General features: G+C 55.0%; 1 long non-coding RNA gene across 2 annotated transcripts; it reads right to left on the reverse strand.

Annotated features, from left to right (window-relative positions):
* Nucleotides 1–2,002: 2,002 nt before the first annotated feature.
* LOC147571626 (uncharacterized) lies at nucleotides 2,003–29,499 on the reverse strand. 2 transcript variants are annotated; one of them, XR_015247216.1, is made up of 3 exons: nucleotides 29,411–29,483; nucleotides 19,455–19,578; nucleotides 2,003–4,373 (listed from the first exon to the last, which is right to left on the reverse strand). It is a non-coding gene; the product is annotated as an uncharacterized LOC147571626 (long non-coding RNA). The 2 variants fall into 2 exon arrangements; XR_015247215.1 differs by lacking the exon at nucleotides 19,455–19,578 and having other exon boundaries at nucleotides 29,411–29,499.
* Nucleotides 29,500–51,288: the final 21,789 nt, after the last annotated feature.

Here is a 51,288-nt window from a genome sequence, read left to right on the forward strand (position 1 = left end):
TCCAAACTCAAAGCCCAGCAAAGGCCATTATTTGACTAGCGTTGATGTTGTGCATGTGGTAGGGATGGAGAAGTTTGTGCCTGTGTGTTTATCTCCTTGATGTTTGCAAGCATGACTTTCTGAAATGTTTTAATCGGCTTATACCGGTGCCACAGAGGTTTTGTAGAAATCCTGTGTACGTTAGGTTTCAATGAGTATTATAGCTATGTGCTTAGTGCCCGAGGTTGAGCAAAGAAAGGCAGTTAACCTTCAGTAATTTGAGACCATTTCAAGCTGTCAGGGTAGCCTGATATATCTATTACCTCTGCACCAGCAAAGATGTCAGGCGATCCTGTTTGTCTCCCTAGAGCGCGGAGGAAGGAGGACCCTCCTGTCCTGTCCTGTACCGGTCTCCGATCTGAGGATGCCATTGGAACTTCCCTTGTGAAATGTAGTCTGCTCTGGGGCCTTCTAGTCAGCAGTTTTATTTATACCTAATCAGAATCTCTGTTGGGGAGGATCGACCATAAACTCACTTGTCATTTCTTTAGAAGAAGAAAACTCTACCTGTCGGATGCCAATTCTGTGCTGTTCTTTTGGTCCGTAGCACAGGGCAGGCTCCGAGATAATAGTGAAAGATGACTAGCTTATTATCACGATGTATTCTTTTGTGAGTTTAATAGTAATACACATGTAGGTGGTTTAGAACGTTATACACGTTTGATGATGGAGCCCTAAGAGACCGTTTTCTGATGGTTGTCGTGGCTTATGACCTCTTCTGGGCCATGCCTTGCACTCTCTCTCCTGCTGACATGGGTGAGTGGGTCAGGGTTCAGCAGACGTTGGCTTTCTGTGCCCCGTGTCAGCTCCGAAGTTCTGTGAGTCAGCAGTGGGGAGAGAGGAGGAGGCACGTGGGGAGAGAGGAGGGCACGTGGGAGAGAGGATAGGCAGTACCGAACAACCCCTGTGATCCCATCAGCCTGCCGTCTTTGATTTTTGAACAGATCTCTTTACTTCTCCGGGTTTTGATCTTCAGCTAATATGTGGGTCAATTAAATGAAAAGGTCTTAAAACGTATGATCGAGGACCTTTCGGAGATGCCGATTAATAGTATGAAAAATAAATTTTAAAAACGGACATGTGCACAATAGCAGATACCTAAGTATAAGGAAAAGTCTAGACCTCTCTTTTCAAAGCTTTTTATTGAAGAATAATCAAAATAGTGTTTACGTCAGGTACATAGTATAATAATTCCTGTCAACAAATGTTAGACTCTTAGTGACTACATTTCCTATGCTGTATTTTCATCTCCGTGACTTAATTACTTTGTAACTGTAAGTTTATCCCTCTTCAAAAAAAATTAAAAAAAATTTTTTTTAATGTTTATTTTTGAGAGGGTGAGAGTGGGGGTGTGTCTCTCGGTGCACAGAGAGACACAGAATTTGAAGCAGGCTCCAGGCTCTGGGCTGTCAGCACAGAGCCCGACATGGGTCTCAAACCCACGAACTGTGAGATCATGACCTGAGCCGAAGTCGGACGCTCAACAACTGAGCCGCCCAAGTGCCCCTAATGTTTATTTTTGAGAGCGCAAGTAGGGGAATGGCAGAGACAGGGGGACATAGGATCTGAAGAGGGCTCTGCACTGACAGCAAGAGAGCCCGACAAGGGGCTCAAACTGGCGAACCATGAGATCATGACCTCAGCCAAACTGGGACGTTTAACTGACTGAGCCACGCAGGCGCCATTAGAAGTTTATCCCTCTTAATCCCCTTTATCTGTTTCTCCCACTCCCTATCAACTCCCTTCTGGCAACCACCAGTTTGTTCTCTGTACTGAAGAGTCTGGTTTTCTTGTTCTTCTTGGTTCATTTATGTTTCTTAAATTCCACATGACTAAAATCATATGGTATTTGTCTTTCTCTGTTTGGCTTCTCCCACTTAGCATAACACGCTCTAGGTCCATCAATGTCGCTGCAAATGGGAAGATTCCTTTTTTTTTTTTTTTTGGATGTTTATTTCTGAGAGACAGAGCATGAGTGGGGGAGGGGCACAGAGAGAGGGGTACACAGAATCCGACGTAGGGTCCAGGCTCTCAGCTGTCAGCACAGAGCCCCGATGTGGGGCTTGAACTCATGAACTGCGAGATCATGACCTGAGCCAAAGTTGAACGCTTCACCGACTGACCCACCCAGGTGCCCCAACCACATTTAAACAAATCTAACAAACATCCTAGAAGCTTGCAACCGTACAAAAAGGACAGAGATACCTGTAGTTGAATTACTTGTGCTTGATTCGAGGAAGTAAATATTAGGAGCAGGGAAGAACTATTCCCTCAGAATACTGTGAACTGCCTGTTTACATCCTTTGCTCTTTTTTTTTTCATCTTGCTGTTTATTTCTTATTTTTCTAACGTTTATTCATTATTGAGAGACAGAGGGAGACAGAACATGAGCACGGGAGGGGAAGAGAGTCAGTTGCACACATGTAGCTGCCGTCTCGGTGTGTCCACCGGACGAGGGGAGATCAGGATCCTCCTACTCTGCCATCTTCCTGACCTCCTTTGCATCTCGGATCTCTCTCTGAAGAGCACCTCTACTCCGGGTGCTTGATTTCACTTCCGATGTTACAGCTCTGTCATTCTAGTGCTTTCTCTATCACTCAAGTCACACAGGCCCCTACCTGAAACCCTCCAACCATTTCCCACTGAAATTAGAATAACAGGGGCACCTCAGTGACTCAGTCGGTTGAGCATCTGACTTCGGCTCAGGTCATGATCTCACTGTCCATGAGTTGGAGCCCCATGTCAGGCTCTGTGCTGACAGCTCAGAGCCTGCTTCGGATTCTGTGTCTCCCTCGGTCTCTCAAAAATAAACATTAAAAAATTAGAATAACAGAAATTCCCAAACATGGTTACATGAATAAAATCTAGCTACTCTTTGCCCCTCACACGGAGCTTTTGGCTATGCCAACTGAAGTTTCACTTGTCATTGTCAGTGAGTAGGTCTGATGAATATTTTCAAGTCTTTGAGCAACCATTATTTTGACATTTTGAATACAACAGCAATGGGAAATGCATAACATAATTTGAAGATAATAAGTAGGGTACAAATGAAAAACAATAATACAATTTGTAGACCTATTCTACAACGTGATGTCATGTTTGGCGTTACAACCCCCAGCCAGGAAAAGAAACCTCAAAGGAGATGGTCACTGGTAATTGACAGAAAAGCCTGCAGGGGATCACATTCCTGGGTACGTCCACAGCTATTATCTTCATAATCAGAAGGATCTTCATCAGATACTCTATTATGGAGAAGTCCCTTGTGATAGGAGATCAGTTGTGATCTGAGAACTGTGAGGGGGGGAAATAAGGTGACCTGAAAAGCCTTGGCCAGTAATTCTCCAGCTGTCCAAACAACTGGAGGTGCACAGAATGCACAGGTCTTATTTTTGTAAAGGAGAAGGGGGATAGCATCTAGCTAGGGATAGTGGTTTGGTTAAATGAACAGATTTCTCATAAAAGAGCACCACTGAGTTGTTGAAAGATTGTATCAGAAGGTCTGGTGCAGAATGGGCTGGTACGTTCAAGTAGGAATATCCAAAAGTCTTGGCATAATGGAGATGGGACAGTTGAAAAGATTTCTATTAGAACAGGTGGAAGATACACAATTTGTAAAGAGGAAATCATATAAAGGGAAGGGGTGGGTTTCCATTTTTTGCTAACCCATTGACCCAGGAGGTAGGTGGTCAGCATAAAACATGGAAGGTTTTCTTTTTTCTATTTTTATTATTTTTTGAGAGAGAGAGAGACAGGGAGTGAGTAGGGGAGGGGCAGAGAGAGGGAAACAGAATCTGAAAAAGGCTCCGAGCTGTCAGCACACAGCCCAATGCAGGGCTTGAACCCATGACCCACAAGATCATAAACTAAGTGGAAGTCAGACGCTTAACCGACTGAACCACCCAGGTGCCCCAACATGGAAGGTTTTCTTAAGGCAAGAACATCCTTACGTTGAAAGTGATGGGAGGGATGTGTTTTGCTGTAACTAATGGAAATATTTGGAGGTATAAACTGTATATAGGTTAACATTACGGGGTATTATTATCAGTAAAAGACCTAGTAGGAGTGTGGTGACAAATCCAACAGTCAGAAAGGTTTCCAGAAGCAACAAGGGATTGTGACACTTGAATTATAGCATTGTTTTCCCAATCAAAAGTGGAAATGGAAGAGAAAGAAGCCTCATGAGGATTGGTATGATGAATCTTGTGAACATAATACTGGCCTGCTCCCGAGTCTTGTGAGAGGAGTCTCTGAAGATGTCATCTGCTTCACTTTCCAAGAACGCGTTAGTTTGAGGTCTCCTGTTGGTTTGGTGGTCCAGTCAGATGTTGAAGCCTCTTTAAAATGAAAAACATGAACCCGTGAGCCTGTGCCTTTTAATTTAGCAGCACAATGATTGGTCAATAGTACCTGGTATGATCCCCTCTCGCAAGGCTGGAGGGAATCTTTATGGAGAGCTGATAAACCATGTCTCCAGGCTGAAGGTCATGATGTTTGATGTCTTTATCTCCTAGGAGTGCACTGTGAAAAGACTGTTCTATCAATTTCTCACTTCTTTGAAGGGGCTATATCAACCCCTTAGAAGTCATCATCTTACCTTTAAGTAAAAGTTTGGTTCATATGCATCTTGATCTAATCTCATCAGTCTTCCAATATTCTTTCAAAGGGTGAGAGTTAGATCTATTCCCAGTGGGAAACACAAAAATTCAGTAGTACCAAGGGAAAGGCTTTTGGCCATGGCAAGTGGGAAAAATCCCAAAGTTTCGCTAGTTATGTTTTTATAATGCCATTGGTTCACTATAAAAGGCTGCATGATGGAGGATGGATAGGCACCGTAGAAATGGTGCATAATTGGCTAAAGGTGGCAAATGGCCTATACTATCTATTCAGTGAAATGGGTCTCTCAGTTACTATGAAGTTCCAAGGGTATTTTCCCCAATTGGGAATAATCTTTTCCAACAGGATTTTTCCTATTGCTTCAACTGTAGCTCTGTGTCAAGGAAAGGCTTCTATCCACTGAGAATACATACAAACCGTTACTAAAACATACTTCTACCTTTGCGATGGCACCAGCTAGATGAAATCCAATTGCCATATCTCAAAAGGGCCCAGAGGGTAAGGGAAAATGTCCCTTTGAACTATGAAGGGGCTTCCAGAGTTATGTTTGGGGCAAATCCAACATTCTTTATAACATTGGGGGGCTATTTCTAGAGATGGTTTCCAAAAATATTGTTTTCCCAAAGGACCATCTTGCCAATATTTCAATGGGTAAGTTCATGAATCCAATTAAGAATGGAATGGGTTCCTGGATGGGGCACCCAGGACTCAGCACTCCTACTGCGTGTTTATCCAAAGGAAATAAAGTCACTATCTTGAAGAGATATTTGCACACCCATCTTCATTGGAGCATTATTCACAATAGCCAAAGCATGGAAACAACCTAGGTGTCCAATGGTAGAGGAATGGATAAAGAAAATGTGATACACAAACAATGGAATATCATTCTGTCCTAGAAAAGAAGAAAATCTGATCATTTACAACAACATGGATGAAATTTGAGGGCACTGTGCCAAGTGAAATAAAATCAAACAGGGAAAGAGCAATACAATATGATCTCACTTATGTGGAATCTAAAAACTAATTCAAAGAACAGTAGACTAGTGATGGGCGGGGTGGGGGAAGTGAGTAAAGGTGGTCCAAGGGTGCAAACTTCTAGTTATAAAATGAGTAAGTTCTGGGGATCTAATGTACTGCATGGTGACTATAATTAACAATACTGTACTGTATACATGAAAGTTGCTGAGAGATATTTATTTTTTAATGTTTATCCATTTTTGAGAGACACAGATAAGCATAAGTGGGGGAGGGGCAGAGAGGGAGACACAGAATCTAAAACAGGCTCCAGGCTCCGAGCTGTCAGCACAGAGCGCGACACAGGGCTCGAACCCACGGACCGTGAGATCATGATCTGAGCTGAAGTCAGACACTCAACCGACTGAGCCACCCAGGCGCCCCTGAAAGTTGCTGAGAGATCTTAAAAGTTCACACCACACACACAAAAGGTTACTGTGTAATGGTGATGGATATGTTAACTAACCTTATTGTAATTATTTCATGAGCTATACATATACCAAAGATATACACATATCAAATCACGTGGTACACCTTAAATGTACCCCCATGTTATATGTCAATTATAGCTCAATAAAGCTGGGGAAAAAATAGATCGTAATAGCCCTCCTCTTTCTGGTGAGGGAGAGAGAGACACTTTTTACCGATGGAAATTTCCTTTACAAAAGAAAGCTTGTGCTGTTTTAGAAGCATTTCCTATGTTGGCTGGTTCTCAATGGCCTTGAGCTTAAAATAGTCCCTATTCCAAAGAAGCCTACTTTGGGGTGTTTCTTGATGATTTGAAAAATTGGGTCCATGGTATTTCCTTTGAAAAAGCAAAGCCCCAATAATTTTAGTAATTCCAGAAGCTCTGTATACCTCTTTAAATCTAAACTACTATCTGTAGGTGGTCATGTAAAGTTATGTATGATGAAAGATCCCATTATACTTAAAATCATTATTAGGAAGTCTAAGCTTTAGAACTGATTAAATCCAAGACATTTGATCAGTCACTTAAACTTTTGGAGTTTGGTAACTCTTCTGTAAATAACGAGATGAAAGTACTCATCCTATCTACATTAAGTTCAAGTGTTTTTAGGTTTATTTATTTACTTTGAGAGAGAGAGGGAGGGAGCATGGGTGGGAGGAGCAGAGAGAGAGGGAGAGAGAAAACTGGAGCAGATTCTACGGTGTCGGCGCAGACGCCGATGCAGGGCTCAATCCCACAAACTGAGATCATGACCTGAGCCGAAATCAAGAGTCAGACACTTAACTGACTGAGCCACCCAGGTGCCCCTCTACGTTACAGGGTCCTAATGAGGATCAAAAGTAAAGCAAAAATTTTGATAAGCATTGTCCCTGTGCAAATGGATGTTACTTATCATTAGTTATTGGTATTAGAAAATAGCTCAGTCATCAATGTTGTAAGACGGAGTCTTGGTGCTCCCTTAGGGATCAACCCATGACCTTGTATTGTCCATATTTGAACCAACTAGTCTAACAGCCCATACCAGATAGACTAATTCTCCTTTGCATATGTTTATCACGAAATCTAGGTTTTCATTATTTTGGAATACTATTTCACAAGGCCTTTGATGAGGAGGCCAACTCTCCTAGTATGAGAGTATTAGCAGTAGTCACTATGGCGGTGCCTGGGTGGCTCAGTTGGTTAATTGTCTGGACTCTTGATTTCAGCCCAGGTCATGATCTCAGTTGTGTGATAGAGCCCCACGTCAGGCTCTATACTGACACTGCGGAGCCTGCTTGGGATTTTATACCTCTCTGCCCTTCCCCTACTTGCTCGCCTTCTCTCTAAAGAAGCAGTCATTATGTAGTTTAGAATGATCACCATGAGGCGCCCGGGGTGGCTCAGTCAGTTTAGCGCCTGACTTTGGCTCAGATTATGATCTCACGGTTTGGGAGTTTGAGCCCTGCAACGGGCTCTGTGCTGACAGCCTGGAAACTGGAGCCTGCTTGGATTCTGGGTCTCATTCTGTCTCTGCCCCTCCCCCACTTGTGCTCTATCTCTCAAAAATAAAAAAAAAATGCTCATCAGATATCTATACAAGTCCTTTGCACGTAGTGTTATATCACTGAATGCTGATAAATTAATAAGTGGTATATAATCTATATGTCTTATAATCTATGTGAGTCTTAAGTGTCTATTACTATGCATTCTGGGCTGCATATTCTATGACAAGTATTGGAAGAGTGGCTTATTTATATTGTAGGAACATGGACTTGGAGGTTGCTCGTGAATCCCAGGACCTCCACCGCATCTACAGGCAAGAGGGGCATCCCCACCACCAGCTCTACCAGCACCACCTCTAACTGCAGGAATTGCTCCTCCAAGTCCTTGGCCTCTACTAAATGGTATCCACTGCCTTTGCCTTTGTTGGGGGATCGGTGATCCATAATCATACCACCCGCTCTGAATTATGAAATGGAAGTACAAATAAATGTATAAACCTGCACTCCATGTGTATTTTGCAATCTTTATTTATTTTGAGAGAGAGAGAAAGAGCCTGTGTGAGTGGGGGAGGGACAGAGACGGCTGCAGGGGACAGAGGATCCAAAGCGAGCCCTGCACTGTTGCATATTCGTCTTCTGCCACTTGGCCAAATCCATTTAACAACCCGTGTGCGTGCCTGCATATGTGTGCGTGTGTATTCTTTGGGATACTCCACGTATTGGAAATCATGTCATGTGCAGAAAGACTTGCCGATTTGGGTGGCTTTTATTTCATTTTCTGGCCTAATTTTGCTATAGCTAAAACTTCTAGCAAAATCTTGAAGTGGCAATAACAGGCAACCTTCTGTTTCTCGTGGGAAAGATTCTGGTCTTTCACTACTGAGTATGATACTGGCTGTGGGCTTTTCACATGAGGAAGTTCCTATTTTATTGAATGTTATAAATGGGTATCTTGTCAAGTGGTTATTCCGCATCATTTGAGATGACCATGTGGTTTTTCACCTCCATTCTATTTATGTGTACATTACATTGATTAATTTCCTTACATTCCCGGAGTAAATCCTGCTGTATAATCTTTAAATACGCTTGGATTGTCTGCCAGTATTTTCTTGAGGATTTTTATGTGTACAGTCATACAAGATATTAGTCTGTACTTTACTTGTGTTATTTTTGCCTGGCTTTGGTATTGGGGTAATGCTGGTCCCAAACAATGACCTAGGATGTTATGACAGTTCATCTTATGTGTCAACATGGCTAAGCCATGGCACCTAGTATCTGTTGAATATCTAAGTCTAAATGTTCAAGTGCGGGGCGGGGCACCTGGGTAGCTCAGTCAGTTGAGCGTCCAACTTCGGCTCAGGTCATGATCTCACGATTCGTGAGTTCGAGCCCCGCGTCGGCTGGGCTCTGTGCTGACAGCTCGGGGCCTGGAGCCTGCTTCGGATTCTGTGTCTCCCTCTCTGTCTGCTCCACCCCTGCTCACACTCTGTCTCTCTCTCAAAAATAAATAAAGAGTAAAAAAAAAAATGTAAACGTTGAAGTGCAAGTATTTTTAGATGAGACTGACGTTTCAGTAATTAAAGCAGATTACTATCTACAATACAGGTGGGTTTCATCCAATCAGTTGAAAGCCATACGAGAAAAACGATGGAAGTCCCACAAGGAAGAGGGAATTCTACCCCCACATTGCTGTGACACTCCATCTGCAACATGAACTTTCTCAGGCATCTCAAGCATGCCAGCCTACCATGCAGATTTCATACTTCTCAACCTCTACTATCACGTAAGCCAATTTCATAAAATAAACCTCTCCTCTTCTATATATGGCTCCATTTCTCCGGAGAACCCTAACTAATACAGATGCATTCCAAATTTATTAGAAGATTTGAGGATTAGTGTTAATTGTCTTTAAGTGGTAAAATTACTGGTAAGGACATCTTGTCCTGGAATTGTATTTGACAGGAGATTTTGACTACTTATTCAAAATATTTAATAGCTACAGGTCTGTTAAGATCATCTATATCCTCTTGAGTCAATTTGGTAACGTGTATTTCTAGTAATTTCACCTGTTTAATTGTTGGGTACAGTTGTTCAAAATACAGTCCAATCACCCATCTAATTTCTGTAACATAGGCCATAATGTCCGCCCCATCCTCACATTTTTAACTTCAATTATTTCTATTTTCCCCATTCAGTGTAGCTAAAGATACAGAACTTTTAGTTTTCTTCATTATCTCCTATTCTGCATTTCATTTATCCCTGCCTTAATTATTTTCTTCTTTCTGCTTGCTTTGTAGTAGTTTGCTGATCTTTTTCTGACTTCTAAGTGAAAGGTTAGGTTGCTGATTTAAGGTCTCCTCTTTTTTAAACTACATGTTTAGGGGTGCCTGGGTGGCTCAGTCAGTTAAGGATCCGACTTTGGCTCAGACCATGATCTCATGGCTCCTGAGTTTGAGCCCCACATAGGGTTCTCTGCTTTCAGCAGGAAGCCGCAGCCTGCTTAGGATCCTGTCTCCCCTCTCTCTCTGCCCCTCCCCTGCTTGTGTACGTGCTCTCCCGCTCTCAAAAATAAACAGTTTGTTTATATAATTATAATTCCCTCTGAGTGCTGCTTTCACTGCAATATATACAACTCATTTCTTTAACGTGAAAAATTCAGGAGCACCTGAGTGGCTCAGTCAGTGTCTGAATCTTGGTTTCAGCTCAGGTCATGATGTTGCAGTTTTGTGGGTTTGAGCCCCGGGTCTGGCTCCGCACTGACAGGGTGGGACTTGCTTGGGATTCTCTGTCTCCCCCTCTCTCTCTTCCCCTTCCCCACTCACTGTCTCTCAATAAATAGACTTTAAAAAAAAAAAAAAAGAGCCTCTCAGAAAAGGCTGCTGAACAAATGACCCTCACCAAGGTCGTAACTGTATAGATGGAGACACCGGGCCACTGTCCCGTGGACTCACCACCCCCCACCTACCCAGAAGCATCATGGGGCACAATGGCAGAGTGACTGCCTGAGACTCCTGGAGGTGAGCTGGGCAATCCGCTTCCCTGTCTCCTAAACTTAACGTGACCCTATCAGTTCCTCTTGCTACCACAGTGGCCTATTCCCTCTAGAGCCTGCTCCCGAGCTCTTACGCTAGATGTAGTACCTGGCTGAGCACAGGAGGGAGGCAATACCTCAAGGAGAATGGGGGACATCCAGGTCATCGTGATACCTACTGCTACAAATCAGTGTCCTTGGAAAACTAGGATTCTGCCCCTGAAGACCCATATGGATTTCCATCCACAAGAATGCAGAGAAAACAGGGTCCCTGTTACCAGGAAATGCAGACTTCAAACAGAGATGTGGTGATGGGTCCACAGATGCATGTATTCCTTGGATGTCTATATGTATATTCCCACTGCCAGCAAGAAACCCAAAAGAAAGAACCATGACGTGCCCCAACAGCCCAGCAGAGCCAACCCCACTTGAAGCGCCTGGATGACTTTTAAGCCTCCTTGGGCCTTTTGGGATTCTCAAAAGGCTGAGAGGCTGCCCTTTGCAAACCTGCGTTGACATTTCAGGAGCAACAGTGCCATCAAGTGGAAGCTTTTTAAAAATTTAACATTTATTTATTTTTGAGAGAGAGAGAGAGAGAGAGAGCGAGCGAGAGCGAGGCACAAACAGGCGAGGAAGAGAGAGAGAGAGGGAGACACAGAATCCAAAGCAGGCTCCAGGCAATGAGCTGTCAGCATAGAGCCCGATGCGGGGCTCGAACCCACAAACTGTGACATCATGACCTGAGCCGAAGTCGGACGCTTAACCGACTGAGCCACCCAGGCACCTCTAGTGAAAGCTTTTTGAGCAAGGCCTGCAGATGCTATCTGTGGATCCCCTGAGGAAGCCCTATGATGGGAGGAAGGGTGGGACTGGAACACCCAAAACATTCTGGAGAAGACCCAGCAGCCTGGCAACCTCCATTATCAGTGAGGAAACCACAGAGGATGGATAGAGCCCAGCTCCAGCTGGAAGAATGCTAGCTTGGCCAGGCTGTGGGGGCAGGTGGCCTCGGCAGCCGCCATGTTAAGAACCAAGGAGCTAAAGCTCCTACTCCAGGTCATCTGGCCTGTGGATCAGCACCTTCAGCCCAAAGCAAGTTCGGCCAGTGGGGCTTCTAGGGTCTCAGGGCAACAAGAAACCCAGGACTGGAGTGTCTAGTCCAAGATGCCACAGAAAGAAGAAAAAAAGGAGAGGACAGCCATCTTGTCAGGGCAGCGTTTTGCAGACAGAATAAAGAATCTCCTGATTATGTAATACTAGACCCAGACAAGGAAGAGCAATGTGGTGTACCGCAAATTAGAGCTAGGATTGTTTACCTTTGGTTCCCACAAAAACAAAATCTGTCTCTCAGGCTTCACAGTATCCTAGACAACCTAAATTTGTCCCATATGACAGAGGGTGTGGATATCCACTAAGGATGGGAGGGAATAGAAACAGACATGACCAGGATCAGTACCTTGAGGTGGACGTCATCCCCCAGAGTGAGAGAATCCACGTGTACTTTCCTCACATGCCTCAGGAACTTTGTGCCCCAGGAACGCCCTGTGCCACGGCAACCTCCTAGTGTATGGGTGTATGAAATGGCTCCTCATCTTTGTGGGGACACCTGGGATTTTCCACATGGGGTATATGTTCTGTGGTACAGCCATCGGCCTGGGCAGACAGAGGCCACTTTAAATTAGGGACAAATCAGACCACATATGTCAGGACCTGGACCCAAGGCGATGAGAAAAGGTTGAGCACAAAAGGTTCAACCCACATAAAATTACATGGCAAAATTCAAGGTGACTCACAAGCATGAAACGCAGAGCAGGGAGCTGGTTTCAGCACCCTTACAGGGAAGATGAAAGCAAGAGGTGTGTGAAGAGGGAGAAGCTCAACCTGGAGACTTGCTCCCTGCTGACACCCAACAGGTAAGAGGCAGGCAAAGGGCACGAACCACCCCAAAGGTTCTTCCAGAAGTGGGCTATAGGGACAGTCAGGGTCTGGAAGAAAAGGCTGTGTGCCTGGGAGTATGTCCTGTCCTTGGCTGATATGCTTGATCTGTGATCAGCTCGGGGGAGAGAAGGGTTGGGTTCCCTCAGCCCAACAGCCCTGAGTTGCAGGCAGTGTTTTCACACCTCTTGTTGATTCTCCAGCTGCAGGGGGGTGGGGTGGGGGGCTGGGGGGTTGTGGGGTGGAGCATGGGGCTGACACCTGCGAAGCCAGGCTTGAATGGAATCCAGGCCATTCCTTCTCTTGGCTATAGTGAATCTCAAGCTTTTGGGAAAGCCGGAAGTATGCAAATGAACGGCCAGGGTGTGGGCACTGCTCTGCTCAATTCTGCACGTGGGGAGGCAGGCCCAGCAGAATGCATGGCGCCCCCAGGAGAAGGCAGTAGAGCTAAGTGATTCCAATTTAGGCTCAGAAAGTATCCCTCAACTGGATTCCTTTGTTGTGGTGAGGGCCATTCCTCTTCTAGACTCGGCATGTGTGTTCTTGTTGGGCCTCAGGCCCCTTGGCACTGGGAGCCGGGCTTTACATCTCATTTCTGAGCTGGTCAGGGAAACATCATTCACCCTTTTCCATGGCCACTAATGGCAGCGGGTCTCCGGCTGTGGTCTTTGGCTGGGCTTCACCATGCCCAGAGAGGCTTCCAGGGCTCTGGGCCTACCCAGTCCAAATGTGCTCTCTCTCCTAAGGGAAGGGGCACGTGGCCAAATGACCAGAGCCCCCTGGCCTGAGCTCCTTTGGAACCAATGCTTCTAGTCCCGTCCAGACATGGCAGCCACCAGGGTCCCAGACCTTGGCTCCCTGTGTTAGACCTCCAGGCTCTGAGACCAAGATCCTGTCCCTGTCTCTGATGCTTCCACGGCCTGACTCAGCTTTGCGCCGCGCTCACCATCGTGCCTAGTGGACCTCTTCACCTCCTGGGGTCACTGTCCTTCTCCCACACTTCACTCCTTTGTCACTCTTCCCCAGGAAGTGACGGTACAGAGTTTGCAAGATTTACAAGGCATTTCCTCCTGATGGCGGTATTGTACCAGAAAAGCGAACCTGCCCCTCCAACCCAAGCCTCCTCCCTCCACCCTTTGCTAACAGAAAAAAAAAAAAAAAAAAAAAAAAAAAAGGCAACGTGTATAGCCTGGCTAACACAATGTGGCTCACCATCTTGGCCACTTTGGGGTAAAGGGAATATAAGCCTCAAAGTCTGGCGCCCCATTCTGCATGGCCTCCTCTCTCTAGCATCCTCTTGGCCTACCTTCATGACAAAAAAGCAAGGACTCCCCACCTAGGTACCCTAGCAGCAGACCTGAAGGTATCCATGGCTATTTCTTTAGCACTCCACATTTGTCTCAAACATCCAGAAACACAATCACGGTAAGGAAGAGACACACAGCCAGCGCCCAGCAGAGCACACACTTCCAGAACCTTCCCAGATCACTGAGAGAGCAGCCTAAATGGGAGACACCTGGCAGCCAAACACTAAGGGCTGCAGCAGAGCCCACTCACTGGCAGTGGAGTCAAGAGAAAGACAAATCGCCCCACCAAGAGACAATGGATGGGGCCTCAGGACCTAGCTCTTCTCCAGTGATGGCCCCCAGGTTCTGGAGTGGACAGTGACACACACAGGTTAGATGGGAGGGCAGACTAACACCGTACTACAGATGCCCAAGCCCCAGGTTGAAGAGAGAAGAGAAGAAAGAAAGAAAAGAGAACCTAGTTCCACAGAGAAAGGACAACTGAAATAACCTAGGCCTCTGGACCCAGGAAGAACCCACAGCACCTGACACTGGCTATTGTTACAAAAGAAATATAAAAAAGATCAAGTGTAACAAGACATTTATTTTGTACAGGTGTGTGGAGGCCAGGGGACTTATGGGCTGTGAGGCAGTCAAACGCAAGAGACTGTTATTACTACAGAGCCTCACGGGGTCAGAGCAGAGAAAATGGAGAATGCCCTCTGTGTCTGTTGGCTTTCACTTTCATTGAACCCCCAAACAATTCATGAAAAAATTACATAAGGCCCCCACTGTGGGGAGAAAGATGAAAGTCAGAGAGACAATTTGGGAGTAGCCATCACACAAGGGTAAGGATTTTTGCTTTGATTTGGAGAAATTTCTTTCCCCACTGGCATCTCCAAGGCAGTTACAAGGAAAAGTACAGAAGGGAAATTTTAAATCCAGTTGACCACTGAATAACGTGCGGGTTGGAAGCTGACAAGCGCCCCTGCCCAGTTGAAAATCCACATACAACTTTTCACTCCCCCCAGAAACCTAACTACTAGTAACAACTGCTGACTAGTAACAACTGCTGACTAGAAGCCTTTCTGATTATGTAAACAATTAACACGTATTTTGTAGTTATCTGTGCCACTTCTACATTCTTATAAGAAAGCTAGAGAAAAATGTTTTAAGAAAAGCATAAGGAAAATACATTTACAGCACTGTATTCCATTTATTTAAAAATATGTGCATATTTAAGTGCCTTATGCAATTCAGATCAATGTGGTTCAAACCCATGTTCTTCAAGGGTCAACTGTACATCTAACACACACACACACACTTCTGTGTGTATGTATTTACAAGCGAATGAATGGTGAATGAATATAGATTTTGCAGGTGGAATACAGACACACTCCGACGGATGGCTTCCCAGAAGGGGCTACTGAACAATGGCCTTCACCCAGGTCATCTGATTATGTGTTGGAGCCACTGGGCTCTCCACCTGTCCCGTGGATCCTAACACTGAGCACCCACCCACAATCATCCTGGGACACACAATGGCAGGGTGACTGCCTGAGGCTCCTGGAGGTGAGCCTGGGCAATCCTCCTCTCTTCTTTTAATTTTTTTATTTTTGAGAGAAAGAGAGCGAGTGAGCATATGAAAGCGTGCGTGCAGGGGATGGGCAGAGAGGGAGACACAGAATCCAAAGGAGGCTCCAGGCTCTGAGCTGTCAGCACAGAGCCCGTTCTGGGGCTTGAACCAACGAACCATGAGATCAGTGACCTGAGCCGAACTCAGACACTTAACCGACTGAGCCACCCAGGTGCCACCCCCCACTTCCCTTCTTTTAACCAGACCTGGATCCTGTCATTTCTTCCTGCTGCCATCATGGCCTGCTCTGAGCCCTTAAGCTGGAGGAGCACAGAAGACAGGCAGTACCTCAAGTAGAAAAGGGACATCAAGAACTCGTGCCACCTATTGCTATGAATCAGTATCTGAAAACAAGGATTCTGCCCAAATAGACCTATTTGGACGTCCATCCACAAGTATACCGAAAAAAACAGGATCCCCATGCCCAGGAAATGTGCACTTAAAACTCCTAGAGAGATGTGGAATTGGATCTACACATGCACATATTCCTCTGGATGTTATTTTAAGTATATTCCTACTGCCAACAAGAAGCCCAAAAGGAAGAGATACCACCTCTACCAACACCTCAGTATAGCCAACCCCACTTGGGGGATCAGAAGGCTCTTAGGCCTTCATTAGCCTTTTTTCATCCACAAAGGTCCCAAAAGCATGGTTGGCATTTCTGGAGCAAGAAACAGTGCTGTCAAAAGGAACCTCTTTGAGCAAAGCCTGCAGCGCCCGTCTGTGTTCTGAGGAAGGCCTGTGAGGGGAGGAAGGGTGGGTTTGGGGACACCCGCAAGATTATAGGTGGAACAAAGCGATGGCGCGCACCTCCAGAATTGGTGGGGAAGCAACACAGGGTGGATGGAGCAGGGCTCTGCCAACCAGCAGCGCTGGGCTGCCAGGACTCAGGCCTCCCCAGGCTGGGGGGGCGTGGCCTCGGCAGCCTCCATGTTACAAAACAAGGAGCTGAAGCTCCAACTCCAGGGCAGCTGGCCTGTGGATCCTTACCCTCGGTGCAGAGGCAAGTTTGGTCAGTGGGGTCCCTGGGGCCTCAGGGCCACCAGGAACCCAGAACCAGAGGCTCCAAGCCCTGCCACCACAGAAACAGGGGAAAAGAGGAGGTGGTGGCCACCCTCTCAGGGGCAGCATTCTGCAGGCAGAATGGAGAACTTCCAGATTATTTGGTATTAGACCCAGACCAGGAAGAGCAATTCAGGTGCACTGCAGGTTAGAGCTAGATTTCTAGGTTTTGTACTTTGGCTCCTGCTTAAAAGAGCCTGTATGCCAGGTCCCAGGTTACCCTAAAAAGCCCTACATGTCCCATATGACAGAGGGTGTGATGACCCACTTGGGATAGGACAGGAGAAGATGGGACAGGGACCAGTATGTGGAGATGAACATCTTCCAGACTGAAGGGATACAGGTCAGCTTTCCTACTTGTCGGGAACACTCTAGCCCAGAAACATGCTAATTCCTTGGCCACCCTCCCAGTGTAGGGGTGTATGACCTGGGTCCTCTTCCTTGGGAAATCTCTGTGAGTGCAGCCATTGGCCCTGGCCAGAGGGTAGGCCTAGACCATCTTAAACTGGGGACTAGTCGGATGACATAAGTTAGGACCTTGACCTCGGGCTTAACAAAGACAGGTGACCACAAAGGGTGAGCCCACAGAGGGCAGCCTGACAAACTTTCAGGCAACTCATGAGTATGAAATTAAGGGGAAGGGAGTGGGTTTCAGCGCACTTCCAAGAGGGGTGTGTGAGGAGGGAGAAGCTGAGCCTGGAGACCTGCTCCCCTACTGACACCCTGCAGGTAAGAGCTAGGCAAAGGGCATGAGCCACTCCAGGGGTACTTCCAGAAGTGGGATAGTCAGGGTCTGGAAGAAAAGGCTGTGTGCCTGGGAGTATGTGCCTTGATACTGTCCTTGGGAGATAACCTTGATCTGTGACCAATTTGGGGAGAGAAGGGTTGGGTTCCCTCAGCTCCCAAGCTCTGAGTTTTAGGCAGTGACTTCAGACCTCTTGATTCCCGGCTGTGGGGTAAGAACGGGGCTGAGATCTGCAGCACCAGGCTTGAACGGAAACCAGGGCCATTCCTTCATTGCAGAAGTCAGCCTCAGGGCCTCTTGGGGAAAGTGGTCAAGAAAGCCGAAATATGCAAATGAATGGCCAGGGTATCTGCATTGTTCTACTCAGCTCTGTTCCTGTCTGCTGCTGGTGAGGTAGGTTCAGGAGCCCTGGAGACAGGCCTGTGCCAGAGTCCTTTGGGACCCCAGGGAATGGCCCTGCAGCTGCTGGTTCCATTTTGGGCTCAGGAGAAGGTCTCCTTCAACCCTGACTCCGTCGTCCCAGTGAAGGCAGTTCTCTTCTAGACTCTGCGCTCTCACTGGGCCTCATCACTGCTCCCCTCTCCCACCCGGGCACAGATAGCCAGGTTCTACATCCTATTTCTGAGCTGGTCAGATGAATGTCATTCAACCAGTCTCTATGGCTGCCAATGGCAGCAGGACTCCAGTGGTGGTCTTTGGGTGTGCTTCATCATGCCCAAGAAGGCTTCCAGAACCCCGGGCCCAAGCAGAACAAACCTGATCTCTCTAGGAGAGGTTGGGACACGTGGCCAAATGCCCACAGCCTCCAGGCCTAGGCTCCTTTATAGTAAATTCCTCTAGTCCTGCTCAGACATGGTGGCCATCAGAGTCCCAAACTTTGGCTTCCTGTGCTAGACCCACTAGACTCTCAGACCATAATCCTTGAATTGGTGCGCCTATCTCTGGAGCTTCCATGGCCCCATTCAGCCCTGTGCCATGCTCACCCCATGACCAGTGAATCTCTTGATCTCTCAGGGACACTCTCCCTTCTTGTACAATTCACTTCCTTGTCACTCTTCTTCAGGAAGTGATGGTGCAAGGTTCATGGAATCTGCAAAGTGATCCCTCTTTTTTTTTTTCTTTTCCTTTAAGTAGGCTCCACACCCAGCATGGAGCCCAATGCAGAGCTTGAACTCAGGATCCTGAGATCAAGACCTGAACTGAGATCAGGAGTCACTTAACTAACTGAGCCATCCAGGTGCCCCAAAGTATTTCCTCTTGATGGCAGTATTGCACCAGGAATGTCAACCTGCCCCCCACCCCTCCACCCTTTCCTGAAGAAAAAACACCAATCTCTGTCTAGCCCAGCTTACAATAGTTAAACATCTTGACCACATGGGATTGGAACCACACCTCAAAGTCTAGTGCTCCAACCTGCAGAGCCTGGTCTCTCTAGCAACCTCTTAGCCTATCTTTATGACCAAAAAGCAATGACTGCGCCTCTACTAGGCACCCTAGCAGAGGACCTGAAAGTACCCCTGGCTGTTACTTTAGCACTCCATGATTGCCTTAGACTTTGGGAAACACACTGAGCATGGGCACAGAGGCAGAGCCATTCCCTACCTGTGTCCAGCAGGGCCTGCACTTCCTGGACATCCTTCCTAGTCACTGAGAGGTAACTCTGAATGCAGGACCTCAGCAGGCAGACACAAAGGTCTGTGGCTATCTACTGGTACTGGCGGTGGAGTCGAGAGAGGTGAACCACCTACACTGAGACAGATGATATACAGAGCCTGAGGACCCAGTTCTTCTCCAGTGATAGACTCCAGTTCAGGCGTAGACAGAGGTCCACATGGAAGACTGGAGGGCAGCGGGGCCTTCTACCACAGATGTCAAAATCCCAAGTTGAATAGAAAAGAGGAGAAGAAGGGGTGCCTGGGTGGCTCAGTCAGTTAAGCCTGCAACTTTGGCTCAGGTCACGATGTCACAGTTTGTGGCTTCGAGCCCCGCATTGTGCTCTGTGCTGACAGTTCAGAGCCTGGAGCTTGCTTTGGATTCTGTGTCTCCCTTTCTGCCCTTTCCCCACTTGCATTCTGTCTCTTACTCTCAAAAATGAATAAACATCCGGGGTGCCTGGATGGCTCAATTGGTTAAGTGTCTTACCTCTGCTCAGGTCATGATCTCACCGCTCGTGAGTTTGAGCCCCGCATCGGGCTCTGTGCTGACATCTCAGAGTCTGGAGCCTGCTTCGAATTCTGTGTCTCCCTCTCTCTGCACCTTCCCTCCCCTTAAAAATAAATAAACATAAAAAATTGTTTAAAAAAAGAGAGAAGAAGAAAGAGAGCCTAGTGTCCAAAGAGAAGGGATAAGCGAAATAACCTAGGCCTGTACCCCCAGGAAGAAACCAGGGAACCCTACACTGGGTATTTGCCAGAAACAAATAGAGAAGATGAAACAGAACACATTTACTCTGCAGAGATGTGTCAAAGCCAGGGAATTTATGGGCTCTGAGAACAGCCAAATGCAAAAGATTGGAGTGCCTAGGTGGCTCAGTCAAGTTAAGTATCTGACACTTGATCTCGGCTCAGGTTTTTGTCTCAGTGTTGTGAGTTTGAACCTAGCATTGGGCTTACGCTGAGCTTGAAGCCTACTTGGAAAAAAAAAGTATTATTACCACAGGAGCTTTATGGGAGAGCCGGGGAAATGTAAAATGCCACACCGGTCTGCTGGATTTCATTTGCATTCAACTCCAAAACCACACATGACAAATATTACATGTGGTTCCCACTGTGGGGAGGAATCTGGAAGGCAGAGAGACAAATCGGAGTGGTCCATCATTCAACGGTAAGAACTTCTGGTTTGACGGGGAGACATTTCCTTCTGCAGTGGCAAAGCGATTAGAGGGTGAAGTACAGAAGGAGGAGATTTTTATATACAGTTCACCTTTGAATAACTCCAGGGTTAGGGGTGCAGACCCAGCCACCCCTAACTACTGGAGTTGAAAACCCAAAAAGGACTTTTCACTTCCTCAAAAACCTATTAATAACCAATGTTGACCAGAAATCTCTCCTATTACATAAACAATGAATTACCACATATTTTGTACATGTGTTACTTATAACAGAAAAAAAATTTTTTTAGAAGAAATGTTTTAAGACAATCATAAGAGATTGACACAAATGCAACGATATCCCATGCTCATGGGAGAACAAATATTGTTAAAATGTTGATACTACCCAAAGCAATTTACATATTTAATGCAACCCCTATCAAAACACCAACAATATTTTTCACAAAACTAGAAACAAATAATCCTAAAATTTGTATGGAACCACAAAAGACCCCAAATAGACAAAGCAATCTTGGAAAAAAAGAAAAAAAAATGAACAAAACTGGAAGTATCAAAATCCCAGATTTCAAGATATACTACAAAGCTGTAGTAATCAAACAAGTATGGTACTGACATAAAAACAGACACATAGATCACTAGAACAGAATAGAGCCCAGAAATAAACCACTGTATGGTCAATTGATTTTCGACAAAAAGAGGCAAGAACATGCAATGAGAAAAAGACATTCCCTTCAACAAATGGTGTTAGGAAAACTGGACAGCCAGGTACAAATGAATGAAACTGGACCACTGTCTTATACCGTACACAAAAATAAAGTAAAAATGGATTAACAACCTAAATGTGAGATGTGAAACCAGAAATGTCTCTGACATCCACGGTAGCAACATATTTTTAGCTATGTCTCTGGAGGCAAAGGAAACAAAAGCAAAATTAAACTATTGGGACTATATAAAAATAAAAAGCTTCTACACAGCACAGTAAACAATCAACAACACTAAAAGACAACCTACTGAATGGAAGAAGAGATTTGCAAATGACACATCCAATGAAGGGTTAGTATTTAAATATGTAAAAAACTTACACAACACAAAAACCTCAAATAATCCAATTTAAAAATGGCCAGAAGACCTCAAGAAAGTCGGGATAGAAGGAACATACCTTAACATGATAAAAGCCATATATGAAAGGGCCACAGCTAACATCCTCCTCGATGGGGAAAAACTGAGAGCTTTTCCCTGAGATCACAAAGACAACACGGATGTCCACTCTCACCACTGTTATTTAACATAGTGTTGGAAGTCCTAGCCTCAGCAATCAGACAACAAAATGAAATAAAAGGCATCCAAATGGGCAGAGAAGCAGCCAAACTTTTACTTTTCACAGATGACATGATACTCTACATGGAAAACCCAAAACTCCACCAAAAAACTGCTAGAACTGATACACATGAATTCAGCAAAGTCACAGTACATAAAATCAATGTACAAAAATCAGTTGCATTTCTATACACCAATCATGAAGCAACAGAAAGGAATTCAAGGAATCGATCCCCATTTACAACTGCAAAATAACTACGAATAAACCTAACCAAAGAGGTAAAAGATCTGTACAATGAAACCATAGAAAACTTATGAAAGAAACTGAAGACACAAAGAAATGGAAAAACATTCCATGCTGTGGATTCAATGAATATTGTTAAAATGTCAACACTACCCAAAGCAATCTACACATTCAACGCAATTCCAATCAAAATACTATTAGAATTCTTCTCAGAGCTACAACAAAGAATTCTAAAATTTGTATAGAACCACAAAAGACCCCAAATAGCCAAAGTAATGTTGAAAAAGAAAACCAAAGGTGGAGGCATCACAATCTCGGACTTTAGCCTGTACTACAAAGCTATCCATCAAGACAGTATTGGCATAAAAACAGATACATAGACTGAAGGAATATAATAGAGAACCCAGAATTGGACTCACAAATGTATGGCCAACTAATCTTTTTTTTTTAATGTTTATTTTTGAGGGGGGGGGGGGAGACAGAGCACTAGTGGGGGAGGAGTAGAGAGAGAGGGAGACACAGAATCTGAAGCAGGCTCCAGACTCTGAGCTGTCAGCACAGGGCCTGACACGGGGCTCAAACTCATGAGCCATGGGATCATGACCTGAGCAGAAGTCGGATGCTTAACCCGACTGAGCCACCCAGGTGCCCTGGCCAACTAATCTTTGACAAAACAGGAAAGAGTATCCAATGGAAAAAAGTCTCTTTAGCAAATGGTGCTGGGAACACTGGACAGCAACATGCAAAAGAATGAAACTGGACCACTTTCTTACACCAAACACAATAATAAACTCAAAATGGATGAAAGACCTAAATGTGAGACAGGAACCCATCAAAATCCTAGAGGAGAAAACAGGCAACAACCTCTCTGACCTAAGCTGCAGCAACTTCTTACTTGACACGTCTCCGAAGGCAAGGGAAGCAAAAGCAAAAATGAACTACTGGGACCTCATCAAGATAAAAAGCTTCTGCCCAGAAAAGGAAACAATCAACAAGACTAAAAGGCAACCAATGGAATGGGAGAAGATATTTGCAAATGACATATTGGAAAAAGGGTTAGTATCTAAAATCTATAAAGAACTTACCAAACTCAACACTTGAAAAACAAATAATCCATTGAAGAAATAGGCAGAAGACATGAACAGACACTTTCCCAAAGAAGCCATCCAGATGGCCAACAGATACATGAAAAGATGTTCAACAATGCTCATCATCAGGGAAATAGAAATCAAAACCACACTGAGATACCACCTCACACCAGTCAGAGTGGCTAAAATGAACAACTCAGTAAACAACAGATGTTGGCAAGGATGTGGAGAAAGGGAACCCTCCTGTACTGTTGGTAGAATGCAAACTGGTGCAGTCACTGTGGAAAACTGTGTGGAGGTTCCTCAAAAAATTAAAAGTAGAATTACCCTGCGACCCAGCTATAGCACTACTAGGAATTTATCCAAAGGATACAGGAGTGCTGATTCATAGGGGCACATGCACCTTAATGTTTATAACAGTGCTTTCAACAATAGCCAAATTATGGAAAGAGCCCAAATGTCCATCAACTGATGAATGGATAAAGAAGATGTGGTATATACATATATACAATGGAATACTACTCGGCAATGAAAAAGAATGAAATCTTGCCATTTGCAAAAACATGGATGGAACTGGAGGGTATTATGCTACGTGAAATAAGTCAGTCAGAGAAAGACAGGTATCCTATGTTTTCACTTGTATGTGGAATTTGAGAAACTGAACAGAAGACCTTGGGGGAAGGGAAGGAAAAAAATAGTTACAGAGAGAGAGGCAAACCATAAGAGACTCTTAAATACAGAGAAAAAACTGAGGGTTGATGGGAGTGGGAGATTGGGGGATCAAGGAAAATGGGTGATGGGCACTGAGGAGGACACCTGGTGGGGTGAGCACTGGACGTTTTATGTAAGTGATGAATCACAGGGGAATCTACTCCCGAAGCCAAGAGTACACTGTATACTCTTATATTGTATGCTAGCTAACGTGACAATAAATTATATAAAACATAAAAAATAGGGGCACTTGGGTGGCTCAGTTGGTTGACTGTCCAACTTTGGCTTGGGTCATGATCTCACGGTTCATGAGTTCAGGCCCCACACTGGGCTTGCTGCTGTCAAGCCTGTCAGCACAGAGCCCGCTTGGGATCCTCTGTCCCCCTTCCCACTTGCACTCTCCCCAAAATAACTAAATATTTTTTTAAAAACATAAAAAATAAAAATAAAGACGGCCAGAAGACATGAACAGAGGTTTCTCCAAAGAAGACATACAGATGTCCAACAGATATATGAAAAGATGCTCAATGTGACTCATCAACAGGAAAATACAAATCAAACCCACAACGAGATATCACCTCTCATCTGTCAGAATAGCTAAAATCAAAAACACAGGCAATAGTAAGTGTTGATGAGGTTGTGGAGGAAAAGGAACCCTCATGCACTGTTGGTGGGAATGTAACCAGGTGTAGCCACTGTGGAAAACAGTATGGAAGTTCCCCCAAATTTTAAAAATTGAATTAGCATATAATCTAGTAATTCCACTGCTGGGTATTTAACCAAAAATATATGTTTACTGCAGCATTATTTATAACAGCCAAATTATGGAAGCAGCTTAAGCGTCCATTGGGATAATGAAAATGTGGGACACACACACACACACACACACACACACACACACACAGTGGAATAGTATTCAATCATAAAAAAACGAAATCTTGCCATTTCCAACAACACGGATGGATCTAGAAGTATAATGCTAACTGAAACAGGTAAGAGAAAGACAATACAATTTCACTTATATGTGAAATTTAAAAAACAAAACAAAACAAAGAAAAAAACAGAAACAAAAAAACAGACTCTTAACTATGGTTACCAGATGGGAAGTGGGTGGGGGGATGGGTAAAATAGGTGATAGGGGATTAAGAGTACACTCATCTTGATGAGCACTAAATAATATACGGAATTATTCAATCACTATATTACACACCTACAACTAATATAATGCTATAAGCTAATTATATTAGAATTAACAATTTAAAAATAACAATAAATTTAAAAAAGAAAATCGTAAGGAAAACACATTTACAATACTGTACCATACTCATTTAAAACAATCTGCATATTTAAGTAGAGTCCTGCAATTCAGGATCAATGCAGTTCAAACCCACGTTCTTCAAGGGTCAGATGTATAGGTATATACACACAAACACACATTTATGTATATATATGTATTTATGAATGAATGGTGAATGAGCATGGATATTGAGGGTAGAATACCCCTACCAAGGATGGCTTCCCAGAAGGATTCCCTGAAAAATGGCCCTCACCCAGGTCATCTGACTATGTGGATGGAGTCACTGGGCTCTACGCCTGTCCCATGGACCCCAACGCCCTGCACCCACCCACAATCATCCTGGGACATCCTGGGAAGAATGACTGCCTGAGACTCCTCGAGTGAGCCTAGGTAATCCACTTCTCTGTCTTCTAACCTAAACTTGACCTTGTCAGTTCCTCTTGCTGCCACAATGGCCTATTCCCTCTAGGGCCTGCTCCCAAGCACTTAAGCTAGATGTAGTACCTGGCTGAGCACAGGAGAGAGGCAATACCTCAAGGAGAATGGGGGACATCCAGGTCATCGTGACACCTACTGCTACAAATCAGTGTCCTTGGAAAGTGAGAATTCCACCTATATTTGCCCATTTGGACATCAACGCACAAATGTACAGAGAAAAATCGGTCCTTGCTCCCAAGAAATGTGCACATAAAACTCCTAGAGAGATGTGGAACTGGATCTACACATGCACATATTCCTGTGGATGTCATTAGAGGTGTATTCCTACCACCACCAAGAAACCCCCAAAAAAGAGACAATAGTACCTCCCAACACCCCAGTACAGCCAACCCGACTTGGGGTTAGATAACTCTTGAGCCTCCTTGAGCCCTTTTTGACACACTAAGTGGGGGAGGGAAGGCCCCAGAGCAACCAGGGAAGGCATTCCTGGAACAAGAGTGCCATCAAGTGGAATCTTTTTGAGCAGAGTCTGCAGCGCCTGTCTGTGCTTCTCAGGAAGGCCTGTGAGGGGAGGAAGGGTGGGTTTGAGACACCCACAAGATTCTGGGCTGGACAAAGCGAATGGGTGCACTTCCAGAATCACTGGAGAAGTGACACAGGGTGGATGGAACTGGGCTCACCCAACAAGGAGCCCCAGTGTACCAGGCTGCCTACCTCAGGCCTCTCGTCTCCCCAGGCTGAGGGGGTGTGGCCTCGGGAGCCACCATGTAAACAAAACAAATTACTAAGCCTCCCACTCCAGGATGTCTGGCCAGTCAATCCTTGCCTTTAATGCAGAGGCCAGTGTGTTCCCTGGGGTCTCAGGGACATGGGGAACCCTGGACCAGAAGCTCTAGGCTCAAAAACCACATAAACAGGGGAAAGGGTAGGAAGTGGCCACCCTCTCAGGGGCAGCATTTTGCAGACAGGATGGAGAATTTCTTGATTATCTGGTACTAGACTCAGATAAGGAAGAGCAACTCAAGTTGTAGGTTGGAGCAGGAGTTATGACTTTTGTATTTTGTCTCCCATGTAAAAGAGGCTGGGTGCCATGCCCCACAGTATCCAAGAAGGCCTAACTTCTCACATATGACACGGGGTGTGGATACCCACTCAGGATATAATGGGATGGAACAGGAGAAGATAGGACAAAGTTTAGTACATCTTTCTCCTGACTGGATGGATGCAGGTCTGTTTCCTGCAGTACTTGTCAGAAATGTTGCAACCCAGAAACACCCTGGGCTCGCTCTCTCAGTGTAGGGGTGCATGACCTGGGCCCTCTTCTATGAGGAGACGCCTGAGATTTCCCACACAGGGTCCATGTTCTATGGGTGCAGACATTGGCCCTGGCCAGAGGAGCACACTAAGACCATTTTATTTTTCTGTTTTGTTGGTTTGTTTAAGTATGCCCAACGTGAGGCTCGAACTTACAACCCCCAGATCAAAAGTTGCATGCTCTACCAACTGAGCCAATCAGGTGCCTCAAGTGTTATATTTTATTGGTTTTGTTTTTAAAGTAATCTCCATGTCCAATGTGGGGCTCGAACTGATGACCTCGAGATCAAGAGTCATATGTTCTACTGAGCCAGCCAGTCACCCCAAAACCACTTTAAACTGGGGACCAATCAGATCATAAGTCGGGACCTGGACCCAAGGCTTGGCAAAGAAAGTTGACCCCAGAAGGGTCAGCCCACATAGGGCAGCTAGCCACTTTCAGGTGGCTCACAGGTATGAAATGAAAGTCAAGGAGCAGGTTTCAGAATTTTTCCAGTAAGGGTGAAAACAGAGGGTGTGTGTGCAGAGAAAAGTAGAGCCTGGAGACTTGCTCCCCTACTGACAGCCAACAGGTAAGAGCTAAGCAAAGGGCAAGCGCCACCCCAGATGTTCTTCCAGAAGTGGGCTATATGTAAGGACAGTCAGGGTCTAGAGGAAAAGTCTGTGTGCTGGGAGTATGTGTCTCGATCCTGTCTTTGGTAGACATGCTTGATCTGTGGCACATCTAGGGAAGAGGAGGGTTGGGTTCCTTCAACCCAACAGCTCTGAGTTTTTGGGCAATGTCTTCAGACCTTTTGATTCCTCAGCTGCATAGGGGAGCATGGGGTTGAGACCTGGACAGCCAGGCTTGAATGGACTCCAGGGCCATTCTTTCTCATTCCGGATGGGAGTCACAGTGCTTCTTGGGGAAGGTGGCTAAGAAAGCTAAGGAATGCAAATGAATGGCCAAGGGTGTCCTCATTACTCTGTTCCTCTCCTGTCCTCTGCTCTTGGGGAGGTGGCTCCAGGAGCTCTGGAGACAGTCCTGTGCCAGAATCCTTGGAGACCCCAGGTGATGGCACCTCAGCTGCTGATTCCATTTTAGGGTCAGAAGGTCTCCATCAAGCCTGCCTCCTTTGCCCTGGTGAAGGTAGTTCTCTTCTGGACTCATGGGATTCTTACTGTGTCAGGCCTCTTTGGTACTGTTAAGTCAGGCTCCACCTCTACTCCTGAGTTCAACAGAGGTTCATCACTTGGCCTATCTATAGCTGCGATGGAAGCCTGACACTAGAGCTCTTGCTAGTCTTTGGCTTGGCCTTCAGGTGCCACTAGAGGCTTCCAAAGCACTGGGTCCACACAGGCCAAAGTTGCTTATGCACTAAGGGTAAGGTAAATGTGGCCAAATGCCCCCAAAACCCTGGCCAGGACTCCTTCAGAGAGAATTGCTCTAGACTGGCACAGACATGGCTGCTTCAAGGTTTTGAAGCTTGGCTTCTCATAAAAGGCCAACCAAGAAGCCACGCTCTGTGATTTTGCTTCTGCTTGTCTCTGGAGCTTCCAAGGCCTCACCTGATCTTGGGCTTCACTTTCCCCAGGGCCTACTGGGGCATTTGACATCCTGGGGACCCACTTCCGTGGCCTACACTTCACTCTTGTCACTCCTCCTCAGGAGCAACGTGACTGTGAGCTCTAACTCTCTATTTATTATCAGTAGCAGTATGGCACCAGAAATGCCAGACTATTCTTCCATGCAAACTGCTCTCACTCTACCCTTAGCTAACAAGGAAAAAAAACAACCAAACAAAAACAACAACAACAACAACAACAACAACAACAACAACAAATGCCAGCTGGGTCCATTCTGGCTAACACAAGAAGTCACCATCATGGTGACTTTGGGCTGGTGAATGTTTGCCTCAAAGTCTGGTGCTCCACCACATAGGACCTGACCTCTGTAGTATTCACGTAGACTGCCTTCATGAAACAAAAAAAAAAAAACATACAATGACACTCCACTGAGACACCACAGTGACCGTCAAGAATACATTTGTGGACAGTTCATTGCCTGTCTAGGGTTTTCTAAGGCCTCAAGAAACATGATGAGTGTAAGCACAGTATTCTGGCCACCACCAAACAATGGTGAGCAGGGCACTATCACAACAGAAATTATAAGAAGTCACTGGAAGGCCAGTCTGACCAAGAGGATTCAAGCAAGCAGACACAAAGGTCTGTGATGAACAATGGAAACCAATACGAAAATCGAAAGGTCTGACAAGCCTACAAGAAGACTGTAGGACCCAAAACATATACTTCTATTCTCATGGAGCTCTCAAGGTTCAAAAATAGACAGGGGCCCAAAGAGTTAATCTGGAGATCAGAAAGGAGCCGCAACATAGGTAACCAGCCAACTACATGACTATGCCAAACTAAACCTCTAGACATATAGAAGAGGAAATTCAAGAGTGGGAAACATCCACATGTGCAAATGTATCTAAGTATCTAATGGTTTTACAGGTCCTGCTTCCATGCTGCCCAAAAGGGACTCATGCTGCGAGTGCCCATGACAACCATTAAAATGTTTGTAGCATATCCAAGAGTGAGGATTCCAGAGAGGTCTATACCCCCCAGGCCTTTCATGCTCTTACTCCTATGGAAAGGGCAATGTGCCAAAAACACAGAGAGAAAAGGGGAATGCCCCCGGTCAAAAGTCTTTCCTCCATTCCCATTACTACAGCCACTCTAGTACTGCCTTCTAGAAGTAGGAGAAACAAGGGTCTCAACCCTTGAATTTCTGGGATTGACTTACAGGGCAATAAGGCTTCTTCCTCAGTCTGATAAAAAGACTAAAACCACACGGGGAGCCCAGGAAAAACTACCTACCTTCAGGCAGATGAGGGAAGGCAAGAAGTCCAAATTTATGTCCAATCTGAGAACGCAACGTGAAATCCAATAACTCCTGCAGAAACAGCCAACAAGGAATAATGAAAACACCAGCGGGATGAGGTTGATGGCAGTACTGCACTACATATGTCCAAGAGCCCTTCCCCAGATCCCCTCACTTACCTCACTGCTAAAAACAAACAAACAGACAAACAAAAAAAAGGGCAGGCATTGTCAACCCTACCTCCAATACAGCCATGCAGACATATCAGTAACTATACAGGAGCAGCTCCCCTTTCTGAGGCTCCAGCAAGCACAGCCTCGTCCCCACTGACAACACGTGGCCAAATTTTCAACTTAGTTGCCTGTTCCTAACTACAAAATATAGTGGTCCGGGAAGGCCACGAACGTCCACCGCCCCTCCCGAGGCGGCCTGTGCCCGCACATTCTCTCCTGGCACCCGCACACGAACCCTTGGCCGGCCTCAAGTCCAAAAGGGTCATTCCGGGCACTCTGGGCTGCCGGGACATCCAAGCAGGCTCCCGGACAGTTAGTTGCCCCTCCAGTCCGGCTGGAAACCCAGCATCTCCATTCTCCACCGGCTGCCACCCTCCCGAGGGATTTCGTTCTGACCACAAACAAAGGCCCCGAGGACCCTCAAAGCGCAAGCAGGAGCCACGCAAGGCCACGAAAGAGACAGAGACACGCGGGGAGAGACAGGGAGGGAGGAACGCCCCGCACGGGGAAGGAAGGGTCCCGGTCCCAAGAGACGCGAGCCGCCCCGATCGATCGTCGGGGACGGGGCCGCACCAAGGGAGGCTCACCCAGGTGCCCCCGAACCCGGGTGTTTGCTGTCAGGTCACCAAACAGAGTCCGCGGCACGGGCCCCCACGGCGCCCATCTCGGGAACCCTGACCGAGGGGGAGGGTGTGCGTGTGCGCCCGGGACCGCTCCGCCCACAAGGACCTCACCCACCACAGTCACCCCATCGAGGCCCACCTTGCCCCACTGGGTATCAACGGTAGCCCAGCGCAGCCCTGCTCCTCGGCCTCGGGGCCCGCGTGACCCAGTTCCCGTCCTCTGGGTAGGCACCCGAGAGCGCACGCAGGGCGCTCTGCGGTTCCGTGGACCCAACGTCTGCGGGTGCACCTGCTGGACCCGGGGCCCAAAGGACACCCGCCGGGACTCTCGGGCAAGGGGCGGGGGAACAAGGAGATCTCCAGGATGTCAACACCGTGCCCCTGGGGTTTGGCCAAAAAGGAGGTGAGGGGGCACAGCTTCTCGCTCCCCACCCCCACCCCGCGCCCAAAGGGCCTTGCCGAAGTTGACTTGCGTGAGGAGAAGGGGACACAGGCTGCCTTCGGCCCTCGGTGGGTGTTGGCCGGAGTTGGGGGGGGCGGGGGGGAGGAGGGAGGAACGTGGACGTGGGACCCGGACGCGTGTGGATGCTTGGGGACTCCCGGGGCTGGATGTGGCTGCGTGTGGAGGGGAAGGCGCGACCCAGCCCGCACCTTCTTCCACACGTGGGCTATTGGCACGGCCGGGGTCTCCACGCAAGGGCGGCCACTGTGATCCACAGCGTGAGCCTCCACCGCGGCCTAGGCGGACGGTTGGCTGAGTGAGTGGGCATCTGGGCCTAGGGGCCCGGGCCTCGCTGCCGAGGGGACCAGGCTCGGCTGCACGGAGCCACCACACAAGCGGAGCTGTTGCCACAAAGCGGCCCAGACGAGGGCGCCGCCATGTTGGAGCCAGAGTGGACAGGGCCCGGCCTTTTTTCTTCCGCAAAGGGCGGAGGGAGAGGACCTGGGGGAAGGGCGCGTGGGCATTCGTGGTGCAACACTGCCATCAAGCGAAAGTCGTTGGCCATCCCGTGAGCCCCGCGCTGTGGCTTCCCTGTGAGTGAAGTCCCAGGCGGGACAGAGATGGGTCCTCCCTCCAACCGCCTCCCCCCCCCCCCCCAAGGCGAAGAGTACCAGCGGGAGACCCGGGAGGCTCCAGAGACGGGTGGCGCGACAGGGCGCCAGAACGGGCTCCCCTGCGGGCCGGGCACGGGAAGCCAGGGCCAGGGACCCTGGGGGCCGCCATGTCTGGGCGGGACTGGAGGAGTCCTGGAAGCCGCCCCGAAGCGGCCAGGAGCACCCCGGGCCCGGCCGGGGCAACGGGCGCTGGGCCCTTGGCCCGTGAGCCCTTGGCTGCGTGTCCCTTCCTTGGGAGCAAGAGCAGGATCGGCCCCGGCGGGGCCGGGGTGTGGAGGGCAGGTGGGGGCTAGAAGCCCTGCACGAGACAGGCACGGCACAGGCACTGGGAGGGCTGCTGCCACTTGGCCTTGGGGGAGGAGGCGGGACCCTGATGTCCCTGTGTCCCACTGTGAGGCTCAGGTGTGGGGCCCCGCCTAGCCGGTGTCCAGGGACCTGGAGCTGGTCTTGGGGGGTGGGGGGTGGGGGGTGAGGAACGTGCAGGTGGCTCCCGCGGGGTGTGGGGAGGAACGGAGTCCAGAAGCCAGGGCGAGCCAAAGTAGAAGTGGCGGCAGCCCCCCTCCTCCTTCGCTCCGCTGCTGCACCCCTCCCCCCCCCCAACGACCCGCCACGGCCCCCCAAACCCAGGCCTGGGCCAAGGAAGCGGCCGCCCGACACACACACACACACACGCGCATGCACACACACACACACACACACACACACACACACACACGGGGCAGCTGCGGTGCGAACGCCCGGCGATAACACGGTCTCCGGCGGGGGCCGCGCACCACCGATCTCGATCTCGCACTCAACTGTCTGTCCAAGTGTCTGTCTGGGGAGTGGTCCACTCCCCACCCCACCCCACCCCCCCGCCCCCCGCCAGGCATCTGCATTGACACGGGTCACTCTCTGGGCCACGTGGTTCCAACGTCCCATGAGAGTGTTGAGGGCAATGGCAAGGAGTGGCCTTTGTGTCTGCGTCCGGATGCCACGCTTGCTTCGCAGCCGGTCACCAAAGGACCAGGGTGGAGAGCCTGCCAAAAGGACCGGGCACCTTTGGACCGCGGCCCCTTCTGTCCCGCCCGGGACTCCCCACTTCACTCCCACGCCTCTCCTCCAGAGGACGCCTGGATGGCCAACGAGTTCCGCTTGATGGCAGTATTGCACCACGAATGTCCACGCGCCCTTCCCCCAGGTCCTCTCCCTCCGCCCTTTGCCGAGGAAAAAAGGCCGGGCCCTGTCCACCCCGGGCTCCAACATGGCGGCTCTCAGGTCTCTGCCACCTGGGGGAGCACTCCGGCTCCTGAGGCTCCGGGGAGCGGAGCCTTGTCCCCTCTGGCTCCATGTAGCCCGCTTTCGGACCCAAAAGCAAACGCGAGGCCGGCGCATCGCATCGAGGCTCCCCGAGGCTCCCGGCGCTGGCCCTGGCCCTGACCCTTTCCGGGGCGCCACTGCGACCCCTGGAGGCCTGCAGGAGGAGACCTCCGGAGACCCACTGGTCGTGGACCCAGCGCCCGGGCCACCGCTATCCAGCCAGTCGGTGCCCGACGGGGGCACACGCTCACCCGGGTATCCTCGGTCAGGACTCCCCGACGGGCCAGCCTGACGTGACCCCGAAGCCTCTAGCAGCCAGACGCCAAGGTCTGCGCCGGCCCCCGGGCAGGAGCCGTGCTGTCAACGCTGGCGTCCTTTTCCCGCGGCCAGAGGACCTACGGGTCCGAGGCCCTGGCCCTTCACCCCCGGGGCACCCCCGCGGTTCAGGCGCGGACGGTGGCACCCACGGGTCACTGGGGAGGGCGGCCTGGAGCCGCACCACTGACGCCAAAGCGGCCTCACGCTTGCCCCAGGCTCCATCCCTGGACAGCTCCCACGGGAGCCAAGGCCAGGCATGGGCAGCACCCAGGTGTGCCCACGCTCTCCAGGACCCGTGCCTTTTCTGGCACGGCGGTAACAAGGCCAACGCACAGGGCCGGTGGTCTTCTCTCCCGTTCATCGGTCCATAACCTACGACCAACACCTGACCGCAGACCTCTCAAGGGCACCCTGACAACCCGCCTCTCGTGCCTGGGGCACATTCCAACCAGGAAGAACCACACACACTCCCTCCCTCCCTCCCTCCCTCCCTCGCTTGCTCTCACACACACAACACACACACACACACACACACACACACACACACACACACACACCCTCAACTCACACCACAGGCAGGCTTGGACACACTCTCCCGCAGACAGACGCGCGCGCGCGCACACACACACGTGCAGACTGACACGCCCACACCGTCCCGCAGTAAAAGGGGAGTTCGGCACAGTTGGACGTCATGCTTTTCGCCCTCAGGAGGTGGCCCACACACCCCGCAGCAAGAGCTCATAAAGGTGTACGGCGGATGTCTGTTGCTACCCCGGTCCGTGTGCCCAAGGGCATAAAGGGACTCCTGACAACCGCACGGACCCAGGTCACTTGCTCTCCTCCGGCGAGACACTCGTCCATCCTCAACCCTCGGGGAACGTTTTCGCTTTCTGCCCTGCAGACGGGAGCCGCCTGTTCTCCCAAGCCTGTGGCCCAGCACCTCGTTCTTCCTAGGCCAGCCAGTGGATGTAAGATTCCATCCCACCTGTGGAAAGCAGCCAGCCTCCTTCCCGCTCCCCCCACCCCGCCATATTCGTCTCCACGTCCCCAGAGTCCTTCCGGTCCCTTCCCGCGCGTCAGTTCTACCAACCCTGGCCGAACGACACCCGGGTGGACACAGACCCTGCTCGCTGGGGAGACTCACGCCCCCATGAGGGCGAGGGCGAGGGCGAGGGCGAGGGCGAGGGCGAGGGCTGAGGGCTGAGGGCCGGGGCCTGGTGCCTGGGACCTGGGGCCTGGGGCCCGGGGCTGGTGGGAGGGGAGAAAGAACACGCACCAGAGGGGCTCTGTTCTTTGACCTTGGAGCCAAGCGTTCCCGCAAAGGGACGCGTCGTCCCCAAGACAGCCCGGCACTGGCACTGGCGAGTCCGTGGTGCGATCGCACCGTCCAGGCACGCGGGCACGGACACGGGCCCACGCGAAGGGACCTACAGCGGCAGCGGCGGCGGTGGCGGGCGGTCCGGGAAGGCCACGAACGTCCACCGCCCCTCCCGAGGCGGCCTGTGCCCGCACATTCTCTCCTGGCACCCGCACACGAACCCTTGGCCGGCCTCAAGTCCAAAAAGGTCATTCCAGGCACTCTGGGCTGCCGGGACATCCAAGCAGGCTCCCGGACAGTTAGTTGCCCCTCCAGTCCGGCTGGAAACCCAGCATCTCCATTCTCCACCGGCTGCCACCCTCCCGAGGGATTTCGTTCTGACCACAAACAAAGGCCCCGAGGACCCTCAAAGCGCAAGCAGGAGCCACGCAAGGCCACGAAAGAGACAGAGACACGCGGGGAGAGACAGGGAGGGAGGAACGCCCCGCACGGGGAAGGAAGGGTCCCGGTCCCAAGAGACGCGAGCCGCCCCGATCGATCGTCGGGGACGGGGCCGCACCAAGGGAGGCTCACCCAGGTGCCCCCGAACCCGGGTGTTTGCTGTCAGGTCACCAAACAGAGTCCGCGGCACGGGCCCCCACGGCGCCCATCTCGGGAACCCTGACCGAGGGGGAGGGTGTGCGTGTGCGCCCGGGACCGCTCCGCCCACAAGGACCTCACCCACCACAGTCACCCCATCGAGGCCCACCTTGCCCCACTGGGTATCAACGGTAGCCCAGCGCAGCCCAGCGCAGCCCTGCTCCTCGGCCTCGGGGCCCGCGTGACCCAGTTCCCGTCCTCTGGGTAGGCACCCGAGAGCGCACGCAGGGCGCTCTGCGGTTCCGTGGACCCAACGTCTGCGGGTGCACCTGCTGGACCCGGGGCCCAAAGGACACCCGCCGGGACTCTCGGGCAAGGGGCGGGGGAACAAGGAGATCTCCAGGATGTCAACACCGTGCCCCTGGGGTTTGGCCAAAAAGGAGGTGAGGGGGCACAGCTTCTCGCTCCCCACCCCCACCCCGCGCCCAAAGGGCCTTGCCGAAGTTGACTTGCGTGAGGAGAAGGGGACACAGGCTGCCTTCGGCCCTCGGTGGGTGTTGGCCGGAGTTGGGGGGGGCGGGGGGGAGGAGGGAGGAACGTGGACGTGGGACCCGGACGCGTGTGGATGCTTGGGGACTCCCGGGGCTGGATGTGGCTGCGTGTGGAGGGGAAGGCGCGACCCAGCCCGCACCTTCTTCCACACGTGGGCTATTGGCACGGCCGGGGTCTCCACGCAAGGGCGGCCACTGTGATCCACAGCGTGAGCCTCCACCGCGGCCTAGGCGGACGGTTGGCTGAGCGAGTGGGCATCTGGGCCTAGGGGCCCGGGCCTCGCTGCCGAGGGGACCAGGCTCGGCTGCACGGAGCCACCACACAAGCGGAGCTGTTGCCACAAAGCGGCCCAGACGAGGGCGCCGCCATGTTGGAGCCAGAGTGGACAGGGCCCGGCCTTTTTTCTTCCGCAAAGGGCGGAGGGAGAGGACCTGGGGGAAGGGCGCGTGGGCATTCGTGGTGCAACACTGCCATCAAGCGAAAGTCGTTGGCCATCCCGTGAGCCCCGCGCTGTGGCTTCCCTGTGAATGAAGTCCCAGGCGGGACAGAGATGGGTCCTCCCTCCAACCGCCTCCCCCCCCCCCCCCAAGGCGAAGAGTACCAGCGGGAGACCCGGGAGGCTCCAGAGACGGGTGGCGCGACAGGGCGCCAGAACGGGCTCCCCTGCGGGCCGGGCACGGGAAGCCAGGGCCAGGGACCCTGGGGGCCGCCATGTCTGGGCGGGACTGGAGGAGTCCTGGAAGCCGCCCCGAAGCGGCCAGGAGCACCCCGGGCCCGGCCGGGGCAACGGGCGCTGGGCCCTTGGCCCGTGAGCCCTTGGCTGCGTGTCCCTTCCTTGGGAGCAAGAGCAGGATCGGCCCCGGCGGGGCCGGGGTGTGGAGGGCAGGTGGGGGCTAGAAGCCCTGCACGAGACAGGCACGGCACAGGCACTGGGAGGGCTGCTGCCACTTGGCCTTGGGGGAGGAGGCGGGACCCTGATGTCCCTGTGTCCCACTGTGAGGCTCAGGTGTGGGGCCCCGCCTAGCCGGTGTCCAGGGACCTGGAGCTGGTCTTGGGGGGTGGGGGGTGGGGGGTGAGGAACGTGCAGGTGGCTCCCGCGGGGTGTGGGGAGGAACGGAGTCCAGAAGCCAGGGCGAGCCAAAGTAGAAGTGGCGGCAGCCCCCCTCCTCCTTCGCTCCGCTGCTGCACCCCTCCCCCCCCCCAACGACCCGCCACGGCCCCCCAAACCCAGGCCTGGGCCAAGGAAGCGGCCGCCCGACACACACACACACACACGCGCGCACACACACACACACACACACACACACACACACACACACACACGGGGCAGCTGCGGTGCGAACGCCCGGCGATAACACGGTCTCCGGCGGGGGCCGCGCACCACCGATCTCGATCTCGCACTCAACTGTCTGTCCAAGTGTCTGTCTGGGGAGTGGTCCACTCCCCACCCCACCCCACCCCCCCGCCCCCCGCCAGGCATCTGCATTGACACGGGTCACTCTCTGGGCCACGTGGTTCCAACGTCCCATGAGAGTGTTGAGGGCAATGGCAAGGAGTGGCCTTTGTGTCTGCGTCCGGATGCCACGCTTGCTTCGCAGCCGGTCACCAAAGGACCAGGGTGGAGAGCCTGCCAAAAGGACCGGGCACCTTTGGACCGCGGCCCCTTCTGTCCCGCCCGGGACTCCCCACTTCACTCCCACGCCTCTCCTCCAGAGGACGCCTGGATGGCCAACGAGTTCCGCTTGATGGCAGTATTGCACCACGAATGTCCACGCGCCCTTCCCCCAGGTCCTCTCCCTCCGCCCTTTGCCGAGGAAAAAAGGCCGGGCCCTGTCCACCCCGGGCTCCAACATGGCGGCTCTCAGGTCTCTGCCACCTGGGGGAGCACTCCGGCTCCTGAGGCTCCGGGGAGCGGAGCCTTGTCCCCTCTGGCTCCATGTAGCCCGCTTTCGGACCCAAAAGCAAACGCGAGGCCGGCGCATCGCATCGAGGCTCCCCGAGGCTCCCGGCGCTGGCCCTGGCCCTGACCCTTTCCGGGGCGCCACTGCGACCCCTGGAGGCCTGCAGGAGGAGACCTCCGGAGACCCACTGGTCGTGGACCCAGCGCCCGGGCCACCGCTATCCAGCCAGTCGGTGCCCGACGGGGGCACACGCTCACCCGGGTATCCTCGGTCAGGACTCCCCGACGGGCCAGCCTGACGTGACCCCGAAGCCTCTAGCAGCCAGACGCCAAGGTCTGCGCCGGCCCCCGGGCAGGAGCCGTGCTGTCAACGCTGGCGTCCTTTTCCCGCGGCCAGAGGACCTACGGGTCCGAGGCCCTGGCCCTTCACCCCCGGGGCACCCCCGCGGTTCAGGCGCGGACGGTGGCACCCACGGGTCACTGGGGAGGGCGGCCTGGAGCCGCACCACTGACGCCAAAGCGGCCTCACGCTTGCCCCAGGCTCCATCCCTGGACAGCTCCCACGGGAGCCAAGGCCAGGCATGGGCAGCACCCAGGTGTGCCCACGCTCTCCAGGACCCGTGCCTTTTCTGGCACGGCGGTAACAAGGCCAACGCACAGGGCCGGTGGTCTTCTCTCCCGTTCATCGGTCCATAACCTACGACCAACACCTGACCGCAGACCTCTCAAGGGCACCCTGACAACCCGCCTCTCGTGCCTGGGGCACATTCCAACCAGGAAGAACCACACACACTCCCTCCCTCCCTCCCTCCCTCCCTCGCTTGCTCTCACACACACAACACACACACACACACACACACACACACACACACACACACACACACCCTCAACTCACACCACAGGCAGGCTTGGACACACTCTCCCGCAGACAGACGCGCGCGCGCGCACACACACACGTGCAGACTGACACGCCCACACCGTCCCGCAGTAAAAGGGGAGTTCGGCACAGTTGGACGTCATGCTTTTCGCCCTCAGGAGGTGGCCCACACACCCCGCAGCAAGAGCTCATAAAGGTGTACGGCGGATGTCTGTTGCTACCCCGGTCCGTGTGCCCAAGGGCATAAAGGGACTCCTGACAACCGCACGGACCCAGGTCACTTGCTCTCCTCCGGCGAGACACTCGTCCATCCTCAACCCTCGGGGAACGTTTTCGCTTTCTGCCCTGCAGACGGGAGCCGCCTGTTCTCCCAAGCCTGTGGCCCAGCACCTCGTTCTTCCTAGGCCAGCCAGTGGATGTAAGATTCCATCCCACCTGTGGAAAGCAGCCAGCCTCCTTCCCGCTCCCCCCACCCCGCCATATTCGTCTCCACGTCCCCAGAGTCCTTCCGGTCCCTTCCCGCGCGTCAGTTCTACCAACCCTGGCCGAACGACACCCGGGTGGACACAGACCCTGCTCGCTGGGGAGACTCACGCCCCCATGAGGGCGAGGGCGAGGGCGAGGGCGAGGGCTGAGGGCTGAGGGCCGGGGCCTGGTGCCTGGGACCTGGGGCCTGGGGCCCGGGGCTGGTGGGAGGGGAGAAAGAACACGCACCAGAGGGGCTCTGTTCTTTGACCTTGGAGCCAAGCGTTCCCGCAAAGGGACGCGTCGTCCCCAAGACAGCCCGGCACTGGCACTGGCACTGGCGAGTCCGTGGTGCGATCGCACCGTCCAGGCACGCGGGCACGGACACGGGCCCACGCGAAGGGACCTACAGCGGCAGCGGCGGCGGTGGCGGGCGGTCCGGGAAGGCCACGAACGTCCACCGCCCCTCCCGAGGCGGCCTGTGCCCGCACCTTCTCTCCTGGCACCCGCACACGAACCCTTGGCCGGCCTCAAGTCCAAAAGGGTCATTCCGGGCACTCTGGGCTGCCGGGACATCCAAGCAGGCTCCCGGACAGTTAGTTGCCCCTCCAGTCCGGCTGGAAACCCAGCATCTCCATTCTCCACCGGCTGCCACCCTCCCGAGGGATTTCGTTCTGACCACAAACAAAGGCCCCGAGGACCCTCAAAGCGCAAGCAGGAGCCACGCAAGGCCACGAAAGAGACAGAGACACGCGGGGAGAGACAGGGAGGGAGGAACGCCCCGCACGGGGAAGGAAGGGTCCCGGTCCCAAGAGACGCGAGCCGCCCCGATCGATCGTCGGGGACGGGGCCGCACCAAGGGAGGCTCACCCAGGTGCCCCCGAACCCGGGTGTTTGCTGTCAGGTCACCAAACAGAGTCCGCGGCACGGGCCCCCACGGCGCCCATCTCGGGAACCCTGACCGAGGGGGAGGGTGTGCGTGTGCGCCCGGGACCGCTCCGCCCACAAGGACCTCACCCACCACAGTCACCCCATCGAGGCCCACCTTGCCCCACTGGGTATCAACGGTAGCCCAGCGCAGCCCAGCGCAGCCCTGCTCCTCGGCCTCGGGGCCCGCGTGACCCAGTTCCCGTCCTCTGGGTAGGCACCCGAGAGCGCACGCAGGGCGCTCTGCGGTTCCGTGGACCCAACGTCTGCGGGTGCACCTGCTGGACCCGGGGCCCAAAGGACACCCGCCGGGACTCTCGGGCAAGGGGCGGGGGAACAAGGAGATCTCCAGGATGTCAACACCGTGCCCCTGGGGTTTGGCCAAAAAGGAGGTGAGGGGGCACAGCTTCTCGCTCCCCACCCCCACCCCGCGCCCAAAGGGCCTTGCCGAAGTTGACTTGCGTGAGGAGAAGGGGACACAGGCTGCCTTCGGCCCTCGGTGGGTGTTGGCCGGAGTTGGGGGGGGCGGGGGGGAGGAGGGAGGAACGTGGACGTGGGACCCGGACGCGTGTGGATGCTTGGGGACTCCCGGGGCTGGATGTGGCTGCGTGTGGAGGGGAAGGCGCGACCCAGCCCGCACCTTCTTCCACACGTGGGCTATTGGCACGGCCGGGGTCTCCACGCAAGGGCGGCCACTGTGATCCACAGCGTGAGCCTCCACCGCGGCCTAGGCGGACGGTTGGCTGAGTGAGTGGGCATCTGGGCCTAGGGGCCCGGGCCTCGCTGCCGAGGGGACCAGGCTCGGCTGCACGGAGCCACCACACAAGCGGAGCTGTTGCCACAAAGCGGCCCAGACGAGGGCGCCGCCATGTTGGAGCCAGAGTGGACAGGGCCCGGCCTTTTTTCTTCCGCAAAGGGCGGAGGGAGAGGACCTGGGGGAAGGGCGCGTGGGCATTCGTGGTGCAACACTGCCATCAAGCGAAAGTCGTTGGCCATCCCGTGAGCCCCGCGCTGTGGCTTCCCTGTGAGTGAAGTCCCAGGCGGGACAGAGATGGGTCCTCCCTCCAACCGCCTCCCCCCCCCCCCCCCCAAGGCGAAGAGTACCAGCGGGAGACCCGGGAGGCTCCAGAGACGGGTGGCGCGACAGGGCGCCAGAACGGGCTCCCCTGCGGGCCGGGCACGGGAAGCCAGGGCCAGGGACCCTGGGGGCCGCCATGTCTGGGCGGGACTGGAGGAGTCCTGGAAGCCGCCCCGAAGCGGCCAGGAGCACCCCGGGCCCGGCCGGGGCAACGGGCGCTGGGCCCTTGGCCCGTGAGCCCTTGGCTGCGTGTCCCTTCCTTGGGAGCAAGAGCAGGATCGGCCCCGGCGGGGCCGGGGTGTGGAGGGCAGGTGGGGGCTAGAAGCCCTGCACGAGACAGGCACGGCACAGGCACTGGGAGGGCTGCTGCCACTTGGCCTTGGGGGAGGAGGCGGGACCCTGATGTCCCTGTGTCCCACTGTGAGGCTCAGGTGTGGGGCCCCGCCTAGCCGGTGTCCAGGGACCTGGAGCTGGTCTTGGGGGGTGGGGGGTGGGGGGTGAGGAACGTGCAGGTGGCTCCCGCGGGGTGTGGGGAGGAACGGAGTCCAGAAGCCAGGGCGAGCCAAAGTAGAAGTGGCGGCAGCCCCCCTCCTCCTTCGCTCCGCTGCTGCACCCCTCCCCCCCCCCAACGACCCGCCACGGCCCCCCAAACCCAGGCCTGGGCCAAGGAAGCGGCCGCCCGACACACACACACACACACGCGCGCACACACACACACACACACACACACACACACACACACACACACGGGGCAGCTGCGGTGCGAACGCCCGGCGATAACACGGTCTCCGGCGGGGGCCGCGCACCACCGATCTCGATCTCGCACTCAACTGTCTGTCCAAGTGTCTGTCTGGGGAGTGGTCCACTCCCCACCCCACCCCACCCCCCCGCCCCCCGCCAGGCATCTGCATTGACACGGGTCACTCTCTGGGCCACGTGGTTCCAACGTCCCATGAGAGTGTTGAGGGCAATGGCAAGGAGTGGCCTTTGTGTCTGCGTCCGGATGCCACGCTTGCTTCGCAGCCGGTCACCAAAGGACCAGGGTGGAGAGCCTGCCAAAAGGACCGGGCACCTTTGGACCGCGGCCCCTTCTGTCCCGCCCGGGACTCCCCACTTCACTCCCACGCCTCTCCTCCAGAGGACGCCTGGATGGCCAACGAGTTCCGCTTGATGGCAGTATTGCACCACGAATGTCCACGCGCCCTTCCCCCAGGTCCTCTCCCTCCGCCCTTTGCCGAGGAAAAAAGGCCGGGCCCTGTCCACCCCGGGCTCCAACATGGCGGCTCTCAGGTCTCTGCCACCTGGGGGAGCACTCCGGCTCCTGAGGCTCCGGGGAGCGGAGCCTTGTCCCCTCTGGCTCCATGTAGCCCGCTTTCGGACCCAAAAGCAAACGCGAGGCCGGCGCATCGCATCGAGGCTCCCCGAGGCTCCCGGCGCTGGCCCTGGCCCTGACCCTTTCCGGGGCGCCACTGCGACCCCTGGAGGCCTGCAGGAGGAGACCTCCGGAGACCCACTGGTCGTGGACCCAGCGCCCGGGCCACCGCTATCCAGCCAGTCGGTGCCCGACGGGGGCACACGCTCACCCGGGTATCCTCGGTCAGGACTCCCCGACGGGCCAGCCTGACGTGACCCCGAAGCCTCTAGCAGCCAGACGCCAAGGTCTGCGCCGGCCCCCGGGCAGGAGCCGTGCTGTCAACGCTGGCGTCCTTTTCCCGCGGCCAGAGGACCTACGGGTCCGAGGCCCTGGCCCTTCACCCCCGGGGCACCCCCGCGGTTCAGGCGCGGACGGTGGCACCCACGGGTCACTGGGGAGGGCGGCCTGGAGCCGCACCACTGACGCCAAAGCGGCCTCACGCTTGCCCCAGGCTCCATCCCTGGACAGCTCCCACGGGAGCCAAGGCCAGGCATGGGCAGCACCCAGGTGTGCCCACGCTCTCCAGGACCCGTGCCTTTTCTGGCACGGCGGTAACAAGGCCAACGCACAGGGCCGGTGGTCTTCTCTCCCGTTCATCGGTCCATAACCTACGACCAACACCTGACCGCAGACCTCTCAAGGGCACCCTGACAACCCGCCTCTCGTGCCTGGGGCACATTCCAACCAGGAAGAACCACACACACTCCCTCCCTCCCTCCCTCCCTCCCTCGCTTGCTCTCACACACACAACACACACACACACACACACACACACACACACACACACACACACACACACCCTCAACTCACACCACAGGCAGGCTTGGACACACTCTCCCGCAGACAGACGCGCGCGCGCGCACACACACACGTGCAGACTGACACGCCCACACCGTCCCGCAGTAAAAGGGGAGTTCGGCACAGTTGGACGTCATGCTTTTCGCCCTCAGGAGGTGGCCCACACACCCCGCAGCAAGAGCTCATAAAGGTGTACGGCGGATGTCTGTTGCTACCCCGGTCCGTGTGCCCAAGGGCATAAAGGGACTCCTGACAACCGCACGGACCCAGGTCACTTGCTCTCCTCCGGCGAGACACTCGTCCATCCTCAACCCTCGGGGAACGTTTTCGCTTTCTGCCCTGCAGACGGGAGCCGCCTGTTCTCCCAAGCCTGTGGCCCAGCACCTCGTTCTTCCTAGGCCAGCCAGTGGATGTAAGATTCCATCCCACCTGTGGAAAGCAGCCAGCCTCCTTCCCGCTCCCCCCACCCCGCCATATTCGTCTCCACGTCCCCAGAGTCCTTCCGGTCCCTTCCCGCGCGTCAGTTCTACCAACCCTGGCCGAACGACACCCGGGTGGACACAGACCCTGCTCGCTGGGGAGACTCACGCCCCCATGAGGGCGAGGGCGAGGGCGAGGGCGAGGGCTGAGGGCTGAGGGCCGGGGCCTGGTGCCTGGGACCTGGGGCCTGGGGCCCGGGGCTGGTGGGAGGGGAGAAAGAACACGCACCAGAGGGGCTCTGTTCTTTGACCTTGGAGCCAAGCGTTCCCGCAAAGGGACGCGTCGTCCCCAAGACAGCCCGGCACTGGCACTGGCACTGGCGAGTCCGTGGTGCGATCGCACCGTCCAGGCACGCGGGCACGGACACGGGCCCACGCGAAGGGACCTACAGCGGCAGCGGCGGCGGTGGCGGGCGGTCCGGGAAGGCCACGAACGTCCACCGCCCCTCCCGAGGCGGCCTGTGCCCGCACCTTCTCTCCTGGCACCCGCACACGAACCCTTGGCCGGCCTCAAGTCCAAAAGGGTCATTCCGGGCACTCTGGGCTGCCGGGACATCCAAGCAGGCTCCCGGACAGTTAGTTGCCCCTCCAGTCCGGCTGGAAACCCAGCATCTCCATTCTCCACCGGCTGCCACCCTCCCGAGGGATTTCGTTCTGACCACAAACAAAGGCCCCGAGGACCCTCAAAGCGCAAGCAGGAGCCACGCAAGGCCACGAAAGAGACAGAGACACGCGGGGAGAGACAGGGAGGGAGGAACGCCCCGCACGGGGAAGGAAGGGTCCCGGTCCCAAGAGACGCGAGCCGCCCCGATCGATCGTCGGGGACGGGGCCGCACCAAGGGAGGCTCACCCAGGTGCCCCCGAACCCGGGTGTTTGCTGTCAGGTCACCAAACAGAGTCCGCGGCACGGGCCCCCACGGCGCCCATCTCGGGAACCCTGACCGAGGGGGAGGGTGTGCGTGTGCGCCCGGGACCGCTCCGCCCACAAGGACCTCACCCACCACAGTCACCCCATCGAGGCCCACCTTGCCCCACTGGGTATCAACGGTAGCCCAGCGCAGCCCAGCGCAGCCCTGCTCCTCGGCCTCGGGGCCCGCGTGACCCAGTTCCCGTCCTCTGGGTAGGCACCCGAGAGCGCACGCAGGGCGCTCTGCGGTTCCGTGGACCCAACGTCTGCGGGTGCACCTGCTGGACCCGGGGCCCAAAGGACACCCGCCGGGACTCTCGGGCAAGGGGCGGGGGAACAAGGAGATCTCCAGGATGTCAACACCGTGCCCCTGGGGTTTGGCCAAAAAGGAGGTGAGGGGGCACAGCTTCTCGCTCCCCACCCCCACCCCGCGCCCAAAGGGCCTTGCCGAAGTTGACTTGCGTGAGGAGAAGGGGACACAGGCTGCCTTCGGCCCTCGGTGGGTGTTGGCCGGAGTTGGGGGGGGCGGGGGGGAGGAGGGAGGAACGTGGACGTGGGACCCGGACGCGTGTGGATGCTTGGGGACTCCCGGGGCTGGATGTGGCTGCGTGTGGAGGGGAAGGCGCGACCCAGCCCGCACCTTCTTCCACACGTGGGCTATTGGCACGGCCGGGGTCTCCACGCAAGGGCGGCCACTGTGATCCACAGCGTGAGCCTCCACCGCGGCCTAGGCGGACGGTTGGCTGAGCGAGTGGGCATCTGGGCCTAGGGGCCCGGGCCTCGCTGCCGAGGGGACCAGGCTCGGCTGCACGGAGCCACCACACAAGCGGAGCTGTTGCCACAAAGCGGCCCAGACGAGGGCGCCGCCATGTTGGAGCCAGAGTGGACAGGGCCCGGCCTTTTTTCTTCCGCAAAGGGCGGAGGGAGAGGACCTGGGGGAAGGGCGCGTGGGCATTCGTGGTGCAACACTGCCATCAAGCGAAAGTCGTTGGCCATCCCGTGAGCCCCGCGCTGTGGCTTCCCTGTGAGTGAAGTCCCAGGCGGGACAGAGATGGGTCCTCCCTCCAACCGCCTCCCCCCCCCCCCCCCCAAGGCGAAGAGTACCAGCGGGAGACCCGGGAGGCTCCAGAGACGGGTGGCGCGACAGGGCGCCAGAACGGGCTCCCCTGCGGGCCGGGCACGGGAAGCCAGGGCCAGGGACCCTGGGGGCCGCCATGTCTGGGCGGGACTGGAGGAGTCCTGGAAGCCGCCCCGAAGCGGCCAGGAGCACCCCGGGCCCGGCCGGGGCAACGGGCGCTGGGCCCTTGGCCCGTGAGCCCTTGGCTGCGTGTCCCTTCCTTGGGAGCAAGAGCAGGATCGGCCCCGGCGGGGCCGGGGTGTGGAGGGCAGGTGGGGGCTAGAAGCCCTGCACGAGACAGGCACGGCACAGGCACTGGGAGGGCTGCTGCCACTTGGCCTTGGGGGAGGAGGCGGGACCCTGATGTCCCTGTGTCCCACTGTGAGGCTCAGGTGTGGGGCCCCGCCTAGCCGGTGTCCAGGGACCTGGAGCTGGTCTTGGGGGGTGGGGGGTGGGGGGTGAGGAACGTGCAGGTGGCTCCCGCGGGGTGTGGGGAGGAACGGAGTCCAGAAGCCAGGGCGAGCCAAAGTAGAAGTGGCGGCAGCCCCCCTCCTCCTTCGCTCCGCTGCTGCACCCCTCCCCCCCCCCAACGACCCGCCACGGCCCCCCAAACCCAGGCCTGGGCCAAGGAAGCGGCCGCCCGACACACACACACACACACGCGCGCACACACACACACACACACACACACACACACACACACGGGGCAGCTGCGGTGCGAACGCCCGGCGATAACACGGTCTCCGGCGGGGGCCGCGCACCACCGATCTCGATCTCGCACTCAACTGTCTGTCCAAGTGTCTGTCTGGGGAGTGGTCCACTCCCCACCCCACCCCACCCCCCCGCCCCCCGCCAGGCATCTGCATTGACACGGGTCACTCTCTGGGCCACGTGGTTCCAACGTCCCATGAGAGTGTTGAGGGCAATGGCAAGGAGTGGCCTTTGTGTCTGCGTCCGGATGCCACGCTTGCTTCGCAGCCGGTCACCAAAGGACCAGGGTGGAGAGCCTGCCAAAAGGACCGGGCACCTTTGGACCGCGGCCCCTTCTGTCCCGCCCGGGACTCCCCACTTCACTCCCACGCCTCTCCTCCAGAGGACGCCTGGATGGCCAACGAGTTCCGCTTGATGGCAGTATTGCACCACGAATGTCCACGCGCCCTTCCCCCAGGTCCTCTCCCTCCGCCCTTTGCCGAGGAAAAAAGGCCGGGCCCTGTCCACCCCGGGCTCCAACATGGCGGCTCTCAGGTCTCTGCCACCTGGGGGAGCACTCCGGCTCCTGAGGCTCCGGGGAGCGGAGCCTTGTCCCCTCTGGCTCCATGTAGCCCGCTTTCGGACCCAAAAGCAAACGCGAGGCCGGCGCATCGCATCGAGGCTCCCCGAGGCTCCCGGCGCTGGCCCTGGCTCTGACCCTTTCCGGGGCGCCACTGCGACCCCTGGAGGCCTGCAGGAGGAGACCTCCGGAGACCCACTGGTCGTGGACCCAGCGCCCGGGCCACCGCTATCCAGCCAGTCGGTGCCCGACGGGGGCACACGCTCACCCGGGTATCCTCGGTCAGGACTCCCCGACGGGCCAGCCTGACGTGACCCCGAAGCCTCTAGCAGCCAGACGCCAAGGTCTGCGCCGGCCCCCGGGCAGGAGCCGTGCTGTCAACGCTGGCGTCCTTTTCCCGCGGCCAGAGGACCTACGGGTCCGAGGCCCTGGCCCTTCACCCCGGGGGCACCCCCGCGGTTCAGGCGCGGACGGTGGCACCCACGGGTCACTGGGGAGGGCGGCCTGGAGCCGCACCACTGACGCCAAAGCGGCCTCACGCTTGCCCCAGGCTCCATTCCTGGACAGCTCCCACGGGAGCCAAGGCCAGGCATGGGCAGCACCCAGGTGTGCCCACGCTCTCCAGGACCCGTGCCTTTTCTGGCACGGCGGTAACAAGGCCAACGCACAGGGCCGGTGGTCTTCTCTCCCGTTCATCGGTCCATAACCTACGACCAACACCTGACCGCAGACCTCTCAAGGGCACCCTGACAACCCGCCTCTCGTGCCTGGGGCACATTCCAACCAGGAAGAACCACACACACTCCCTCCCTCCCTCCCTCCCTCCCTCGCTTGCTCTCACACACACAACACACACACACACACACACACACACACACACACACACACACCCTCAACTCACACCACAGGCAGGCTTGGACACACTCTCCCGCAGACAGACGCGCGCGCGCGCACACACACACGTGCAGACTGACACGCCCACACCGTCCCGCAGTAAAAGGGGAGTTCGGCACAGTTGGACGTCATGCTTTTCGCCCTCAGGAGGTGGCCCACACACCCCGCAGCAAGAGCTCATAAAGGTGTACGGCGGATGTCTGTTGCTACCCCGGTCCGTGTGCCCAAGGGCATAAAGGGACTCCTGACAACCGCACGGACCCAGGTCACTTGCTCTCCTCCGGCGAGACACTTGTCCATCCTCAACCCTCGGGGAACGTTTTCGCTTTCTGCCCTGCAGACGGGAGCCGCCTGTTCTCCCAAGCCTGTGGCCCAGCACCTCGTTCTTCCTAGGCCAGCCAGTGGATGTAAGATTCCATCCCACCTGTGGAAAGCAGCCAGCCTCCTTCCCGCTCCCCCCACCCCGCCATATTCGTCTCCACGTCCCCAGAGTCCTTCCGGTCCCTTCCCGCGCGTCAGTTCTACCAACCCTGGCCGAACGACACCCGGGTGGACACAGACCCTGCTCGCTGGGGAGACTCACGCCCCCATGAGGGCGAGGGCGAGGGCGAGGGCGAGGGCTGAGGGCGAGGGCTGAGGGCTGAGGGCCGGGGCCTGGTGCCTGGGACCTGGGGCCTGGGGCCCGGGGCTGGTGGGAGGGGAGAAAGAACACGCACCAGAGGGGCTCTGTTCTTTGACCTTGGAGCCAAGCGTTCCCGCAAAGGGACGCGTCGTCCCCAAGACAGCCCGGCACTGGCACTGGCACTGGCGAGTCCGTGGTGCGATCGCACCGTCCAGGCACGCGGGCACGGACACGGGCCCACGCGAAGGGACCTACAGCGGCAGCGGCGGCGGTGGCGGGCGGTCCGGGAAGGCCACGAACGTCCACCGCCCCTCCCGAGGCGGCCTGTGCCCGCACCTTCTCTCCTGGCACCCGCACACGAACCCTTGGCCGGCCTCAAGTCCAAAAGGGTCATTCCGGGCACTCTGGGCTGCCGGGACATCCAAGCAGGCTCCCGGACAGTTAGTTGCCCCTCCAGTCCGGCTGGAAACCCAGCATCTCCATTCTCCACCGGCTGCCACCCTCCCGAGGGATTTCGTTCTGACCACAAACAAAGGCCCCGAGGACCCTCAAAGCGCAAGCAGGAGCCACGCAAGGCCACGAAAGAGACAGAGACACGCGGGGAGAGACAGGGAGGGAGGAACGCCCCGCACGGGGAAGGAAGGGTCCCGGTCCCAAGAGACGCGAGCCGCCCCGATCGATCGTCGGGGACGGGGCCGCACCAAGGGAGGCTCACCCAGGTGCCCCCGAACCCGGGTGTTTGCTGTCAGGTCACCAAACAGAGTCCGCGGCACGGGCCCCCACGGCGCCCATCTCGGGAACCCTGACCGAGGGGGAGGGTGTGCGTGTGCGCCCGGGACCGCTCCGCCCACAAGGACCTCACCCACCACAGTCACCCCATCGAGGCCCACCTTGCCCCACTGGGTATCAACGGTAGCCCAGCGCAGCCCAGCGCAGCCCTGCTCCTCGGCCTCGGGGCCCGCGTGACCCAGTTCCCGTCCTCTGGGTAGGCACCCGAGAGCGCACGCAGGGCGCTCTGCGGTTCCGTGGACCCAACGTCTGCGGGTGCACCTGCTGGACCCGGGGCCCAAAGGACACCCGCCGGGACTCTCGGGCAAGGGGCGGGGGAACAAGGAGATCTCCAGGATGTCAACACCGTGCCCCTGGGGTTTGGCCAAAAAGGAGGTGAGGGGGCACAGCTTCTCGCTCCCCACCCCCACCCCGCGCCCAAAGGGCCTTGCCGAAGTTGACTTGCGTGAGGAGAAGGGGACACAGGCTGCCTTCGGCCCTCGGTGGGTGTTGGCCGGAGTTGGGGGGGGCGGGGGGGGAGGAGGGAGGAACGTGGACGTGGGACCCGGACGCGTGTGGATGCTTGGGGACTCCCGGGGCTGGATGTGGCTGCGTGTGGAGGGGAAGGCGCGACCCAGCCCGCACCTTCTTCCACACGTGGGCTATTGGCACGGCCGGGGTCTCCACGCAAGGGCGGCCACTGTGATCCACAGCGTGAGCCTCCACCGCGGCCTAGGCGGACGGTTGGCTGAGTGAGTGGGCATCTGGGCCTAGGGGCCCGGGCCTCGCTGCCGAGGGGACCAGGCTCGGCTGCACGGAGCCACCACACAAGCGGAGCTGTTGCCACAAAGCGGCCCAGACGAGGGCGCCGCCATGTTGGAGCCAGAGTGGACAGGGCCCGGCCTTTTTTCTTCCGCAAAGGGCGGAGGGAGAGGACCTGGGGGAAGGGCGCGTGGGCATTCGTGGTGCAACACTGCCATCAAGCGAAAGTCGTTGGCCATCCCGTGAGCCCGCGCTGTGGCTTCCCTGTGAGTGAAGTCCCAGGCGGGACAGAGATGGGTCCTCCCTCCAACCGCCTCCCCCCCCCCCCCCCAAGGCGAAGAGTACCAGCGGGAGACCCGGGAGGCTCCAGAGACGGGTGGCGCGACAGGGCGCCAGAACGGGCTCCCCTGCGGGCCGGGCACGGGAAGCCAGGGCCAGGGACCCTGGGGGCCGCCATGTCTGGGCGGGACTGGAGGAGTCCTGGAAGCCGCCCCGAAGCGGCCAGGAGCACCCCGGGCCCGGCCGGGGCAACGGGCGCTGGGCCCTTGGCCCGTGAGCCCTTGGCTGCGTGTCCCTTCCTTGGGAGCAAGAGCAGGATCGGCCCCGGCGGGGCCGGGGTGTGGAGGGCAGGTGGGGGCTAGAAGCCCTGCACGAGACAGGCACGGCACAGGCACTGGGAGGGCTGCTGCCACTTGGCCTTGGGGGAGGAGGCGGGACCCTGATGTCCCTGTGTCCCACTGTGAGGCTCAGGTGTGGGGCCCCGCCTAGCCGGTGTCCAGGGACCTGGAGCTGGTCTTGGGGGGTGGGGGGTGGGGGGTGAGGAACGTGCAGGTGGCTCCCGCGGGGTGTGGGGAGGAACGGAGTCCAGAAGCCAGGGCGAGCCAAAGTAGAAGTGGCGGCAGCCCCCCTCCTCCTTCGCTCCGCTGCTGCACCCCTCCCCCCCCCCAACGACCCGCCACGGCCCCCCAAACCCAGGCCTGGGCCAAGGAAGCGGCCGCCCGACACACACACACACACACGCGCGCACACACACACACACACACACACACACACACACACACACACACGGGGCAGCTGCGGTGCGAACGCCCGGCGATAACACGGTCTCCGGCGGGGGCCGCGCACCACCGATCTCGATCTCGCACTCAACTGTCTGTCCAAGTGTCTGTCTGGGGAGTGGTCCACTCCCCACCCCACCCCACCCCCCCGCCCCCCGCCAGGCATCTGCATTGACACGGGTCACTCTCTGGGCCACGTGGTTCCAACGTCCCATGAGAGTGTTGAGGGCAATGGCAAGGAGTGGCCTTTGTGTCTGCGTCCGGATGCCACGCTTGCTTCGCAGCCGGTCACCAAAGGACCAGGGTGGAGAGCCTGCCAAAAGGACCGGGCACCTTTGGACCGCGGCCCCTTCTGTCCCGCCCGGGACTCCCCACTTCACTCCCACGCCTCTCCTCCAGAGGACGCCTGGATGGCCAACGAGTTCCGCTTGATGGCAGTATTGCACCACGAATGTCCACGCGCCCTTCCCCCAGGTCCTCTCCCTCCGCCCTTTGCCGAG

Source organism: Puma concolor, unplaced genomic scaffold (genome assembly GCF_028749965.1).
Source record: "Puma concolor isolate L17-30 unplaced genomic scaffold, mPumCon1.1.hap2 unalloc_scaffold_139, whole genome shotgun sequence".
In the NCBI taxonomy this organism is placed as follows: Eukaryota; Metazoa; Chordata; class Mammalia; order Carnivora; family Felidae; genus Puma; species Puma concolor.